The sequence below is a fragment of the Anabrus simplex genome, chromosome 12, assembly GCF_040414725.1.
Source record: "Anabrus simplex isolate iqAnaSimp1 chromosome 12, ASM4041472v1, whole genome shotgun sequence".
NCBI classification, from domain to species: Eukaryota; Metazoa; Arthropoda; class Insecta; order Orthoptera; family Tettigoniidae; genus Anabrus; species Anabrus simplex.
In genome coordinates this window covers 79086393-79158481 of record NC_090276.1, presented here as the reverse complement: position 1 = coordinate 79158481, position 72089 = coordinate 79086393, and the positions used below count along the sequence as shown (strand labels likewise).

Here is a 72089-nt window from a genome sequence, read left to right as displayed (position 1 = left end):
TGCTAGCAGGGAGTTGCTGAAGGGCAGTGGACGAAGAAATTGGGAGAGATGACGACATAACAGGTGATGGGTGACAAGTGGTAACTGTTGTGACAGGAAGAGAACAAAGGATACTAGCGGACGTCGTGGTGGTGGTGGTAATGGTGGTGGTTGTTGGGAAGGAGGGTGTTGATGGCTGAAGCGTCGTCCAGGATGAAGGCTCGTGAACAACTGGGACAAGTGTTGGTGATTCAAAGAGTTGGGCTTGAATGTCCGGAGGGGTTGGCACCACTGCATAGTTCTTACAATGGATCGTCGCGCCGGAAGCGAAGAGGCGGCGGAGGGCGTCCTCTCCGCTGAGATGCACTAGAATCTGCGTAGAGGGTGTAGAGGTGTGGCCAACCGTCAGTCTGTAGGCGTTATGTACCGGGAAGTCAGTGGCGAGTAGGTCATCGATGATATATTCTTCGGAGATGTCTGGATCCACTCCGGGGATGATACAATAGGCCGTGGTCGTGGGGAGATCAACAGCCAACGAGGCGTCAACCTATATGCTGATAAGGGTCGGCTAGGTGGCAGGTAGAGATGAAGGCCGCCCGGCCGAGCAAAAATTGGAAGTTGCGACGGCGGAGAGTATGTCCACTTTTGTGTACGTGGTGTGTGTGCTGTGATGAACAATATATTGATTTCGTTTACTTAACTGCAATAGCACCGTTCTCTCTTGTCAAGCCTTTGTCCTATATTTCTTCTTTTTGGGCTTGCTTTCTACTGGAGAGAAACGTCGCAAGTATACTGTAGTCTCTGAGAATGTTTTAAACCATATCAATATCCACACAGTTTAAAAAGTCCTCTGTTTACATTGATGAGCACAGTGGAGCGAGCTTTTTGCCAAACAGCTCCGTTCGCTGCCGGTGGCGCCGCTGCTACCGCTAGTGTATTATTTACTAACTCTTTGAGTGAAAGCCGTGTTGAAACACCGGATCCCGTGAGATCTCCGAAGTTAAGCAACATTGGGCGTGGTCAAGAGTTGGATGGGTTGCCACGCGCTGTTGGTGGGGGGGTAAGGGAATGGAGGAGCGGAAAGGAACTGGCCACCCTACCGCACGTAAACTCCGGCTCAGGAACACCTCTGCGGAAGTTCGGACCTGCCTTCGGGCAGAATAACCCTTACCTTACCTTGAGTGGAAGCACGGCCGACTTGATGCGTCGCTCCAGCTGGCGCAGCGAGGAATCCAGTGGGCCGTGGTGGAAGTAGGCCTACTACATGAACCCATCGGAACTAAGCAGGGGAAAGTGGGATTTATGATCCCTCCTGTTTGCTGTGGCGCTATCCTGTGTCGTATATTTATAGCCAGCAGAACATCAGCCAAGATGATTGTGATGTATCCATCGCCACTCAGGGCAGTTGTTAGCTAGACTTTTCGTAAATTATATCATAGAACTTGGAAATGTATCCCAGTCCCTCATTCCTCATTCTATAAACGGATATTTGTCCCCTTGAATCCCTACAGTATCTTCATATTACACTCCAAACCAAACCCCATGGCACTACAGCCCTTGGCCTACCAAGCGACCGTTGCTCAGCCCGAAGGCCTGCAGATTACGAGGTGTCGTGTGGTCAGCACGACGAATCCTCTCGGCCGTTATTCTTGGCTTTCTAGACCGGGGCCGCTATCTCACCGTCAGATAGCTCCTCAATTCTAATCACGTAGGCTGAGTGGACCTCGAACCAGCCCTCAGGTCCAGGTAAAAATCCCTGACCTGGCCGGGCATCGAACCCGGGGCCTCCGGGTAAGAGGCAGGCACGCTACCCCTACACCACGGGGCCGGCTCATATTACACTCATGTTCATTAAAACCAGAACACTTTCACAAGACATGTGCATTAGTATGTTCTGAAGATATTATTAGCATTTGAACCATGTCGGCTCTCAGGTTCAAGGTCCACATCGATATCTCGGCGCACCACCACCGACTGGTAAAATGTACCTCGTTGTCGCTATAAACCGAAGGTAATGGATCAATGTGACTTGAGCGTACGTGGAGGATGCCTCGCAGACCTATACGAGAACCGTGCCGTCAAATGAATGAGTTTGAAAGAGCGCATTATTGGCATGAGAGAACGTGATGCATCCATCCGGGAAAGTGCTGCTCGTGCGGGACGAAGTGTGTCGGTAGTGCAACGGGTGTGTACAGAATCGTCCACCGAAGGCCGTAGAACACGACGAGAAGGGTCGGGGCGCACCACCCAGACCACCCCCCGAGAAGATCGACACCAACACGGTCATTTAAATGCAGCCAGGTCACTGCCCCCCATAACAACCCTATGTAAACAAATAGATATTGCTTTCCTGAGAAAATCCCTCGCAGGTAACATTCATATAAAACCTTTCAACCGCTTACAGCTGAACTATCGTTCCGCTCAAGGAGGTCGAGGTGTGTCCCTTTTCCCTCCATTTGCAAGAACAGTATCATATCAAAGTGGCTTCTTTAATCGTTCTGCTCGGCTGTGGAATGAACTCCCACCGCAGATAAAAGAATTACCTCCAGAGAAATTTTGTAAAGAGGTAAAAAGGGTGTATATACACTGACTGACAGAGCAAATGCAACACCTAGAAGGAGTGGTCAGAACTTTATGCCAATTTCAGGGTAGACTGACGTCACTGAGGTATGCTCATGATGTGAAATGCGCCGCTGTGCTGCGCACGTAGCGAACAATAAATGGGACACGGCGTTGGCGAATGGCCCACTTCGTACCGTGATTTCTCAGCCGACAGTCATTGTAGAACGTGTTGTCGTGTGCCACAGGACACGTGTATAGCTAAGAATGCCAGGCCGCCGTCAACGGAGGCATTTCCAGCAGACAGACAGACGACTTTACGAGGGGTATGGTGATCGGGCTGAGAAGGGCAGGTTGGTCGCTTCGTCAAATCGCAGCCGATACCCATAGGGATGTGTCCACGGTGCAGCGCCTGTGGCGAAGATGGTTGGCGCAGGGACATGTGGCACGTGCGAGGGGTCCAGGCGCAGCCCGAGTGACGTCAGCACGCGAGGATCGGCGCATCCGCCGCCAAGCGGTGGCAGCCCCGCACGCCACGTCAACCGCCATTCTTCAGCATGTGCAAGACACCCTGGCTGTTCCAATATCGACCAGAACAATTTCCCGTCGATTGTTTGAAGGAGGCCTGCACTCCCGGCGTCCGCTCAGAAGACTACCATTGACTCCACAGCATAGACGTGCACGCCTGGCATGGTGCCGGGCTAGAGCGACTTGGATGAGGGAATGGCGGAACGTCGTGTTCTCCGATGAGTCACGCTTCTGTTCTGTCAGTGATAATCACCGCAGACGAGTGTGGCGTCGGCGTGGAGAAAGGTCAAATCCGGCAGTAACTGTGGAGCGCCCTACCGATAGACAACGCGGCATCATGGTTTGGGGCGCTATTGCGTATGATTCCACGTCACCTCTAGTGCGTATTCAAGGCATAAATGCCCACCGCTACGTGCAGCATGTGCTGCGGCCGGTGGCACTCCCGTACCTTCAGGGGCTGCCCAATGCTCTGTTTCAGCAGGATAATGCCCGCCCACACACTGCTCGCATCTCCCAACACGCTCTACGAGGTGTACATATGCTTCCGTGGCCAGCGTACTCTCCGGATCTCTCACCAATCGAACACGTGTGGGATCTCATTGGACGCCGTTTGCAAACTCTGCCCCAGCCTCATACGGACGACCAACTGTGGCAAATGGTTGACAGAGAATGGAGAACCATCCCTCAGGACACCATCCGCACTCTTATTGACTCTGTACCTCGACGTGTTTTTGCGTGCATCGCCGCTCGCGGTGGTCCTACATCCTACTGAGTCGATGCCGTGCGCATTGTGTAACCTGCATATCGGTTTGAAATAAACATCAATTATTCGTCCGTGCCGTCTCTGTTGTTTCCCCAACTTTCATCCCTTTCGAACCACTCCTTCTTGGTGTTGCATTTGCTCTGTCAGTCAGTGTATAATGAAACTTTGTGTACATAATATAATTGTTCTACTGTGTGAATTTTCAGTATGAGTGAGAGGACGGATGAAAGTTTATGGGATCCCGAGTGAGTGAGACTGTATGTGGGTATGAGTGGGCCGGCCTAGCTAAAGTATATGTGGGGATTCTAGAGAGAGAGAGACAGACTGTGCGTGTGTGTGTCGAATTACTTGAATGTTGACCATGTCTTGTGAGTAGTATGTAAATATGCCTGTAAATACGGTCTGTATGTTCGGTCATCAGCCCAGAGGCTGGTTGGATCCTCAAATAGCATCACCAAAGGCTATGCAGTTATAGGGAAATCACAAAAACCAATGGCAGTACCAAAATGAGGCGTACTAGGCAAGATGAGGAGTGAGGTAGTTTGCCATTGCTTTCCTCACTGGGCCAGGCAGAGCTATTGTAGCACAACTAACCCCATGAGCAACACCTTTCATGACACTCAGACACACTGGTTGTGCTCTGAATGTCATTAATCAGCACCACCCATACCCCAGCAGCTTCCATATTGTCACAGCCATGGATGAGACTGGGACTTCAGTGGAAGCTACACTTTGCTCTGGCCGGTGCCAAGAGATGGATGCAAAAGTACTGTAACCATCAAGAAATGACAGCAGGCATGTAAATACGGTAACTGTATATAAGCACACTATGTAGAATGTAGCCTAATTGTATATTTGAATATTGTAATTTGAAGTGGTGATGGAGGCACTTTCGTGTATGTGGGGCTATGGCCTTTCTCCATTCACCATCCATAAATGAAACCTACAATTAGTGGAAAATAAATAAATAAATAAATAAATAATAATAATAATAATAATAATAATAATAATAATAATAATAATAATAATAATAATAATAATAATAATAATAATAATAATGGCATTAAAGGACAGATCGGCGTCGTCCTCGGTTTTGGCGCAACAGTGAAACAGTGTAACACATCGTACACTATCAGGAGTGAGAGGCGGTCGTCGTTTATTACGGTCTGGGTTACCGGCGCGTCGTCCACTTCTCCGCCTGCCTTTAACTAACGTGCATAAACTTGCTAGACTGCAATGCTGTATAGAACGACGTCACTAGGGGCAGGAATGTTAATGTTTCCGGACAAATCCAGGTTCTGTTTGTTTGAAAATGATGGCCGCATTTTGGTTCTCGGCAGACAGGGGGAGAGACAACACATTGACTGCATTCGCACAAGACATAAAGCGCCAAATCAAGGCCTTATGGTGTGGGGTGCTATTGAGTACAACCACAAATCGCAGTTGGTGCGTGTCCAGAGTAATGTGACCAGTTAGACCTACGTGAATGACATCCTGCGACCCGTAGTCATACCCTTTCTGCGCGACAACCCAGACGACGTATTTCAGCAGGAGAATGCGCGGTCACATGTTGCCGCACGAACACGTGCCTTCTTGATGTCACAGGGTATCGGGCTGTTGCTCTGGCCCGCCCGATCACCGGACTTGTCACCGATCGAAAATATGTGGGATAGGTGGAACGACGGGTGCGGCGCTGTGACCCAATGTCAACCACCAAAGGTGAAGTGTAGAACCAGGTGAATGCAGCACGGGTGGCTATACACAGGACGCCATTCGCGCATTATACGCGTCGATGCCATCACGCATGGAACAGGTTATCAGTGCCCATGGAAGACCTAGTGCCTACTATGAAACAGAACACGTACTGAACCTAGGTGACTGAAATGCTAATCGTTTCTGCAGAACATACTAATGAACATGTCCTGTGAATATGAACTTCGTAACTCTAATCTTTCAAGGTGTTCTGTTTTATGACCATGGGTATATTATTATTATTATTATTATTATTATTATTATTATTATTATTATTATTATTATTATTATTATTAGCCTATTATTATTATTACTATTATCTTTCATACTTTAAACATTTTACTCAGATGTAGCTTATTCGCCTGCTAATATCAATCCTCCACCTGTGGGTGGGGGTGGTAGAATAACACCACGGCCAGACACCTGCTCCCGGACTGTCAGCCCATGACATTATCTTTATGGCTTACGTACTACAGTGCCCCAAACATAAACCTAAGTACGTGACTTACCGAGACTATAGCCGTATTGACAACGAAGAATTATTGGAAGACGCGTTTTCGATGCCGTGGCATGAGATAACTCATAAAACTAACATTGAAGACATGGTCACCACTTTCAATAACATGACACTACATATTTTTGACAAACACGCCCTTCTACGAATAGCACGCGTCTGTAAAAGACTCTCCCCGTGGCTAAATGATGATATTAGAGCAGCTCATAGGAAATATAAACATTACCCGAAAGAGGAAAACTTTATCTATTACAAACGACTACGTAATAAAACGACTCAGACAGTAAGAAACGCTCGACTACGGTACGCTCATGACCTTATAAAACCTGACGTAAGACCCGCTACTTTATGGAAGTCAATCCGCCATTTTGGACAAGGTAGACAATTTGGAAGTTTCTCTTGATGAATTGAATAATCACTTCGTATCCTCCCATGTACAATTAAACGAAGAAGCAAAAGAAAGTCTTTTGTTTGCAAATTACAGCACACAGGCATATGTCTCACCCCTGCAAGTGAAAGCGGCCATCATGCGAATTAAAACCAAATCCACAGGGGTGGACAATATATGTATTATAATGCTAAAGAAAATTATCGACACTATTATTCCATTATTGACGTTCATATACAACTTCTCCCTTCAAAATAGTGTATTTCCAACTGTCTAGAAAATGGCCTTGGTACATCCTTTACTGAAGACAAAATCTGGGTGACTACAGACCCATAAATATACTGTCAATAGTAGCTAAGGGACTCGAATACATTGTGCATAATCAAATCACCAACTATCTCAACGACCACGACATACGACATTGACGAGACAACAAAAGAACAGACGATTAACAAAATTCTACACAATGGCAATACTAACAATGGAGGAGAACAGTTATATTTTTCCCTCGTAACTCCTGCAGAAGTGAGACAAATTGCACGATCAATAAAGACAACTGCGACAGGATGTGACGAGATTGTTCCACAGTTACTGTTAAAAACTCTAGATGTAATCCTACCAACTCTAACCCACATCATAAATACCTCACTGATAACCGGCATATTCCCTTCCCTTTGGAAATATGCAATTGTTCGCCCACTCCCCAAGACCAACAATCCCGTGGAACCCAAAGACTTTCGATCCATTTGCATTTTACAATTTCTGTCCAAAATTTTGGAGAAAATAGTTCACAGACAAATAACCGCATATTTAAATAACAATATGCTTCTTGACAAATACCAGTCTGGTTTTAGAAGCAATCATAGCAAAACTACTGCACTGCTTAAAGTTACAAACGACATAGGAGTAGCTATGGATAAGGGAGAAGTTACTGTTTTAACTCTTCTAGACCTTAGTAAGGCCTTTGACTGCGTTGACACGGACATACTGATAGCAAAATTACGTGCTCTTAATTTCTCACAAAGCACACTATCCTGGATGTATTCCTATCTCTCTGATCGCCGGCAGTGTGTATCTACAGGTGAAAATTTCTCTTCATGGCAATCTGTAGAGACTGGAATACAACAGGGGTCAGTGCTAGCGCCACTAATATTTTCGATCTTCATTTCAGGACTAACACAAGTAATTAAACATTGTCAATATCATATGTACGCAGACGACATACAGATATATACACATGCACATCCTCGTGACTTACCGACTGCAATAAATAATATGAATGATGACCTAGGAAGAATATGTAGGTGACCGATGACCATGCACTAAAAATCAATGCCCAAAAATCGCAGTGTATTCTTTTATTCAAAGACACAGTTAAAAACTTAGGAATGATAATGGATAAAAACCTTAGTTGGAACGATAATGTAACAGGTATATGTCAGCGAGTGTTTTATTCCTTACATTCCCTTAAAAAACTCAGAGATTTACTCCCCAAAATGTAAGAAAACTGCTTATCCAAAGTATGGTAATGCCAACATTCGACTACTGTGACGTAGTACACAGTAACCTGAATGCCTCACTTTCCATCAAGCTCCAAAAGGCACATAACGCATGCGTTCGATTTATTTCAGATATACCAAGGTTTAGCCATATTTCTCCCGCATTTGCTAGGCTTTCATGGCTACGCTTAAGAGAGCGACGAAATTTACACACTCTTTCCCTGTTACATCGTATACTGAACCTTAACACACCTGAATACCTTGCCACACAATTCCATTACCTAGCCTCACCTTCTAGTATTCCTACCAGATCATCGTCCACCGCACTACTAAGCATTCCCATTCGCGGCTCAACTGGCTACAGTAGATCATTTATAGTCGCCGCCAGCCGAATTTGGAATTCCCTACCTGCTGAAATTAGGAGCGTATCAAACCACCTCCGCTTTAAGAAACTGTGTCAAACCTGGTTAATAAATAATAATGATTTCTTATAACATAGTAGGATTAGATCATAGCTAAGTATTAGATTAATTAAAACATTTAATTGCTACCTTAAGATATTAAACTGTAGATAATTTAGTGTATATTTAACTCTTCATATAGGTGTATGTATGGTCGGACAGAATAGCAGGCTTCATAGCCTGAGTCCCGCCATATAAAACAAGACAATAAATAAATAAATAAATAAATAAATAAATAAATAAATAAATAAATAAATAAATAAATAAATAAATAAATAAATAAATAAATAAATAAATACTAGATCCACACCAGTCAGGTTTCCGACGCAATCACAGTATTCTACATGTACTGCCTTACTAAGCGTGACTGACGATATACGACAGGCTATTGATGAGCAAAAACTGACAATTCTAGTAGACTATTATTGGACTTCAGCAAAGCATTTGACTCTGCAGACCATGAGTTGCTCCTATCCAAACTTTATCACCTACGGTTCTCCCACAGTACTCTGAGATGGTTGGGAGCTTATTTACACGAACGTCAACAACGTGTCGTCAATCAAGTTACATTTTCTTCGTGGCAATATGTGAAAAGAGGTGTCCCACAAGGGTCAACCCCAATTCCTTTGCTATTTTCTGTCTATATCAACGATTTAGCTAAACAGCTGACACATTGTAAACGTCACATCTATGCTGATGACGTACAATTGTACATCCATGCAAAACCAACAGACATTTCGACAGAATCGAGCAAATCAACATGGATCTAGAGGCCATAAGTAAATGGTCTTCCCAGCATGGACTTATTTTGAACCCAAAAAAATCCCAAACCATAGTAATTGCCCACCCAAGATTTATTTCCAGCAATTTCCGCATGTCCATCCCTGGTGTACGACTTCAAAATCAAGCTTTGCCCTTTTGCAAGAGCGTAAAAAATCTCGGAGTAACCACTGACCAGCACCTCTCGTGGAAGGATCAGACAATATCTGTGAACAGACGAGTTTCTGCCATGTTGCACACATTAAACAATTTCAAATTTACTTTTCCGTTCAGTTTAAAGAAGAAACTAGTTGAAACCCTCGTTCTTCCAATATTCGATTATTTTCTTTTCTTTCTATTGGCTTTACGTCGCACCGACACAGCTAGGTCTTTTGGCGACGGTGGGACAGGAACGGGCTAGGACTGGGAAGGAAGCGGTCGTGGTCTTAATTAAGGTTGAGCCCCAGCATTTGCCTGGTGTGAAAATGGGAAACCAGGGAAAACCATCTTCAGGGCTGCCGACAGTGGGGTTCGAACCCACTATCTCCCGAATATTCTATTATTGTGACGTAGTGTACAGAGACGCGAAAACCGAGCTTCGCGATAAACTACAACGTGCACAGAATGTCTGTAATCTGAAATGTTCAGATCATGTTACCCAGTCTTACGTCGACCTCGGATGGCTACGTCTTGAAAACAGACGCAAGCTGCATACCCTGACTTCTTTGCACCTAATCCTTACATTACAATCCACAACTTACCTGTATGAACGATTTCTGAACACCATGATAAAAACACTCGACATTGCTCGCTGTTCCTACAACAATTCCTTCACTGTTGTGGCCAGCCGTGCCGTCCGCAGGAGGTCAGAGGGATATCAAACCACGGAAGATTTAAAAGTAGGTGCTCAAAATATCTGTATGAAACGAGCTCGTAGCTCGACATTCTTCTTCTTCCTCTTATTCGTATTGTTATTTTTTATTATTATTATTATTATTATTATTATTATTATTATTATTATTATTATTGAACCCTTTAGGTCCATCAAAGGTCATGGGTTCATATATTATTATTATTATTATTATTATTATTATTATTATTATTTTTATTATTATTATTATTATTATTATTATTATTATTATTATTATTATTATTATTATTATTATTATTATTATTATTATTCAATAGTGTAAGCGAGCACTCAGCTGTGGTTTACTGCATAGTTATTCTTATCCCAATCCTCATTTTGTAATGTTTTCCACCCACAGTAAACACAAGAAAACTGTAACATGTGATAGACTATATTTCTGGAATTTGGACAAATTAATTCTAAATACTAGTAGGTTTATCTATATTATTATTATTATTATTATTATTATTATTATTATTATTATTATTATTATTATTATTATTATTATTATTATTATTATTATTATTATATAATTCGCTGGGGCCATCAAGGACCACGTTAAGTCTTGTTGCATTTGACACTGAACTTGGCCTTCTTTAGAGCCCAAATTTCCCTCATTCTTTGCGAGTGAGCCTGCTTACGCTCCTCTGTCCAAGGGGCACCGTGTCTTCTCTTCGGTTGCTCGTCTCGGTTCAACCCGTTCGTCAAAATTTTCTTGCGGAAGAGATCTCTGTTAAGGGCGTCTTCAGCTGAGATATGTAGCATTTGCAGGTCTTCTTTGGTATTTCAAAACCAGGGAATTGTGGTTTTGGGGTTTGAATCAAAAAAGTGAAAGATTTCTTTAGTTAACTTTCTTCCGTCCATTCTTTTCAGATGACCGTAAAATCGTGCCCGTCTTTTTCTGATTGTGTCGGTAATTTTCTCTATTTTGCTGTAGACCTCCTTGTTGGATCTCTTTTGATGGATTCCATTTCTGTACTTTGATCCCAAGATTCCTCTCACAATTTTGCGTTCTTTTTTCTCCAGTTCTTCAAGGAGTCCTTTGTTGGCATTTAGAGACAGGGTTTCGGCTGCATATATTGAACAACTGGCTTCAGAACTGTTTCATAGTGACGTATCTTGGTGTTTTGGGAAAGGCATTTTTTGTTGTAGATTGTGCGGGATGTTTGGTAGACTATTTCCAGTTTGCGTACTCGCTCCTGAAGTGCTTCTTTGTCCAGTCCATTTTCCATGATGATCTCACCCAGGTATTTGAATTTCTCTACTCGGGTGATGTCCCCGTATTTTGTATGGAGTTTTGGTGGAGCCTCTTTGATGTTAGTCATTACTTCTGTTTTCTCAAACGATATCTGCAAACCAGTTTGTTCGGCAATTCCTTTAAAATTTCAACTTGAGCTCTAGCGGTTTCTATGTCGTTTGAGAGAAAAGCAATATCATCGGCAAATGCTAAGCAGTCTGTTGCGATCCCCTTGGATTTGGTTCCTATTCTCAATGGACTGTAGTTGGTTTCCTGTAATCTCACCCGCCAGGTTCTGATGATCTTTTCAACAACACAGTTGAAGAGTATCGGGGATAGCCCATCACCTTGTCGGACTCCTGTTTTGATGTCAAAGGAATGCGAGAGACATCCGTGGAACTTCACCTTGGATTTCGTATCGGTCAGGGTGGCTCTAATTAATGCCAGCAGTTTCAAATCAACTCCAAATTCATTTAAGATGTTTAGCAGGACTTCCCGACCAATGGAGTCGTACGCTTTCTTAAAGTCCACAAAGACAGACACATACTGCTTGGACCTTAATGTACAATATCTGATGATCGTTTTGAGATTTTGGATCTGTCCAGCTGTTGAGCGACCTTTTCTGAACCCTCCTTGGTATTCACCTATTTGATGTTCGACTTGTGCTTCCAAACGCTCCAGGATGGCAAGTGATAGATTTTTGTAAGTCACGGGTAGCAAAGATATTCCTCTGTAGTTGTTGATGTTCTTCATGCTGCCTTTTTTGTGTAGTGGATGGATCAAAGCTATTTTCCAATTTTCGGGTAGGGTCTACTTGTTCCAAATTTCTTCTATTTGCTTTTGCAAGATATCAAGTGATTCCTCTGGGGCATATTTCCATAGTTCTGCTACTACTGAGTCTTCACCCGGCGCTTTGTTATTTTTGAGACGGGCAATGTGGCGCTTGATTTCATTTCTGTCGGGTGGTCTGGAATCTGGGTACTTGAGTAAGGGTTCCTTGGTCTCAATGACGCTTTGCGGTTTAGAGCAATTAAGTAAATTCTTGAAGTAATCTGCCAGAATACTGCAATTTTCTTCATTTGGCGTCGCCAGTGTGCCGTCCTTTCGCTCAAAGCATAGAGATGGTGGTTTATAGCCAGTGAGTTTGCGTTTGAAGGCTCTGTAGTACTCTCTGCTTTCATTCTTCCTAAAGTTTTGTTCTATCTTTTCAATGAGCGATTTTTCGTGTTTACGTTTCTCAGTTCTGAACACCCTAGCTGCTTGGGCACGTTGGGTTTTGTAGGTTTCCCAATCATTTTCTGATTTCGTAGAGTAGTACTGTTTCCATGCGTTGAGTCTTTCTTGGAGGACTGATTCGCAGGTACCATTCCACCAGGCATGCTTTTTGCTTCTCTTGATTTCTGCAACGTCTTTGGCAGCCTCAACAAGGAAATTTTGGCGTTGTTAAAGTCACAGTCATTTGGTCTAGCCTTCTCCTGGAACTCCTCGACCCTTTGCCGAAGTTTATCGTTGTCGAAGCGTGTGATCTGTTTGGTTGTCTTCCTTGTGTTTGCGGGAATTGGTTTGAATTTGATAAGAGACGTATAATGATCTGAGGCCACATTGATGCATTTCTTTACCTTCACATTCATAATATCAGGGCTGTTTCTCCTGTAGATTGCAACGTGATCAATTTGGAACTCTCCGAGAGCTTGGACGGGAGAACGCCAAGTCATTTGCTTTCTGGGTAGACGGCGAAAGTGGGTCGACATGACCTGCAGGTTGTGATTTTCGCAAATGGACACCAGTCTTTTGCCGTTGGGATTGGTTCTTTTGTGAGCAGGGTAATTTCCTATAACTTTCTTGTACTTCTGTTCACGACCTAGTTGGGCATTGAAGTCACCCAAAAGAAGCTTGACATGGTGTTTGGGGATTTTGTTTAATTTTTCATCCAGTAGGTCCCAGAAATTATCAACTTCGTCTGGATCAGACTTGTTCTTATCGTTTGTAGGAGCATGTGCGTTAACTAGGGCGTAGGTTTTGTTTGCGCATTTAATTGTGAGTATAGACAATCTGTCATTCACAGGTTCGAAATTTGCAACCGATTTAAGGATCTTGGTTCTAACAGCAAACGCGGTTCCAAGCATCACAGCTCCATTGAGGATTCCTCTTTGCGCTTTGCTCTTGAAAAATCGGTAGCCTTCGGATTCAAAAATCTCTTCATCTGGATACCTTGTTTCCTGTAGGGCCATTATGGATATCTGATTTTCGTGAAGAGCTTTGGTGAGGGTTTTCAGCTTGCCAGTTTGTGTAAGTGAATTTATGTTGAAAGTTGCCAGAAAGGTTTTAGATTTTGGCCTGAGTTTTTGACTCTTCGGATTATTATTATTATTATTATTATTATTATTATTATTATTATTATTATTATTATTATTATTATTATTCATTCAACTTCGCTAATCGGCCAACTAGGGACCACGATAAGCCTCACTTTACATTCTGGCATTTGTTCGTCTTTCGCTTGATCCACATCGTCTTCATTAGCTCACTGTGTTTAGCATGACGTTCTTCTGTCCATTTAGCACCAGTTACCCGTTTTTCGTTCCGGAAAGTCCCAAAAGTCTTGATGGCTGCTCTGAAAAGATTTCGGTCTTGTGCATATTCTGCTTGTAGGCCCAGTTCTTTAAGATCTTTCTTGACATTAACGTACCATGGCATTGCCGTTTTTGGTTTTGCGTCAAATATACTGAAGATACGTTTCGTCCATCGAGAGTCGATCATCCGTCGTATATGACCATAGAAGCGAACTCTGCCTTTACGCATTGTGTCCGTGATCTTCTCTATCTTAGAGTATATTTCTTGCCTGGATTTTCTAATGTAGATGCCATTTTTGTAGTTTGGACCAAGTATGGTTTGTAAGATCTTTCTTTCTTTCCTCTCTAAATCCGCAAGCAAACATTTCTCGGACAGGATAAGGCATTCAGATGCATACAGTGATACTGGTTTGATGACAGTGTTGTAGTGACGAATTTTTGTGTTCAGGGAAAAGCACTTTTTGTTGTAAATGTTACGGGTGGTTTGGAAAGTGACTTCCATTTTCTTGATTCTTGCTGCTATGGCCTCTTTGTCAAGTCCATTTTGCTGAATCCATTCCCCAAGGTATTTAAATTTGCTAACACGGTTTATCATTCCATATTTGGTGTTTAGTTGTGCCGTATCATCTTTGATATTTGACATTATTTCTGTCTTTTGAAAGGAAATTTGTAAACCTGTTTGTTCTGCTACTTCCTTCAACACATTGATCTGTTCTGTTGCACTTTCGAAATTTTCTGCCATAAGGGCTATATCATCAGCGAACGCTAAGCAATCTATTTCCACTCCATTTTTCTTTGTCCCAATCCTTACGGGTTTGTAAAGGTTTCTTTCTTTTAACGTCTTTCGCCACTCCTGTATTACCTTCTCAAGTACGCAGTTGAACAAAAGAGGTGACAGCCCATCTCCCTGTCGAACGCCTGTCTTGATCTCAAAGAGTTCAGAGAGACATCCTTGGAATTTTACTTTGGATATGGTATTAGTTAGTGTTGCCCTTATTATCGCCAGCAGTTTCTCATCGACTCCCATTTCTGCAAGGATATTAAGCAACACATCACGGTCGATGGAGTCGTATGCTTTCCTGATGTCTACAAATGTAGATACATAGGTTCGACCTCTCAGCATATGGTATCTTATTATAGTTTTTAGGTTAAGTATTTGTTCTGCACTTGATCGGCCTTTCCGAAAACCTGCTTGGTATTCCCCGAGTTTGTGCTCAGTTTGCTATTCTAGTCTTTCAAGGATGGATAGTGACAGGATTTTGTAGGCTACTGGCAGAAGAGAAATTCCACGGTAATTGTTCACATCTCTTATATTTCCTTTCTTGTGTAAAGGATGGATCAAGGCTAGCTTCCAGTCCTCTGGTAGTTGTTCTTTCTCCCATATATCTACAATGGTTTGGTGTAGGATGTCAATTGCTTCTTCCGGGGCATGTTTCCACAGTTCTGCAATCATGGAGTCTTCACCAGGAGCCTTGTTATTTTTCAGTCTCTTTATGTGGCGTTTGATTTCATCGCGATTTGGTGGAGAAGATGGCAGGTTTTGGCTCACTGGTTTGTTTGTTTTGATGGGGTTGGCTGGTTTTTCACAGTTTAGAAGGTCGTTAAAATACTTAGCTAAGATTTTGCAGTTTTCTTCATTTGATGTTGCAAGAGTTCTATCTTTCCTTAGAAAGCAAAGGGAAGGTGCCTTGTATCCTTGTACCTTCTTATTAAAATTTCTGAAGTATTCACGGGTCTCACCTCTATGAAAGTCTTGCTCAATCTTGTCCCGTAGTTCCTTTTCATACTTGCGTTTCTCACTGCGTATTATTTTTGCTGTTTGTGCTTGTTGTGTTTTGTACATCTTCCAATCTTCTTCTTTTTTCGAGGTGTAATACTTTTTCCAGGCATTCAGACGATCCCCTAAGGTCTTCTCGCAGTTATCGTTCCACCACGTGTGCTTCTTCCTCTTCTTGATTTCCGCCACTCCTTTTGCAGCTTGTATCATCTGCTTTCTTGTGCTGTTGAAGTCTTTTTCCACTGGTTGGGCAAGTTCTTTGAATTCATTCTCTCTTTCTCTGAGCTTTTTTTTTGTCAAAGCGAATTATGGTAGGTTCGTTCTTATTTTTGTTGAGAGGGATTGGCCGAAACTTGATTACTGATACATAGTGGTCTGAGTCTATATTTATTCCCTTTTTTACGGTAACGTTCATGATTTCCGGACTGTATCTTCGAGATATAGCAACATGGTCTATTTGGAATTCTCCTATTGTTTTGTTTGGGCATCTCCATGTCATCTGTTTTCTTGGTAAGTGACGAAAGTGTGTCGACATCAGTTGGAGGTTGTGGTTATCACATAGTTCAACGAGGCGTTCTCCATTCTTGTTGGTTCTTTTGTGTGATGGGTAGAGCCCAACAACTTTCCTGTGTTTCCGTTCACGTCCTACCTGTGCATTAAAATCACCCAATATGATCTTGACGTGGTGCTTTGGGATTTTCGCTGATCTGGCATCCAGGATGTTCCAGAATCTATCTGTGCCTTCCAGGTCTTTTTTGTTTTGTTCATTAGTTGGAGCATGTGCATTGACTAGCGTATATGTTTTATTTGCACAACGCAGGGATAGTAGGCATAACCTATCATTAACAGCTTCAAAATTTGAGACTGACTTAAGAATTCTGGTGTTGACAGCAAAAGCTGTACCGAAGATAGGGGTGTTTTTCATTACTCTGTTATGGGATCTGCTCTTGAAGAACCGATACCCTTCAGACTCAAACGTATCTTCGTCAGTGAAGCGAGTTTCTTGCAGAGCCATTACTGCGATTTTATTTTCGTGGAGGGCATTGGTCAGCTGTTTCATCTTACCAGTTTGTATTAAACTGTTTATGTTGAACGTTGCCAAAAAAGTCTTAGATATGGGTTTCAGCTTTCGTGACTGTTCAGGATTTCCAAGACGCTCCGACTCGTCTTTAGCATGATGTTGCATCCCCCCCAGAATCCGAACGGGATGCATGCGTCGCTTGTCGGCGACGATGGATTTCTTTGAAAAGTTGCCACCTGGGGTATTAACTTCATGTCTTTGTTTTACCATCATGCTTGAGAAGCTTTAGCTTAGCTTGGAGCAAATTGCTCATTCTACATACAGCCAAGGTTGTTAGCCCTGGAGGGCCTCAAGATGTTCTCCGGCTGCGGGCAGGCATTTCCTCCTTACCCGAATAGTTATGGTTTTCCCGCCAATACTCGGGTGGCTGATTGCAGTGGTTTACCACTGAGCGATGGGTTCGCCACATCCCTACGCCAATATTATTATTATTATTATTATTATTATTATTATTATTATTATTATTATTATTATTATTATTATTATTTGCGAATGAACCCATTAGGACTACGCAAAGTACTTAGAGACAGGCATTTGCCTTTCTTTGTGCCCACACTTCCCTCATTCGTTTGCTGTGTGCTTCTTTTCTCTCTTGAGACCATGTTGTTCCGGTCTTCTTCTTTGGTTCCTCCTCTTGGTCAACTTGCCACTTATGAACTTTGGCTCTGAAGATAACCCGGCTTTGGATGTCTTCAGGTGTAATTCCTGCCAGTTTGATATCTGTTTTAATTTCGCCAATCCATTTTATTGTGTCCGTTTTGTCTTTACTTCGGTTTTCATAAAATTCAACTATTTGCTTGGTAAGTCTATCTGGGTTCATCCTTTTTATATATCCAAATAATCTTAATCTGCGTTTTCTGATGTCGCTGTGAATGTTAGAAAATTGTTTGATTTCCTGTTTCTCTCTAAGGCCGTACTGTTCATCTACGAGTTTTGGGCCTAAATTTTTTCTAATGATCTTGCGTTCCTTTTTCTGAATATTTTCTAGATCAGTTTTCCTGTGCAAAATTAGTGTCTCTGATCCATAGAGGCATTCTGGTTTTATTACTGTATTATAGTGTCTTAGTTTTGCATGCTGGGAGAGACACTTTTTGTTATAGATATTTTGGGTGAGTCCATATGCAGTTTCCATTTTTTGGCATCTAACTTCGTTGGCTTTTGTTTCTATTCCATTCTTCTGAATTATTTCACCGAGATATTTGAATTGCTGGACCCGATTTATTTTTCCATATTTTGTCTCCATGAATTTAGGGGCTTCTTTGCTGCAGGTCATGTATTCAGTTTTTTCAAACGATATTTGGAGGCCGACTTTTTCCGCTGTTTCTTTCAGGAGTTCGATCTGGTTTATGGCTGTTGAAACGACACGAGTTAAGATTGCCAGATCGTCCGCAAATGCCAGGCAGTGTACTGCTAATTTGCCCCTACCAAGAGTGATTGGTTGGTCAATATTGAGGACAGACTTCTGTTTGCGCCATTCCTGTATTACCTTTTCAAGGACGCAGTTGAAGAGTAGTGGAGAGTGCCTATCTCCCTGTCTTACTCCTGTTTTGATCGGAAAAGGGCCTGAGATTTCCCCCATGAATTTAACCTTAGATTTTGTGTCTGTCAATGTCTCTTTTACAATTGCGAGTGTTTTACGGTCTAGACCCTGTTCTTTTAATATCTGAAACAGTGATTGACGATCAACTGAATCATAGGCCTTTTTGAAATCAACAAAAGTACAAACAACATTTTTGCTACAAATTCTCTGATGCCTTAGGATTAACTTTAGGTTCAAAATTTGCTCTGGACATGAACGGCCTGGTCTGAAACCTGCTTGATATTCTCCAATTTTTGGTTCTAGTTGCCGTTGGGCTCTATCGAGAAGGCACTGAGATAAAATTTTGTAGGCAACAGATACCAATGAGATTCCTCTGTAGTTATTTACATTTGTTCTGTCTCCTTTCTTATGTAAAGGATGAATTAGTGCACTTTTCCAATCTTCTGGAATTTGTTCTGTTTCCCAAATCTCTTGGATGATACCGGTGAATTCTTTTATAGTATTTGGGCCTGCTGATTTGAGAGTTTCTGCTATGATCCCATCCTCACCTGCAGCTTTATTAATTTTAATTCGTTTTATCTGTCTGGTAATTTCTTCTTCATCTGGTGGTACTGAATTTGGGTTTGTGAAGTCAGGTTCCTGCGGTGGAAATCTTTGTGTTGGCTCTGGGCAGTTAAGCAGTTCTTCAAAATACCTTGCTAGTTCGGTGCAATTTTCTTGATTGTTCAGTGCAAATTGCCCATTTACTTTCTTAAAGCAAAGGTTTTGTGGCTGATACCCTGGTAGCTTTGTTTTGAAGTTCTTGTAGAAATTTCGTGTGTGGTTTTTTTCGAAGTCCTTTTCAATTTCTAGTAGTTGATCTTTTTCGAATTTCCTTTTGGTCTGTCGTATTAATTTCGCTGCCTCTTTCCTGACTGCCAAAAACATTTTGTGATTCTTATCGGTCTTTTTGCTGTTCCACTTATTGTATGCATTCTGCCAGGATTGGATGGCTTGTTCACAGTCTGCGTCCCACCAAGGGTGTTTTTTTCTTTTCTGCAGTGGAATCAGTGTTTGTGCTATTTCAATTAGTTTGGTCTTGAGTTGCTGCCAATTATTGGACTGCTTTTTCTCTAATTCTTCGGTGAGAGATGGCTGGATCCGACTAGTATCAAATTTCGGAATTATTTGCTTCCTTCTTCTGAACCTTCGGGGTATCAACTGTAGTTTGACTCTTGTCAGATAGTGGTCTGAGTCTATGTTTGCACCCTTCCTTACTTGGACATTCATAATTTCTCTGTGGTTTGGGTATTATTATTATTATTATTATTATTATTATTATTATTATTATTGTAATTCGCTGTATGTTGTACGGTATGTTAATTTCTTCGTAGGAAGCAATATGTTAATTTATATTGTATATTATAACAGATAATTGTATGTACAGTAGGATAGTATAATACCATAGTATTTTTTCAGTCGCTTTTTTCATTTATTCAGTATTTTATATCTTTTTATGTTATTTATGTATTCCACTGGTTAAGTGTAAGACAGGGACACGTGTCCCTAACTTTGCCAGTTAAAATAAACATATCTATCTCTCTATCTATCTATCTATCTATCTATCTATCTATCTATCTATCTATCTATCCTCCCTCCGTTGGTCAACTCTTGTTCTTTTCCGACGCCGACGCTATAAGAGCATTCGAGGCCTAGTTTTTCAAAATGTTCCCGCCCTTTGTGGCCCTTGGTGTTCTTTTAGGCCGGTACCCTTATTTTTCGAAGTGTCGGACCCCTGCCATTTTTTCCGTCTGATTATGTTAATAAAGGATGGTTGGCCAGTTGTACTTTCTGTTGAAAGTATTAAACCCACTAAAACTGGGAAGCTCACCCCAGTTCCAACATGTCTGACGTCATTTTGTATAAAGAAACGTAAGTTACGGCATCGAAGGTGTATGTGTTGCAAAAATGGCGTTATTTGGCATCGCACTCAGCAAGCTATGCCACCTCTACCGCCTCAAGGACAGTGTCTTGGAGCGTGAGACTTTCGGTCGCGGATACAACTGGGAAGTAGGACCAGTACCTCGCCCAGGCAGCCTCACCTCCTGTGGGGGAATGGGAAGAACGCGGTCGTGGCCTTAAATTAGGTACCATCCCGGCATTTGCTTGGAGAAGTGGGGAACCACGGAAAACCACTTCGACGACGGTTGAGGTCGGAATCGAACCAGGGCCTGGCAGCTAATTGCATTAACCATTACACCCTGAGCCGGACTTATTACTAACTTGCCATTTAATTTTTCCTTGTAACGTTAACGCGAATGCAAATATTGATGTACGGTACAGAAAGTTGTTGAAAAGCTTTTTTTTCTCACCTCCTGAGAAGTGGAAATTTTGTTGATAACGCCCTTTTTCTACAAATCATCATCGAAATTGCTACTTATAAGGAAACAACTCATTATCTAGGTACCGCAGCGGTGGGAGAATGGGCACGCACTTTATCCGAAGCCTGTACGCAGACGAAGATGACAAAACGCCCACGAACTCTGATCAAAACGCAGGGCATTGACAGGAACAACGTAATTGCAAAATACTAGTGTATAGAAAGGAATTAATTACTCAGAACTGTTTTATAGCCGATAACTATTAGTTCATTGACGTTTAAGAGTGTATTTTTGGACCAGCACTGACCGGTAGAAACACCGGCATACTCCCTCGTAGTTGCAGCCTACTGTTGATAACGTGGGGGTCGTCCAACATCTCTGGCGCGAACATTTCCAACGATGATCAATCGGAAGTTTTTGTTAACATGTATAATTAGGCTAGAGTTATTGTAACTACTCTTTTGATGCTAAAATAATGCATTTTTCTCCTTCTTTGAAATAAGTTACGTGTTCGGTTTTTTTTACGTCGCATCGACATAGATAGGTCTTATGGCGACGATGGGACAGGAAAGGCCTAGGAGTGGGGAGGAAGCGGCCGTGGCCTTAATTAAGGTGTAGCCGCAGCATTTGCTTGGTGTGAACATGGGAAACCATGGAAAACGATCTTCAGGTCTGCCGGCAGTGGGGTTCGAACCCACTATCTCCCGAATACAAGCTGACAGACTTGTCCGTTGTTATCTTTTCTTGAGAACTACTGGCAGCCGTGGCAAGAATTGCTGCGACGTCATTAGTTAATTTCAAAAATCCTCGGCTTGTCCTCCAACAAATTTCCCCTCCAGTGATTCACTTATTTCAGGAGGAATGAACTGTCAGTCCGCCTCTGTCGTGCAGTGGTTAGCGTGATTAGCTGCCACCCACGGAGGCCCTGGTTCGATTCCCAGCTCTGCCATGAAATTTGAAAAGTGGTAGGCTACGAGCGCTGGAACTGGTTCCACTCAGCATCAGGAGGTCAACTGAGTAGAGATGGGTTGATGATGATGCTTGTTGTTTAAAGGGGCCTAACATCGAGGTCATCGGCCCCAGAGATGGGTTCGATCCCCACCTCAGCCATCCTTCGAAGTGGTTCTCCGTGGTTTGCCACTTCTCCACGTAAATGCAGAGATGGTACCTAACTTAAAGCCACGGCCATTTCCTTCCCTCTTCCTTGCTATCCCTTCCAGTCTTCCCATCCCCCACAAGGCCCCGGTTCAGCATTGCAGGTGATGCCACCTGCGCGAGGTACAGGTCCTTTTTTCCAGTTGTACCCCCCGATCCAAAAGTCTCACGCTTGAGGACTCTATCCTTGAGGCGGTAGAAGTGGGATCCCTCGTTGAATCCGAGGTAAAAACAGATTAAGAAAGAAAGAAAGATGAACTGTCACTGTTGCCAATTCAACAGAAAGTCGTTTTTGTTTTGCAATTTGCTGTACGTCGCACCGACACATATAGGTCTTATGGCGACGATGGGACAGGAAAGGCGAAGGATGAAAAGTTTAATGTAATTACTTCCCAATTTATGGATTGCCATTACGACAAAGCATAGGCCTACCATCAGCACTGCCTCCATCCAGTGGCGTATACTGAGGGCTACCAAGGCTATCAGTGAAGCCCAAACCTCAAATGAGAATGATTGAAGTCTAAAACACATTATAATGTAAGCATCTGGCACATTGTTCCATTTACAAAACATGAAAACAGTGAGAAAAAACGTCGCACGTGTTTCTGAGAGCAAGGCATCGGACACAGATTGCAAGCCAGACTCTCGTCCCCCTCCTCCCGACTCACCCGTGCGGCTAGCGGGGACCGGGGTAATAGGCGTGCTATAGGCTTCGATCCGTCAGATCGTCACTGCTAACTCTTATCAACCATGCGTTACTCAACGTAATATAGCCTATTTTCTCACCTCATACTTCTGACTTAGGGTAACAGAGCAGGCTGGTATTTCACTCCCGTTTACTTCTACATCCTCCAGGGCTGCTGTTATAGGAACAATGTAGTTTTATTTTTATTGGTAGATCTGCTAAAATGAAGTGCAATCTTTCAGGTTTAGTATATTCTCTTTTGTTGGTTGGAATCGAACCCGTGATCATGGGTCGGACACCACCACTGATCTCCCGAGGAAGCTAGGAATTAACCAGTGAACGGTTGGTACGACCGCTGTAAAATTCAACATTTGTATTTAATAATAATAATAATAATAATAATAATAATAATAATAATAATAATAATAATAATAATAATAATGGTGCATGGCATCTGTATAGGCTTGGTGGTGAGCTAATGAGGATAAAATGAACGCCGAAGACATCATAAATACCCAGTCCCCAAGCCAGAGAAACTAACGGTATGATGGTGTTGATTCTGAAAATTGAACCGGGGCCATCGGACCAAAGGAAAGCATTCTATCCATTTAGCCACGAAGCCAGACTTTAATTTGCTAAACCTTAAGCTACCAGCTCCATTGATCAAGTGTTGAGTATTGACAGTGGCAGAGGCCAGGGCAGTAGCTTATGAAGCAGCCTTGGCAACACAACAGGCTTCTCCGTTTGCTATTGGCTGCAGCTCAAAACACTGAAAGGCTTGACGTTCACTAAACCAACCAAGTCTAGTGGTAGCCCACGTCTTGATCCCAGCATACGCCACTGCTCCATCTATCAAAGAGATTATTAATTTCTCGCAAACTCGTCAACAGTTCATGGCCAGGCGTCGTTCAGTGGGCGTCTCCCAAGTTGTTTGCCGCATGCGCAGAAGAAGAGAGGCGTGGCCTACGTCTGAGCAATTCAGATAGTGTAGAGGGGCTGCATTCTCCTCCGAGCTCAGCGATCAGTTCACTGTCAACTGCAACTCCCTCTATAACAAGGTATGTTCTGGTTGTTTAATGTAATAACCTTACTACTGTGACACTATGTAACTTCTGAACGATCAATCTCATCCAAAAAGACAAATTATACCACAACTTATTTCAGAAGGAGCCAGGTTTCGGATTTTTAACTTGCGGGTGGTAATACACAACTTAGATGTACGCTATTGAAGTCTTCTCCAGAAGAAACTATTACTGATTAAGCGTTATGAATGTTGAGCTGACAAAGAAATTCCGTTCGTCTCTCGGGTTAGCCATAGAGTTAGTGGGGTTAGCTTGTCTGTCTCTGGCTGTTTGACGACCCTGACTGTGCAGTCTGTAGTTGGACTCATTGTAGTCTCTCCGTGGGATATTAAGGGGACATACCACAAACCGTACATTCTAGAATACATCTAGATAAAGAATGCCAACGCACTTTCGAAAACAAAAACAAAATATGTATTACGAAAAAGAATAGGAAGTATTTAATTAAGGAGTACAATATTTCTCAACGCATGGGCTAATATCACATGCACATAACTTCCGTCTACTCCACTCAGATTTAGGACCGTAACATACATACATTATCATTATAGACTGTTATGCCTTTCAGCGTTCAGTCTGCAAGCCTCTGAGAATTTACTAAACGTCGCCACAATCCTCGATTTGCAACTAGTGTTGTGGACTCATTTAGTTCTATACCTCTTATCTTTAAATCGTTAGAAACAGAGTCTAACCATCGTCGTCTTGGTCTCCCTCTACTTCTCTTACCCTCCATAACAGAGTCCATTATTCTCCTAGGTAACCTATCCTCCTCCATTCGTCTCGCATGTCCCCACCACCGAAGCCGGTTTATGCGTACAGATTCATCCATCGAGTTCATTCCTAAATTAGCCTTTATCTCCTCATTCCGAGTTCCCTCCTGCCATTGTTCCCACCTGCTTGTACCAGCAATCATTCTTGCTACTTTCATGTCTGTTACTTCTAACTTATGAATAAGATATCCTGAGTCCACCCAGCTTTCGCTCCCATAAAGCAAAGTTGGTCTGAAAACAGACCGATGTAAAGATAGTTTTGTCTGGGAGCTGACTTCCTTCTTACAGAATACTGCTGATCGCAACTGTGAGCTCCCTGCATTAGCTTTACTACACCTTGATTCAATCTCACTTACTATATTACCATCCTGGGAAAACACACAACCTAAATACTTGAAATTATCGACCTGTTCTAGCTTTGTATCACCAATCTGACATTCAATTCTGTTGGATTTCTTACCTACTGACATCAATTTAGTCTTCGAGAGGCTAATTTTTATACCATACTCATTGCACCTATTTCCAAGTTCTAAGATGTTAGACTGCAGGCTTTCGGCACAGTCTGCCATTAAGACCAAGTCGTCAGCATAGGCCAGGCTGCTTACTACATTTCCACCTAACTGAATCCCTCCCTGCCATTTTATACCTTTCAGCATATGATCCATGTAAACTACAAACAGCAAAGGTGAAAGATTACAGCCTTGTCTAACTCCTGTAAGTACCCTCAACAAAGAACTCATTCTACCATCAATTCTCACTGAAGCCCAATTGTCAACATAAATGCCTTTGATTGATTTTAATAATCTACCTTTAATTCCATAGTCCCCCAGTACAGCGAACATCTTTTCCCTCGGTACCCTGTCATATGCTTTCTCTAGATCTACGAAACATAAACACAACTGCCTATTCCTCTCGTAGCATTTTTCAATTACCTGGCGCATACTGAAAATCTGATCCTGACAGCCTCTCTGTGGTCTGAAACCACACTGGTTTTCATCCAACTTCCTCTCAACGACTGATCGCACCCTCCCTTCCAAGATGCCTGTGAATACTTTGCCTGGTATACTAATCAATGAGATACCTCGATAGTTGTTGCAATCCTTCCTGTTCCCTTGCTTATAGATAGGTGCAATTACTGCTTTTGTCCAATCTGAAGGTACCTTACCAACACTCCACGCTAATTTTACTACTCTATGGAGCCATTTCATCCCTGCCTTCCCACTATACTTCACCATTTCAGGTCTAATTTCATCTAGTCCTGCTGCCTTATGACAATGGAGTTTATTTACTATCCTTTCCACTTCCTCAAGCATAATTTCACCAACATCATTTTCCTCCTCCCCATGAGCTTGACTGTTTGCAACACCACCATGATGATTTCCTTTTACATTGAGAAGATGTTCAAAATATTCCCTCCACCTCTCCAGTGATTCCCTGGGATCTGTTATGAGTTCACCTGAATTACTCAAAACACTGTTCATTTCCTTTTTCCCTCCCTTCCTAAGATTCTTTATTACTGTCCAGAAAGGTTTCCCTGCTGCTTGACCTAGCCTTTCCAGGTTATTACCAAAATCTTCCCATGACTTCTTTTTGGATTCAACTATTTGTTTCGCTCTGTTTCTTTCATCTACGTACAAATCCCTGTCTGCCTCGGCCCTTGTTTGGAGCCATTTCTGATAAGCCTTCTTTTTATGTTTACAGGCTGCTCTCACTTCATCATTCCACCAAGATGTTCGCCTTTTCCCATCTTTACACACAGTTGTTCCTAGGCATTCCCTTGCTGTTTCTACTACAGCATCCCTGTATGCCACCCATTCACTTTCTATATCTTGAACCTGCTTACTGTCTACTGTTCGAAACTTCTCACTAATCATATCCATGTACTTCTAATTTCCTCATCCTGGAGATTTTCTACCCTTATTCGTTTGCAGACAGATTTCACTTTCTCTACCCTAGGCCTAGAGATACTTAGTTCACTACAGATCAGATAATGGTCTGTATCATCAAAAAATCCCCGAAAAACTCGTACATTCCTAAAAGATTTCCTGAATTCAAAGTCTGTTAAGATATAGTCTATTATGGATCTGGTACCCCTAGCCTCCCATGTGTAGCGGTGAATAGCCTTATGCTTGAAGAATGTATTTGTAACAGCTAAACCCATACTAGCACAGAAGTCCAGCAAACGCTTCCCATTCACATTAGCTTTCATATCTTCCCCACATTTACCAATCACCCTTTCATATCCTTCAGTTCTATTCCCAACTCTCGCATTGAAATCACCCATTAGTACTATTTTATCCTTGCTGTTGACCCTGACCACGATGTCACTCAATGCTTCATAAAACTTGTCAACTTCATCCTCATCTGCACCCTCACATGGTGAATACACGGACACAATTCTTGTCCTAATTCCTCCCACTGACAAATCTATCCACATCATTCGCTCACTTACGTGCCTAACAGAAACTATGTTGCGTGCAATGGTATTCCTGATAAAGAGCCCTACCCCAGACTCTGCCCTTCCCATTCTAACACCCGTCAAGTACACTTTATAATCTCCTATCTCTTCCTCCTTATCTCCCCTTACCCGAATATCACTTACTCCTAGCACATCCAGATGCATCCTCTTTGCTGACTCAGCAAGTTCTACCTTCTTTCTTCCATAAGCCCCATTAATATTGATAGCTCCCCATCGAATTCCATTTCGTTCGCCAAGTTGTTTCCAAGGAGTCCCTCGCCTGTCAAATGGGAGTGGGACTCCATTACTCCCATAGGTCCGAGGCTTGCTTAAAGTGTTCTGAGCTCGGTAAATTCATGAAGCAGGATGCTGCCCTACTTGCACATAGTCCAAGTGAGGATCTCTCCTCTAACGGGTTATGGACCACCGGTGAATTGTGTAGTCCTGGCCGCCTGAGCACAAGGAGGGCCACGACTCAGAATATGTCCGAGATGCCCACTCCCATTCCATAGCAACTGGTATCCCGACTCTCAGGACCACTTACTAGGCCACTCAGCCGTTGCCCATGGTTCACGAACTAGGACGTGACTACAGTAACCCACAAACATGAACCACTAAACAATGGAAAATTTAATTCGTTTTGGGAACTGTTGCTATATAATTAAACCTTTCACCAGAACTTATATACAACACCACTTGTTTTATTAAATTCTAAGTTGCATCACAAAATGAAGTGCGACCCGTTAGACGGCGGTAACGGACGTCCTTAAGGCTGGAATGGTCTTGGCATTGCAATCAACTGTTCTTTTTTAATAGACACGGTGTTGACGTGTATTCTTTAAATGAAGCATTCTCAAGTTTGTGCTTAAATCAAAAATATAGTCTAATAACTGAGCTAGTCTGTTACATGGTCGGTCTTGTTGGACAGATGTTCAAACCAGGGGCGGCCGTACCGTATGTGCTGAAGTGCTGCAGCACAATGTCTATTTGAAAAATAAATTACTTTAATAATATTATCTACAATAAAATACAGTATAATGAAAAAGGCGCCAGCCAAAGAATAACAAATCATTCAACTCTCCTCACAACCACGTAACTATAGTCGTGCGCTCCACGCCGGGTGCTGGCTGTGCAGATCACAGCTCAGCGTGGCTCAGCGAGAATTTCTAAGCCTTTTACCAGAAAGCAGGAACTCCGCCTTTTGCGCATGCGTGTCTAACTTCTTCGATCGTCTGTGGAAAGAACAGCCAAGACACCACTTCACAGCGAGTCTTCGTTCGACCATACAGAGGCAGCACTGATCACACCAGCAGAACGTGGCAGGTGACTCAGCGGTAGTATTTAAGAGTGGGTCGCTCAAAGCAAACGGAAAGCTAAATACTGTAGAGAAAGCTGCAGGTCTTTTAATACTCCCAACTTGCCTATTCCATAGCCACATTTATAAATCGATGAGCTATAAAAATGTACTTTTTATGTGGTCAAAATAAGGACATGATAGTGTGATGTCCTTTAATTACAAAAAGTCTAGTTCATAAATTTCACTAAGTAAACTCGTGTCCTCGTCCTGAGGTGGTGCAGCTCTTTTCAGGCACACCCGCAATGGAGGTGAGCTGCATGCACCATTTCAACCACATACCAGCCCTCCTGCCATTCTTAAATTTCTGGAGTACCGGGAATCGAACCCGGGCCCCCGAGGACGGCAGCAGCTAATAACACTAACCGTTACACTACGGAGGCGGACATAAATTTCACTATAACAACATAACATGTAATTTTGCATTACTTTGTTGCTGATTTTATTTCAATGATTTTTATAACGTTGCGAAGTTCTGTTTCTGCGCGCTCACACTAAGTGTTTCTGAGTTCGTGAATGTTTTGTGTTTGAGGGTGTTAATGTGTGTTGAATTAGTTTTGTATAAGGAATGTGTATATGTGTTGGGGTTGTTTGCGTGTTTGTTCAGTACGAAAAACTCAGTGGAGGGCCTCTTGAAAACCGCATATGTTTCTAAATATTTTTATTTTTGGACGGGGGATGGGTTACAGCACATAACTGATTTTCTACACCAGGCGCCACTGGTTCAAACCACCTTTTAGAAATGCTATGTTAGATCTGGAATTCGGCCGAGACACATGTAAATTGAGCAGGAAGAGGAACCAAGAATTATCAAGTTGTGAACTTTACTGCACCTTTGTCTTCTGGACAGCTTTCTCCTTGTACGAAATGGTGCTCTTTCATGTTTAAATATTTAAAGAACTTCTCTTCACCTTTTCAAGTTGATAGAGGTAATCCGTAGGTACTGTCGGTGCAAGAATCCCGTGAACCTGTGTTCGAAAGTGAGAACCAACCGGCTTATTTTTTCTGAATAACTTCAAAAATTAGCTAATTTTATTTAATATAATTAAAATGGAAATATATATTTTTATAGACTGCTTAGGGGTCGAGCAGGAAGCGTTTTAAAATCCTCTACCAGCAAACCTGAAGTTGGGAACTCTGTTGTAAAGAAGAGCTAGAGCTGTAGTTAATTTTCTTAAGCCCGGTGCGGCTAATGGTTAGTCCACACCAAAGTTAATAAACAATGTTAACGAAAACATTTCTCAAGATGTTAATAAACTTTTGTTAACAAACTTCAACATTGTGTCCACACCAAATAAACTTTTGTTAACAAACTTCTTTAACATTGTGTCCACACCAAAATATCTGTTTGTGAGGTTACAATGGATAGGGTCAGGAAGAAGAAAATACAGCTGCAGCTTTCATTATTTTAATGAGTGCAACTAGAGAAAAATGCAGACGCAAAGTGTGGCAAAGAAAAATATTGGAAAAGCATTTAGAATTAAGTTTGGAGAGCACACTTAGGCCTATGTCAGAACTTTCAATTCATGATGCAGCAGGCTTTCAAAACTTTCTCAGAATGTCCCCACAAGACTTTCAGTTCTTGTTGACAGTAATTGAGTCTGAAATTGCAAGAAATGATACAAATTTATCGGAATGTCGTCTGCATTGATGTTAGACAAGTATAACTTGAAGATTCCTAGCGACTGGTGACTCCTACCAAGGATCATGTAAGCGTGTAAGAGAAATACTCCTACACTTCACTCATGTATTTGTATGGTGTATATGAGTTGCTTGCAATTCGACAGTCGATTTCGAAAAATAAATAAAAGTATTGTATTCCACGCTACGAATTTGCGTGTTCTAATTGCATCTCTGCGCATGTGCGAACCGAAATGTTAACGAAAACACGAAATGTTAATGAAAAGTCTCATTCACAAAAGTTAAAGAAATTTTGTTTATCAACATGCTCGAAAAGTTAATGAACACGCTATTTTGTTTATTAACAGACAGAAATGTTCATGAACATTGTTCATTAACACACGCAACATGCCTTTGAACCCGCAAAACCAGCTTTATAATAGCCTTTATTTTTACTTGTAGGTTATTCTTTTTAAGGTAATCACTAGGTTCAGTTTCAAGTAGCTTTGTTAGCCTACACGCTGTATTTCTGGAAGTTCTCAGAGAAAAGGTTTTAAATGTTTTTGACGTAGACTTACGTTCCTCGTCAACAAGACGCTCTTAGTGTTTCAGTAGAACGCGTACATCGCAGAGTAAGTTAGGCCGGAACTGACGTGAGGTCACTCAGCGTCGTCTAGCTTCCTAATTTCCAGTCTTCTGCGAACAACGCTGAAGTGACAGCCCACCTCCTTGGAGGCCTCCAGTAGTGCCAAGGAGTGTGCTCCAAGGGCATGACTTGACTTTTAGTTGTGAAGTACAGGTGTTCGCATTGCACTCGCATGTGTACCGTAAAAACAAACTAATGGACCAGTTTTCTAAACACAAGGACTTTTGTTTTACAAAAAATCTCGGGAAAGGAGTTTGATTTATAAGGTAAAAGGAAGTGTTGCACAGTTTTTTGTTGCGTGTGATAATTATTATAAGCAACTTTGAACATTCGCCGTTGTGTGAACACTACGTTGGGATGTGCACATTTCCAAGTCTCTTGCTTTGTAACATAGAAACTGCAACCTTACTTTTGGTGGTTTAATATTGCTATTAACTGCTTTTTTAATATATATTTTAATTCAGTAGTGTGTGACTTATTAGAATATAGTTTAAACATCAAAATGACTACTTTGGCATTTTCTAGCCCATATTTCCAGTAGTGGACCGTGGGACTTCGTCAGTAACTACGCACAAAATGTTAACGTCCGTCGTTAGGGGTTAACATTACGTTTTTATTGACAGAGGAGCGCTTCAAACTAAGACAACATTTGCGACGTCACACGCATACGCTGCGCTGAATGCATCGTGGTCAGCTACTAATCTGCGGCCGTTACCATACAGTCTGGTCTTCAGACCACAACTTGGCACCTCAGTCCGGTGGTATTTGAAGCTGTCGGTAGATTTACCGACAAATCTCCGAAAAGCGTACTAGTTAGTGGGACGTAAAGCCAACATTGTTGCTGTTAACGTGTACCTGAGCGCAGACGTTGATACTGGCTGTTAACTTAATCCCAAATTAACACGATTGCGTTAACGCGGAGTTAGCAACTAGTAACTAGCCTAAATATCACATCAGGTCTTGCATTTTGAGCCGATAGGTTCCTTCTGAGAATTCGAGGATACGACTAAGCGTGATCATGCATTCAAAATTCGCTACGTACGTTAGAGTGGAATTTTTGCTTTATTTCCTTCTCTAATCGGGTAATTATATGGGCCTTCTCTCTTTTTTTTCTGGATCCATCATTGTGTGGTAGGGTACTTGACTTAGGCCTATTACTATTCAGTGGGAGGAGATTTAAAATCATTCCCAATGTTGCGCCACATTCTTCTTAGGGCAAACCTTCTCCAGCACCAGACGGAGATTTAAAACCACTTCACTTCGCTTCCACGATGTACTTCACGAAATGCTAAGTTATCGTGGAACATGCGAAATGTTGTGGACCTACAAATCGCTCGTCGTGCTGACTAGTATTATCACCAATGAACAAAATGTGTTCACACCTCAGGCTCCATATAACATGTTCTGATTGACGGATTCATCATTGCTGAGCCAAAACTACTGCACATCATGAACATTTGTATTTGGAATCTTTAAAAAAAAAAAAAACACGTAATTTTTGTTTATGGAAGATTCACTTCACGTGATGGGATTGCAGAAAAGTGAAGGTTGTGTTGAATTCCTTTTACATGAATACTTATATAATACTGAAGTTACAGACATGAAAATTGGTATTTGGTTTCTCCTTTAAAATAAAAACAGATTTGGTTTGTGAGGTTAAATGTGCATAAGGAGGTGTAAAAGTTGAATCCTTTTTGAGGACACAAATCAGAAGTGGATTTAAAAGTATACACTCCTAAGAGACTTTGACGGGGGGGGGGGGGGGGGGGAGGAATGATGACAAATATGCACTTATATGAAACAGTTTGAATTACGAAGTTAAAATTCCAAATGATATCCCAGGCGTTTAAGAACAGAAGGTTTGAACAAATTTAACCCCTCAGAATAAAATGGGGGTTAATATCCGAAAACAAATATATTCGTTAAATCCTAGGTGTGAAATGGGAGATATTTCAAACGTTCCATTCCTAAAGTTTTGAATGGGTTTAGCTCCGTAAATGAAATTATTCATCCCTCCAAAAGAGTTTGAGGTAAAAAGTTGTAATTTTACGAGAAGGGTCTTTCATGGCCTAGGTGAAAAATACTTCAAATATTTCTCCCTTAAGGCCTCCAGATGATGGCTGACTCTCAAACACACAATATCCATTCTCCCGAAACAGTTTCAGGCACTCATTTTTTTATGAACTGTGGTCTTCTGTATCTTCGATATTAACAACATTCAGCCCTTAAGGTATTCATTACTCCATCACTACTGGACATACGCAGGTTGGTGGATGTTAAATAAGCTAGGGCTAAACATTCATATCCTTCCGTAAGAAGGGTTAGATCATTCCCCCCAAACCGTTTGACGTACTGCAGGCTCAGCTGACAGTCGACTCTCCAAACTGTAGAACTTGGAATAGGTTTTTTTTTTAAATCCGTAGTGAAACACGGGTTTAGTTTCGTTTATTGCCTTTCTTGTATGGCGAGGCTCAGGCTATGAAGCCTGCTATTATGCCAAACCATATTACACAACACCTTTATACAATTTATAGAATAATGTACATAAAAACATTCTTTACATATACTGTATTTCCAAAAATCACTAAAATTAATTTACTCTACCTCTATAATTTTGTATCCTTATTGATAATTAAGAACTAAATATTACGTTATGAGATCTACTTTTAACAGTTTGAGTGTGTATAGTCTGCGCACCTTTTAGCGGTATTTCTTTGTACGAGGGTGAGGAGTAAGGTGGGAGCTCTCCTGGTTCCGGTTATACTGCCGTCTGAATTGAAATGAAACCTGAATTGAATCGATAATATGATCGATGAATATGAATTTTCTAAACATTTATTATCTTACGCCAACAACTGCCACACATACGTTATTTAACATTATATAACATTTCTCCATGCGAATCTTGTTCCGAGCATGAATTCTATAGTTTGGCTTTGCTGTGTAAACGACAACAGTACTAGTACGTTAAGTCGCACGTAGATGTCACACAGCGATGCATAAGCGATTCATGGTTTGTTTCAAAGGTTGCCAATACGAATCTCGAATATAACAGAGGTCGACCGATTCTGCACTAGGATGCGCGTCCGGTATAGAGTTCGGGCACAAGCTTTATTTTGTAATTGGCCAGGAAAGATCATTTCCAGTTATATTTCGTTTTTCTTCCACAAAACGAACACTTAAGTTTTCTCTAGTACATTTAAAACTGTCCCCTCTATCCGTCATTAGCCCTTCTGATTAAAATGTTATTTCAATCTGCCTTTAGTCTCGCAAAAATCCCATGAGTATAGGCTACTGTGCGTATGTGCAGGATTTACCCGCGCAGTAACTAGGCCTAATCTTATCCTAATTTACTCTACTACGTAGACTTTTATACAAATTGACGTGTTGAATGGTCAGTATAGCATTTCGTCTAATAAACTAATAGAAAGAATCATGAATCTACTGAACACTACGAAGTATCTGCACAGCAGACCCGCCCCGTCCTGCTATCTCAGATTACTCACATAAATGGACCCTTAAGATGGAAGCTTGGATTTGAGGAGTTGGCGGTTTCTTACGGTTTAATATTTTCTGTCCTGGCAACCACAAGGCGCTTTCGCGCTTCGGGGAGGCCCTTAATCCACCAAATACAGGTGACGAGACGTCCGTTTTAGATCATTGTCCGGGGTCGGGGCGAGGTTTTTTTTTTTTTTGCAGTTGGTGGCTTAGCAACCGTGTTGTTCTAGGAAACCACTGCCCTGTTAGTCATTGGCTCCTGACAGTTCGTGTGCGTATTGTTGTTTTTGTTTTTTTTTTTTTTTGCTAGGGGCTTTACGTCGCACCGACACAGATAGGTCTTATGGCGACGATGGGATAGGAATGGCCTAGGAGTTGGAAGGAAGCGGCCGTGGCCTTAATTAAGGTACAGCCCCAGCATTTGCCTGGTGTGAAAATGGGAAACCACGGAAAACCATCTTCAAGGCTGCCGATAGTGGAATTCGAACCTACTATCTCCCGGATGCAAGCTCAGGGCGAGTTACTTTAAAAAACCCTAAATGTCCCCGTAAGTCTGCTTATTTGGGGCAGGCCCTGTCTATCTTATTACTTCATTACACGATGGCATCATAGAAATGTCATTATGGTCATACAGTACATGTAGACGCTATTTACCACACTAGAGAGTGCACGCTATGTTAATGTGGCAAGCGACAGGATATAACTGGGATTTGAAGCGAGCCTCTTTTAAATGGATGGGGCTGAGAAGTGATAATCATTATTCTGATGTTGAAAAAATGTATTCCGTATTTGCGATCTAAGTCTAAATCAGTTGAAATCTTTTGATCAGTTGTGCAGTTTCAAACAATTCCGGAATTAGCGTAGTAATGGCCCTGAACTAGGCTAAGTATTTCAATTCACATAAGTCACATTAGTTACTAAAACTTTTGTTTCTATGCCAGGGCACAATACAAATGTAGAAAGACTTAAGCTCAGCACAGATAAACAGAGAACATTTCAACATCTGATGGTTCGGTATGTAAAGGAGTGTAGCTGTCCCGCCTTCGAACGAGAGATTTTGAATTGATGGTGATTGATGCACACAGTCTACTAAAAGCTTAACGTCCCCATTCGACGCCGTATCAGAAGTATCATCAAGGCGTGTGAATTAGTCAATGTTTTAATTTTTAAGAATTTACTGTAACTTATAGGCTAATACGCATATGGATACGTTTTGTTTATGTAAGTTAAGTGAAAATTAGAATAGATAACTTATGTCTAAATTCAGACTCAGTGGAGGAACTTTTTGTCTTTTTTTTCGACATTGTCCCTTTTAAATAGTTTTCTCTTTTTTTAAAAATCTAATTGCAGCTGGTCACCCTATGTAGGTGCACATTCTAATCGATGTTCGCCGTTAGTGACACTATCTCGACCAGCGCAGCACCACTAGCTCCTAAAATGTCTGCATGAATTTTAAAACTGGATCAATCTGCCCTTTCACCCAATAGGGCCACGGAGGGCGACTGAGGTCACATCCCGCCGCCACAAGTTTGTGGATCGAGCATTCATGCGCTAACGCTTTACTGGTTATATTGACGAGTCATGCGACAAATCTACTAGTTAGGAAGAAAATGTACATTTTCTTTGTAGAAATCTGTTTTCTAAATGCAGTTAATGGGGTTCATAGAACTAACAACGTATTAAACACTTGCTTCCCGGATAAGAATGACTAACTACAGCAATCTAGGGACCGATGACCTAGATGTTTAATAATGAACTACAACAGTTGGTTGATTTTTCACTGGCTAAGTCTCCCTATAACTTATGGCGCAAGTCGCTTCCCCTCAGTAGACTTGTATTTCTCCATGTTGCTCACCAGGGCTGTGCAGGCATAAGGGTTGTCACACTAATATGCTAGTGTTCGATTGTGTGTTATTTTGTATCGACACGGTTGTAGAGATGCTACTTTCACCCGAACCTATTTTATTTTATCTTAAGTTTATAAAAACGTGACGATTTCTTACAGAAGCGATAAAGTAGCGCCATTGTATTCAGCACTGTTCTGCTTTTTGCTTCATATGAGAGCTGAGCATCTTACGCCCCTAAAAATTTAAATACTTGTATTTTGTACTGCATTGCTTTTGGCAACTTTTAAAGATTCTTTTCTTTGTACACTGTTAGTTGATTAAAAAGCTTGATATTTTTTAAATTTGATGCAAAAGCAGTGTTGTACACAAGACTATATTACGTTACATGTCTTGTACGAAGTACACCTCCAGGCATGCGGTCACCTCGGGACACTGACATGGCTGGTCTGCAAAAACCTCGCGGCTTAAGACAGTGTAAGACTCCTGTCTGCTGAGGGTAAATGTCTCGAACCGACGAAGATTTGGCCTGGTGATTAGGAATTTTAAAACGAACGATACAGCTCGAATCTGGTAACCATGTTGTGGTGTACGGATCTCGCTTATTTTGCTCATCTCCAGTTGATTGTTTTCTAGAACGCGAGTTCGCAAAGTTCGCGGACTTGCCGCTCGTACAACAAGAAAGTTTATCGTCGATAATAACATTTACCGAGAGACAGACAAGCAAAGGATGGACCAACCTCGGAGTGAGCAGCTCTTTTGTTATTCAGTCAAGGTCTATCTGCGGGCTCGCCTTCGAACGAGAGATTTTGAATTGATGGTGATTGATGCACGCAGTCTGCTAAAAGCTTAACGTCCCCATCTGACGCCGTCACTCCAGATAAACTCTGCGGAGAAGTTTCTAAATGAACAGAGGCTTTTGGTTCTAAGCTACACCTTGTCGGCCAACAGGCCACTAGGAGGGGTGCGACTTGTAGGCGATATTGTTTTCTCCCGTTATTTGTAGCTACCAGTCACGTCGCCCCTTTCTCTCCCTTTCTCTCCCGATCCCTGTAAATTATGTAATGTGAAGTGTGTAGACGTGGATAAAATTACGTGCTTAATCTCAGGTTGATTTTTACTGCGGACTACATCTAAGTCTTTATGCTAGACGCTTCCAAGTTGCTTTTCTTTGTATTTTTTCCAGTTCTTGAATCAAGTAATCCTTGTGAGGGTCCCATACACTGGAACCATACTCTAGTTCAGGTCTTACCAGAGACTTACATGCCCTCTCCTTTACATCATTACAACTACCCCTAAACACCCTCATAACCAATTGCAGAGATCTGTACCCTTTATTTTCAATCCAATTTATGGGATTACCCTAATGATCTTTCCTTATATTAACACCTAGATACTTAAAATGATCCGCAAAAGGAACTTTTACTTCATCAGCGCAGTAATTAAAACAGAGGGCTTATTCTGTCGATCTCCAAAAGACTGCAGATGATCGACGCCCCAGTAACTTAGAAACGCTCTATCAGGTCGCACCAACTCGCTATTGAGTTGTGTAAAGCAGTAAACTTGAAAAAGGCGGTAGGAATAAAATGGTCCCCTCTTGGCTCAAGCAGTGAGCAGGCGCAGAGGCGATCAGCTTTAGGCTTGGTGTGGAAAACAACGGAAAAGTATCTCGCTCTCGTCTTTCTATGTTGACCTTAATAAAGAATGACTACCCGTTCGCTACTCCACACTGTTGATATATTGTCAGTTTTCTTCAACGGAAGAATGTTTCATACTTGGTTCTCATTTTCAGGATGATCGAGCTGAGTATGAAGGTCCCACCCAGCTTCTTCGCTCTGGTGTTGAAAGCGCTTCTGCTCATCGGTGGAGTGGAGTCCAATCCCGGGCCTGTTGATAAGGTAACCATATTCCTTGCTATATGGCCGTAGCTATTAAACATTTTCTGAGAGCTCTTCGCTGCGCACTAGCATAAACGGGGCTCCCTACAGATATGGAACACACCACGGAGGACCTACACTACTCGAGCTTTGGTCGGAGATATTTGTGATAGGCTTTGCGAAAGTGAATACAATATATTACTAGAGATAAGAATCAGAGGCACTAAAAACAGTTAAAATAGCCATGTAATTACGTACTAACGTATAAAATAAGCAACAAAGTAGGTATGAAAAAATACTTAAAATGAAATAACACACGCAATTACTATAAGGTCGCACCAACTTTTGAACGTTTTCTGGTAGGTAACAATCTTGTCATGCAGAATGGGTTTGTACTCAGAGATCATCTCTCAACATCACATGAAGTGATCGGACAGAACTTCAATGAAGCCACTTCACTTGGTCGTAGTTCAGTTGTTTCATCTACCTCATCTCGTAGGACCCTGGCTACTTTTACCATCGGTTTCCATCCTGGATTCCACTGCAGGACCCTACCGAACTTCTCGCTTATGCTATGATATCTAAAATAGAGTTTTGCCTGTACATTGCTCAGAATTTAAAAAAACGATGGTATTTCTGTATCATTCGTGCCCACAGTAACAAGGAAATGCACTTCATCCTTTTCTGTCTGTCCACGCATCACTAGAAAACGGCGGAAGAGAATTTAATAAAAATCGGTATACAAAGTCGGGGAATACGTCGCTATAATCTAGGCCACAAATAATGTTATTCACGCGGAATGAAATGGCAGTTAAGGAGTAGGCCTAAAATTTAATTCCCAATTGTTATTAGTGGTCGTATCGATAAATACTACATAACTAAAACGTTATATAGTGTTATTTCCGATCATTTATGTCTTATACATTGTTACCATACCGGCTATGATCAGAGATATTCATGAATCTGGATTTTTGTTATTAAGTCCTTATCAGCGCCGAGTCGAGAGAAAATGGGTAAACAGGATTTAATGAAAATCGATATGTAAAGTCGGAGAATAAGGAACTACAGTCTACGCTATAAATAATTTTATAAGACTCCGTGATATCAGAGTAGAAAGAAAGCTAAATGTGCAGGCCTCCAATACAGATAACATTACACTGACTATTGTTTGTGACTTCTGTTGCCACTCATACGTCGCACCGACACAGTTCGGTCTTATGACAACGATGGGATAGGAAAGGGCTATGAGTGTGAAGGAAGAGGCCTTGGCTTTAGTTGAGGCACAAACCCAGCATTTGCCTGGTGTGAAAATGAGAATCCACAGAATAACATCTTCAGGGCTGCCGACAGTGGGGTTCGAATCCACTATCCCTGGATGCAAGCTCACAGCTGCACGCCTCTAACCACACGGCCAACTCTCCCGGTCGTACAGAGTGTGCCTGAATATTGGCGGGGAGTAGCTGGGGAGTTACATAACTTTCTTCTTTAGCATGCCATTCCTGTGGTTCATAAATTTTCTGATACTGCTGGTACGTAACGCACTGGTTCATCATAGCATTCTTGCTATTCAATCCCTACTCTGAGGCACTGATTGGATTGAGTAGTGTGCATATTTAACGGAATAATGGCAGATGAGTGTTCACGGCTGTCTGCGGCCTGGTCATTCCAACTCTGGAACTTTGGACTGTTAGATCGGCACCGTAGTACTGTTCGTTAAAAGTGAGAAATGTGCTAGTTTCTCATTTGATCCAGTATGTTATATGATAACATTGCTTTTAATCGCTACATTCCACTGATGTTTTTGTAATGACCTATGTTGACTTCAGTTTGGAAAACCACAAAGTCAGTCTTTCTGAGAATCCCGTAGCGAAGCACGGGTACATCAGCTAGTATGAGATATTGTAGGCGTGGCATTTCATTTTCATGCCCTTCGTGGGGAAGTCTTTCTTTGGTAAACACCTTCATTTTTCGAAGGATCAGATCCCTTTCATAGTTTCCAACATTTCAGAAGAGATTAATCCAAAAAATAGCACAGTACAAGGTTTAAAAAAAATTGATGCTCAACATGTTAAAAATATAAGCAGTCATGGTCATTTTAAGTGACGAAAAGCAAAAAATACAATCAAATTTGAGTGGTAGCAGTACCTTACTGAAGGTTTGCCATAGCATTGCTTACGTTCGAAGCGCTGCAGAGGCAGTCAAGGGAACTAGATATTGTAGGCCTGGCAGTTTCTTTGGGTTCCTTGATAAAATGAAATAGGATAAAATACTGCACACAAATAGAATTAAATTTTCTCTTTCCTTTGTTTGAAATGTCTGAACAAACAGAAAAAGTTCATTCTTCTGGTAATTAACAGGGCCATTCACTACAAAAGGCCCCACTATTAACTCTGCCCTCATGCGAAGACGTGCTAGTTTGGTTGCTACTTGAGTCCTCGAACAGGAAACGTAAGCTTTGTTACCACAGTCCATATGGCCGGTTGTGTTTCACGCTCTGCCAAGAGGTGGTGGTGATTATTGTTTTAAGAGGAAGTACAACTAGGGACTAATCAGAGGGGTCTCCTTTAGTCCCCTCTTACGACAGTCGGAGGATAACGCGGGTGTTATTCTACCGCCCGCACCCACAGGGAGAGGCCAGCTACGTACAGGCAAAGTGTTAACGCTGACTGTGCGTGACGGCTCACTGACTCCCATCACACTTTATCCTGGCTTTGGACTGGCTACACACAATATCTTTTGAATATAGGCGTGTTTAAAATCAGCTATTGACTTCGTCAGTTACTTTGTGCTAAAATTAATCTCCGTCAGTTTTAAGCATGGAAATTCAGTGTATTTACATTTCTCCCTGATTCTATTTACACTAATTACATATTTACTCTCGCCAATCAACAGTGGACCTTCTGGATTTCATAACAACTCTTCAAAGTTTCTGGAGATAGGAAATTGTTTTCAAACAAGCGACAATATCAACACTTTCTTCATATTTTTTAACTGTTCTTTCCAGTCTGTCATCTAGAACGATGTAAGCGATCTTTCTTCGTTCACCTTCCATATTGAGCTGGGCCCTTTTGAGCGCACACGCAGAGCTCTCTGCTTCTTTCTTTAAACATTTGATGAGGTCTTTGATTCGAGGATTTGTCTTCAAAGTTCGGCGGCGTTAATTTTGTTGTGCCATCCCACGACGGAATTGCTGGTTCGATGACTCCTGCCGTAACAACTCCAAATTTCGACTGGAACTTCTTCATTCCCCATCCACCTTTCTACGAAATAGTCCAAAAATGCAGAAAGTTTTTCATTGTCAGGTACTCTGGAACATATTTCCAACCAACCATCGGAAACATCCTCAGGTCGAAGAGACTCTAAAGAAGCACACATTCTCACTTCTTCGTTCTTCATATACTCACAAGCAAGTCCCAAATCTTGAACTTTTCTCCAGATACACTTTTTCATGTGACCCCCTGTGGGTGGGGGACGCAGACGAAGAATACACCAACGGTATCCCCTGCCTGTCGTAAGAGGCGACTAAAAGAGGCGACCAAGGGATGATTGGATTAGAACCATGAAACTACTCGTGATCAATACCACCACGCGAGGAACACCATGTATCGTTATTACTTGCGCATAGTACCACTATGTTAGGTACCAAATAGGTTTGTGATTAGTAGCACTATATGAGCGATACCAGGGTTCTGGCTTGCCTATGATTAGTACCCACTATATAAGGAACACCACGGGATAGTAAGAGTCCCTGTGGTTAGTACACGGATGTCATGAACACCATAGGTTTGCGTTGCCTGTAAATTGCGCCCCAATGTGCGAATTTCATAACATGTCAGTAGTACCATAATGTGTGGAATACCGCGAGTCTACGATACTTTTGATTAGTACCGCACCATGACAAATACCATGTTTCTACTTTCCAAGCGATGAGTACCATTGTGAGAGGCCGATGACCTATATTTTGGACCCCTTTAGCTTGCAAGCATCATCGATTCAGTATTGAGCTATAGAAGCAGTTCCTTGGTCAGTATTACTATTGTTTACCGTCAGTTTCTGAGACTGAGGCATTGCAGGTCTGCTCCACTGATTGTTTTAAATTCATATCCATCCGTTCATTTTTCGTCCTCACTCTTTGAATTCTGGTCAGTGGAGGATTTTGGATTTTATTTCGTCATTGCATTTCGTACCATCGGGGGCCGATGACCTAGATGTTAGGCAAACAAGAATCATCTTTTTCATGTGGAAGTAGCATCCTTTTACCTCTACTGCTGGAAATACAAATGTAATCGTCGAAATTGCTACCGATTCAAAGTCGACCGTCACTCTCGCTGCATTCCGCTCTGGTATGGCCTCAATAAGAAGGTGAAACAGCCGAATATATGTTTCTTTTCTTTTGTTTGGAAAGAGAGCAAATACAACTGAATATATATTTGTTTCTTTTTTGAGCTTCCAGTGTCTACATGAATGGTATAAATGTGCGAAAATTGTTTACTGCAACTCTTAACAGTTCCATCAATAAAAATTCTTGCTTACTTCTCAAAGCTTCTTTTCCTAAACTTCCACTAAAAATAATAAGTCGCTTGCCAGTGTTGTCTTTCAAAAGAAAACCACTCCCGTCTGTCATGGCAAGCAATTCCATTTCCAGGACGACTTCTTCAGACGATTCCGGTTCTCGTTGATTACCGGTACCGTGCTATTTGGCTCTGTGACGGTATAATCCCTGCTTCGTAACATGCTGTGCTGGTATTTCGGTAGTCCTTGTTGTGGAGATTACCTATTTGTTCACAGTATATTTTAGAAACTGGCGCGTCCTCCTCGCGTGCTCTCTTCTTCGCCTGATTAGAGCTTTTAATACTTCTAAGCGAGCTTCATCAAGAGGTCCACATTGATGTTCGCTTGAACACAGCACTTCACCACGTTGGCTCTTGATGGATCTTCGGCAAAGTGCCGATCTCTTTGTACAGCACCTTGCCCTTTTAACATTGTACGAGTAACCTCGGTAGTGGGCACGGCTTCCTGTGACTGTTCGTTGAAACTTCCATATCAAGCACAACTAGAATGCACTTAATAAGTTATGACCAGAACAGTGACACTCGGAGCGAGGCAAGTGCAATTTCTAGAGTGAAAGGGAATTTCCCGGGAGGCAGCCGGACACGCTCAGTTGTAAACAGCTGATGGACTGGGAGCGAATGACATATTCTAGTCTTGGCAGATCGGCAACCTATGTTCGCCGAAGTCTTAGCGGAAGCGTAACAGATTTCACTAGAGCCTACGCATAAGTCTGGTGAAAGTTACTCACGATTTTTTAAAACGTGAGTTTTAAAAATTGCATTTCAGTTGTAAATCTCTATTTTCACTGGAAAAGAATTGTTTAAAATTACCGATTTTTAATTTTCATCCACTGTGACATAACCAGCAGCGTTCTAACTGCTCCGTCACTAATTAAATGGTTATTTACATTTTAGCAACATAAATTATTGAAAGTTCACGACTAATACAGCATTGCAACAAAACTTGGCACAATACATAAATAATAGGCCTATAAATGCTACAATGAAATGCGATCGTACTTCTCAATCACAAAAAAGATGAAAGGAACAAACGAACTTACGTTCTTACAGCTATCTTGGCAAAAGACTATCCATCCATCCCCAGTGATCCACTGCTGCAGTCAGTAGGACTTCGACGACTTTCATTTGGGTGTTGCTGCGGATGCACTTGTCCTGCAAAATAAAATAAATCACAACACGTTGTGAAGATAAAGCGTATGCGTACAACAGTTCGCATCGAGAGGGAGGTAGGGGATAGGGGTTGAGCAACGTAGCTCGATGTTGATTGGTTCTCGCATATGTCTAGGAGGTTGGAAGGATTGAAGGCTTAGAGGTCAAAGGGTTCCTTGTTTCTCCTGACGGAAATTTTCCAAGCGCTATTTCTAGGGACTTCAGAGAATTCCCGTTTTTGTTCGTGGTCAAGCACACCATCTACCGGCTGATTTAAAATAATCAAAGGCATCAAATAGGAAATTAGTCAAAATAGGCACAAACCCTTGAAATAGGCATGTATAGGCACATTAACGAAATCTCGCTAAGAGGCTAAAACGGATTTATATCTCAAAAGCCTTAAGTTTCTGAACACAGGAATCAAATGGGAAATTCTCACCTAATTATTACAGTGAAACCTCTTCTCGGGCTGACTGGCTCAGACGCTTGAAGAGTTTTTCTTACCCTAACTTGGTAGGTTCGGTACTCGCTCAGTCCAGTGGTATTTGAAGGTGTTCAAAGGTCACTACGTTTACTGGACTAAATTCCGGAACCTTGGCGTCTCCAAAAACCGTATAAGAAGTTATTGGGACGTCAGACAAATTATTTTTATTAAAACGTCTTTTGAAGAGAGTCGCAGGGGACTCTCCGTTGCCCAACTCGTCCTCGGCGGTGTTACGTCGTGGTCCTTGTTCTTTCGCTGATACGCGTGCGTTCCTCGTGACTTGAGCTGCTTTCTTTGTGGACAAAGCTCTCGCACTCGTCAAAACATCTTACAACAGTGGTGTTGATTATTGTTTTAAGATGTACAACTACGCAACTATCTTCTGTATAACACTAATCAAGAAAAAAAATGAAAGGGATGGGCCAAAGGAAGACAAGGCCACGAAGGTCATGAAAATAGAACTCCCTAGTCCTCGAGTGCTCAAATAAAGTTGGGGTCAGAAAAGAACAAGAACTGACCAATGGAGTTCGGATAGCATGGATAAAAGGTAGGAGCCTCGCGAAAGTGGAAGAAATGCGAAATTTCAGCTGAGGGTCCCGTGGTTGCCCACTCTCGCTCCAAAGTTAAGAGGACCTGGGGTCCCTTTTAGTCGCCTATTTAGACAGGCAGTGGAACCGTGGGTGTTATTCTACAGCCCCCACACACAAGCGTAGGCAGAAAAGAAAGTTAACATGTTCGTATTGACGATCTAACGCACTCAGAGCAACAGTGCATCGTGTCCCTTAACTTCAGCGCAGTTTTCATGAACAGCCCGTGTCAATTAGCACCACTGACCACGGCAGCGATTGTGCACCTGGTGAAGCAGCGAACCCAACGTAAGAGGAGTGCTTAGACTTAGGGTTATGGGAAATATTAGACCTGGGAACCTCAGCAGGTTTCCCAAAACAATTTCGGCGCACGTAGGAGGTAGCTCTATTAACTGTTTTGGAGACCAGAATGGCATACGCCCTTAAGCAACCTGCGCGTCGTGATGAGGATGAAATGAAAAAAACATCCAGCACCCTTGCCAGTGGAATTCACCAATGATGGTTGAAATTCCTGGCCCTGTCGGGAATCGAAGCCCGGACGCCTGTGACCAAAGGCCAGCACCCTGACCACTGCGCATGCTCGCTGACGAATGGCGGTGCTAATGAAACTCGCGAACATTTCAGGCTGATAATTAGTTCGTCGGAAGTGTGTAACTAATGCCTGGTCGAGAGGGAACGTTAATGGTAGGAATATGGCTCACGAGAACATCAGCGCTTTCGAAGTCTTTGTTGCAAGAACCGAAAGCTTCAGAAAGGTTTTATTCTCCTACAGAACAGGACTGGAATGGCGTCCGGGAGTAGTCGTGTGTCGGTATCGCTCCGTGTCTTTGTCTGTTAGTAGTGTTCAAATGTAGTCTCCGGGATGAGAATGTGCTAGACTTCGACGTGAAATATGAAAACCGTTGGGAAAACGCTTTTGTGAATGGTTCGGAGCTTCGTACTTCAGCCCACGTGCTGGCTTTAAATGGAACTATGTATCTGGTGACGTCACAACAACAGACTAACTCTAGCCCAAAGATATCTGGTTCAGCGATTTGTGTGCTTCTATTGGCTTTGTCCGGCGACATACATCTGAACCCAGGACCCCAGCATGACAGCGGTATGAATTTCTTCTGCCAAAATGTAGGGAGCATGTGTAATTCTTTGACGGACTTTAACCTCTCTTTCAGTGATTGTATAGTTGAAAGTTGGTTAAATGATTCTGTTGGTGATAATGAACTGTTGTCTACTGATTACTGTGTGTTTCGTCAAGACAGACAGCAGGTCCATAGTAGCAAAGTTAAAGGGGGAGGGATTATGATTGCTGTGAAATCTGCTCTAAGGCCAGTTTCCCGGCCAGAGCTGGCGGGAGACTGGGAGTGTCTCGTGGTCAAGGCCAACCCAACATCAGGGAGCTTTGTGTTTGTAGTGTGCTGCTACCTGCCACCGGACGAAGTGACTGTTAGGATGAGTAATCTTCGAGCAACACTGGCTAACGTCACAGCTGTTTTAAACCCGCAGGATATCCTTGTAGTTTGCGGAGACTTTATCAGGCATTTGGCTTGGAATCCTGGTCCCGTTATAAAACAAATATGTGCGGATGTCTTCTTACTTCTTAGTGAATTCGGACTCAAGCAAATGTGTCACTTTCCAACAAGAAACGAGAACTTCCTGGACCTTGTTCTAATATCGGATCAATACTGTGAACACTTGGACTGCTTTGAGACGGAAAAGGTAATTACATCCGAACATCGAGCTGTAAAATTCACTCTTTACCGCGAGTTATGCGCCCCGTACCGCAGAGGAAGTTGATGTTCGCATGGACTATGTCCGATTTTCCTCTAATGAGAGATCTCCATTCGTTGTGTCCCTGGAATTTAATCGAGGACTCCCCCTCCGTCGACGAGGCGTTAACCCTTTCCTACGACTTCCTTCCTGCTGTAATAAGACACTGTACCGTCCCGGATAGTTAGCACGCGGAAGTACCCATGCTGGTACGACTCTGAGGTAATAGATAAATTAAAAGAAAAGGAGAGGGCAAGAAGGAAGTTTAAAAAAAACGAGCCATAATAGTGATTATGTGCAATTTTTGACCATACGCGGTGAATTTAAGCGTCTTCAGCTCAGGAAAAATATAGAAACTATATCTTTGATGGAATCAAAATTAGCTGCCAACCCGAAGTGTTTCTGGAATTTTGTAAACAACGGAGGTCATCTTGCTTGCCATCTACTATGCTTCAGGACGGGAAAGAACTACAGGACAAGAGGAGCATCTTGGACAATTTTGCAGATACCTTTCAAAAGTACCACCCACCTGCCGCACAGTGTAATCTATCCACTTCGTCCGTATGTGATATAGTGACCTCTCCAACAGAGGTATCTTCAATTCTTGCTTCTTTGGATACCTCCAAATCATGTGGTCCACATGACGTACCCGCTATGGTTTTGAAGAATGTGCATCTGAGCTATGTAGGCCACTTAGCATCATAATAAATGTGTCATTCTCGTCAGGGTATTTTCCTTGTGAGTGGAAGAAAGGTTATGTCATGCCAGTGTTCAAGAAAGGAGACAAAATGGTGTTTGGTAACTACAGGCCAGTTGTGTTATTGTCCCTAATTTCAAAGGTGGCGCAGAAGATCGTGTATAAGAGATTGTACAGTTCAGTTTCACAGTATATTAATATAGCGCAGCACGGTTTTGTACAGAAACGCTCTAGCGTGTCCAATATGGCGGTGTATATCAATTTCATATCAGAATCTCTGGATAGGAGACAACTAGTGGATGTTGTTTATACGGACTTCTCCAAAGCCTTTGATTCAGTTCAACATGATGCTCTACTCACCAAATTGTCAGCATATGGGATAGGAGGAAGTGCTTTGGAGTAGATTAGAAGCTATCTCACTAATAGAGTTTGCGTAGTAAAAGCTGATGGTATTATGTCAAAGCCGTACCACAGATTTCAGGTGTCCCCCAAGGCTCTTCACTGGGCCCTCTTTTCTTTATCATATTCATAAATGATATAACATCAGTTATACAACACAGTAACTGCCTTCTCTCTGCTGACGATCTAAAGATCTTTAAGGTGGTCAATAGTGAGTTGGACTGTAAGTTGTTACAGTCTGACTTTAACCTACTAAGTAACTGGTGTAAAAAATGGCTGCTTGGTTTGAATACTTAAAAATGCACCGCAATTACATTTTCACGCAAGTTGGAACCAGTAAATTGCCCTTACCATTTACTCAATAACCAAATAGCTCGTGTGAATGAAATAAATGATCTTGGTGTGACACTTTCAAACTGCTACGGTCTTTCCTTCGAGAAACATTTAAACAAGATTTCTAGGAAAGGGTTTAAATTACTTGGTTTTCTGAAAAGAAATTGTGCCCAATTTGTTTCTCCTAAAACTCTAATAACTTTGTTTTGCACTCTAATCAGGCCATCGTTAGAATACTGTTGCCTTCACAGCAGTATTTAATACAAAACTTGGAAAGAATCCAAATAATGTTCATGAAATGGATCAGCTACAAGGGTTTGTGTATTTCTCTCTCTTCGTCCGATTACGAGACTATGAGCATGAGGACATTGCACTCACGCCGCAGATGTGCCAATGCCATCTTTCTTTATAAGTGTCTGACGAACAGAGTGGATTGCTCAACAATACTGGATCTGATTCCATTACATGTTCCTCGTCGCAATACTAGGCAAAGGTATACGGTATTTTTCATCTGCCTAAAGTGAGAACTGTGGCGCGGGCTAACTCATGGCTTGTGAGGGCACTAACATCACTGAATGAGGTGGGTGAATCAGTGGACCTTTTTCACTCACCCCCATCTAAAATTAGGCATGCCCTAATTAACTCAGGAGTGTAAGGCCCTATCTGTAAAATATGTAAATGTTACTAGATGTAATTTAATAATGTCAATTATCTGAGATTTAGATTTATTTATTTATTTATTTATTTATTTTTTATTTATTTATTGTATTTAAAGTTTTGTAAATATGCATATAAAAAGGTCTCTAGATTTAGTTTTAACTTGGTTATTATTGTAGGAAATTAGTGTTATTCACTTAAGGTGTATTTGTTGTATGTTATGTTTTATTGAATCATCTTTAATTGGGAAAATAACCTGTTGATGATAAATAAATCTAATCTAATCTAAGAAATAAAACTCTCAAAATGACAAACACAACAGTTCTGCCCCCGTGGAGAAAACATGTTCTACCCCCACCCCCAACCTAAAATATTTGTGGAGCATGAATATTTTTCAAATCATTTGCGAAGCAGTTTTGGTGGCGCAAGTTTTCTTGTCGGCGACATCATGCCCAATATACGAATGAAAGTTGTTTCAGCAACGATATTTTGCTAGATCGGTATTCAGAACACCCCCCCCCCCACTTATTTTGTCCCTGTTATTTTTAGCATTAACACGGATGATGTATTCAGTGCGGTCTATAATCTTGGAGGCTGTGCTCGAGCCGTCTGGCGGCAACATCATTGTGAGAGATGTTGGACCGCTTTAGCAGCCGCTAGTTGCGGGTCGGATCCTCGGATTGTTTTACGTTCACTTTATGAATTCGTCTGTGGATGGATTTCGGAATTATTTTAACCGTCACTATTGTGAATTAGACCCCTGACTATTTTAAATTCACATTCATTCTTCATTACAATGTTTTGAATTTTGTCCAGTGGATACACGAGAAGTCGCGTGGTGCGAGGGGTAGGCATGCGCCTATCTCAAGTATCAGGGCTGACAGGAACATGCGTGAATCATGCGAATTGAGGTAACCTCGTGAAGTTTCAAGGCGGTAGAGCAATTGTTATGAACGTTTAATTAGAACATGTAGTTGACATTGTCTGTCAGGACTAATGTTTGTAGCTGAGAGTGTAGTATCGTGCCCTACCTGCAACCTGCCAAGACTTCTCGTCAGGACTAATGTTTGTAGCTGAGTGTAGTATCGTGCCCTACCTGCAAGCTGCAAGACATCTCGTCAGGACTAATGTTTGTAGCTGAGAGTGTAATATCGTGCCCTACCTGCAAGCTGCAAAACTTCTCGTCACGACTAATGTTTGTAGCTAACAGTGTATTATCGTGCCTTACCTGGAAGCTGCAAGACATCTCGTCAGGACTAATGTTTGTAGCTGAGAGTGTAATATCGTGCCCTACCTGCAAGCTGCAAAACTTCTCGTCACGACTAATGTTTGTAGCTAACAGTGTATTATCGTGCCTTACCTGGAAGCTGCACGACATCTCGTCACGACTGTTTGTAGCTAACAGTGTATTATCGTGCCCTACCTACAAGCTGCCACGAGTCCTCATCAGACGCAAATAGTAAATCTTGGCATTTTAAGTGACATTGCATTTCTTCTCACCTCGTAGCATTAAAGGCCGATGACCTACATATTAGGCTCCTTTCAACAAGCATCATAATCATCAAAGCACTCGGAAATAAAAGTTGACGTGAGACAAACCGGAGATAGCGTAAGATTAACAAAAAATCATATTTTAGAAGTTGGTCTATAGCGAGAAAATAGCACTGCGTGTATAATGAAAAAAATCTTTTCATTAAAATAGTTCGACCTTAATATCATGTGATTACGATATTGTTGATAATTTGACATAATCCTACCTTTCTATTAGTGGATAACCTGTGTGTTTTGGGATTAGGGTATGCTCAGCTGTGCACTGGGAAGTTAAACTGGCACCAATTAAATTTCAATCATTGGTCAGAGCAAACTGACCATTGTCTTGTGCCTTGCACTCATAATCTCCTCTTATCTTTCAGGCCAACTGCGAGTTGTGTGGTAGCCTCTTGGAGGAAGCCCTCAAGAACCTTAAGAACGACGAGGTAGCACCTTCTGTGAAGGACAAATTACTGCAGGAATATAAGGACAAAGTCTATAAATTTGAAAATGAAATAGGATTGAAAGACAAACTGCTTCAGAAGAAGATGGAACTTGTTACCCAAAGGGAGGCCATGCTCATCGAGAAGGAGAAACTCTTGCAAGAGAGGGAAAAACTGTACATTCAGACGGAGAGGGCCTTCATGAAATGTGGAGCATCATCGGCCTGTGCTGGTTCCTACAGGAAGGTGCAGATGGCAACCAAACTCGATGCCACTCCAGAAAACTTTCACAAAGCCGTGTGTGAGGGAAACTGGTCTAGTGTAAGGCACATACTGCAGACCGGTAAATTATCCGTGGAATACAGATTTGCTGATCGCAAGACTCCTCTCCTTTTGGCCTCCGAGACTGGTCACTTGTCTCTGGTTCAATATCTCATAGAAGAAGCTCGAGCTTGTGTGAAAGCCACAGACAACTTGAAAGGGCGAACAGCTCTTCACTGGGCAGCCTGCGGTGGACACTGCGATGTCCTCATGTACCTAGTTAAGGAGGCAAACATGAATCCTTCAGAAAAGACAGCATTATCGGAAACCGCTCTGCACATAGCAGCAGAAGGTGGCTTCTTGGACGTGATTCGCTTTCTAGTGGGCACTGCCGGCGTCGGCATTCATGGCAAAGGCTCTAAAGGAATGTGTGCCGTACATTTCGCAGCTAAACGCGGACATTTGCACGTAGTTAAATATCTCTGGGAGAAATGTGACAAGACTACATTTGGCACCACGAAGGACGGCTGGACGCCTCTGCATTTCGCTTGCGAAGCCGGCCACCTCGACGTAGTGATGTACCTAGTGAAATCTGGTGCCGTGAACAAGAGCACCTTAAATCGTGCCGGATATAAAGCAGTTGCCTATGCTCCTAAAAGTAACCCTGCTATAAAAGAATTTTTGTCTTAAGAGGACTGGTGGCGAAGTGATTTGGCAGGTCCAAAAAACGGAAAAAAAATTTTAATGTAGAAATGTTTAGAAAATGTTTTAATTTATTGCAAGAAATTTTATTTAATTAACGTAATGTTACTATTCTTAATATTCATAGAACTCAATGTTAAAATTCTGGAAGCAAGACATAACACAAGAAACTTGCTTTCAAACCTTGAAAGTTGATCTTTTGATTTTGAACTATTTAAATAGTGCTTACACTGACTCGTGCAGTAACAAGCAAGAGCTTTGTAAACTGAAGAAATCTATTGGAGAATTTATTGTGCTTCATGACATACGTAAAGGCAGTGTAATATGTTTGTTAAAATAAATTTCTTCACTCTTTGCTATATAAAAGAATGCTTTGAATGTTAAATGATAAACCCTAATCCATGTGTGTTTCTTTCCTAATCCCCCTAGCAAATATTCCTAAAATATGCAATAGTAAGGGACCAGGTGTTTGAATATACCACTAACAAGGATACGTTCTATGACATGCTGGCGAGAAATCTGTTTCATGGTCCAGACATGCCTTCAAATGTGGTCATATCGTATATTTTATATCTCGCCTATGAATTCTTACGTCCCAGGACCTAAACCTCATCCCTTGAAATGTACGTAGCTGATCGTGGTGGAGATTATCGTGAGGGTAAATATAACTGGCAACTATCCTCTAACACTAAGCAGAAGAGAGTAGTCCTAGGGAGGTCAGGATAAACTGGTCCCTATTAAGACAGGCCACCGGTTCACTTACAGCTGGAGACGCCCGACAGAAGTGAACTGTTCACGGTGCAGCAGACAACGTGCGCGAGAACGCAGGATGTTAACTGGAATCGTACAATTTCAGGTTTGTATTATAAATAACAGGACTCTCGACACTGACGTCACAGATCTTGAGACTCTCGCGAGAATCTCGAGACCGATCCTGCTGTAGTGCAACCTGTGCGACGTACCAGTAAGTAAGAGTGTAAACTTGATAGTATATCATGGGCAGTTATTGCGTGAAATAACGTTCTCATATGAAAACGTGTGAGCCAATACATTTTGTCAAAAGCCTAGGAAAGCACTGCATGTTGAACTATGAGCTCCTTAATACCATTAACGAAAGTGAATACAGAATGCCAGTATCTTAAACTGTTCACGAGTTATGTCAGGTGGACTTCTTAGCTGAATAACCTGTAATTTTTTACTTGTTACTAGGATGTAAACCTACCTGGATGCCTTACAATCGTTGTCGGCAGGGTAGCTTATTGTGATTCAGATCGGGCCGGAGGTGTTCTGTAACGATTCCTCTTCACTGATATGCGTTTAACTGACGGATCATCCCAGAAGTATTTCCGCCGATGTAATTTACTTCTTTTGAATAAGCAAACGTTGCGTTTCGGACTTAGTCTTAAAGTTGTCGCGTACAACTATAGGCAATTTCACATGACACCGTCATATGTCGAAGTACCTAATTATGACGCGAATACTCTATAACATTGTAAGGAATTATTTCCTTCGTTACCAAAATATCGGTAAACACAAGCAGTGGTCATATGTTATTGAATTCGGGGTCTGATAACGATGTACACCTGTCGAAAGAACTGGAGCAAACTGAAGCATTTTAGATTACACATTTCACTCATGCGTAATGGTGGTTGCATATGCAGCAAGGCGCATCTTGCCTCGTCTCGAGTTCGAATAATGCACGCCTCTAGCATGCAGGTACGTGTACCTACAGCTGCCGTCAGGTTCTGTACTTTAACCACTCATTCGTGTACCTACCAGTGCATACAATGTCAGAATGCGTATCCTTTATAATTACGTTATACTGCGTCAAAATAGACCTCGGTAGAAGTGAACGCCCTAGTCGCTTGTTGACACGTATTTACGAAGTTGAGAAAGCCCGTGGTTGGCTATTCGCATACTCGGCACAAACAGCATTCAGCTCCAACTACCTCTAGGCCTACGACACGCTGCTCGCCGCACAATGCGGGGACAGCGCTCTCGAGATCTCTCGAAATTTCTCGCGAGAAATAGTGCCTGTGCTAGTCTCGAGAAATCCCGAGAAATCTCGAGACCTCGTCCCAGACTGCCCATCACTACGTGTGAGCCAATACATTTTGTCAAAAGCCAGGAAAAGTACTGCATGTTCCACTATGAACCCCTTAATACCATTAACGAACGTGAAAACAGAATGCCAGTATCTTAAAATGTTCCGGGGTGGACATCTTATCTGAATAACCCTGCATAATTTGTGAATAACTGTAGATAGGATGTACACCTACTTGAATACTAGCGGCGTGCATTATTCAAACTTGAGACGGGGAAGATGTGCTTTGCTACATATGCAACCCCCATTACGCATGAGTGAAACGTGTAATCTAAAATGCCCGACTTTGCTCCAATTCTTTCAGCAGGGGTGATAGCCAACGCTCTCGAGACCGATTCTCGAGTGCTGCGACCTGTGCGACGTCCCAGTAACTAAGAGTGTAAGCTTGATAGTTATCAGTTCTCGTATGGAAACGTGTGTGACGATAAATTTTGTCAAAAGCTTAGGAAAGCACTGCATGTTGAACTATGAGCTCCTTAGTACCATTAACGAAAGTGAAGACAGAATGCCAATATCTTAAACTGTTCACGAGTTATGTCAGGTGGAGTTCTTAGCTGCAAAAACCCGTATAATTTGTTAATACCTGTTATTAGGATGTAAACCTACCTGGATGCCTCACAATCGTTGTCGGCAGGGTAGCTTCTTGTGATTCTGACCGGGCCGGAGGTGTTCTGAGACGATTCCCTTTCATTGATCTTATGCGTTTTTAAGCGCCGGATCATCCCAGAAGTATTTCTGCCGATGTATTTTACTTATTTTGAATTAGAAACACAGTGGGCTGTGCTACATGACATCTCTTAAAAATAACCGACATCCACGACTTACGTTGCCTTTCGGACATCGTCCTCGAGTTGTCGCGTACAACTAGACACAATTTCACTTTGCACCGTCATATATCGAAGTACCTAATTATGACGCGAATACTCTATAACATTGTGTCAGACTCGTTGGCTGAACGATCAGCGTACTGGCCTTCGGTTCAGAGGGTCCCGGGTTCGATTCCCTGCGGGGTCGGGGATTTTAACCTTAATTGGTTAATTCTAATGGCACGGGGGCTGGGTGTATGTGTTGTCTCCATCATTTCATTCTCATCATGACGCGCAGGTCGTCTACGGGTGTCACATAGAACCTGGCGAGCCGAACCCGTTCTGGGATGTCCCGGCACTAAAAGCCATACGACATTTCATTTCTATAACATTGTAATGAATTATTTCCTTCGTCACCAAAATATCGGTAAACACAAGCAGTGGTCATGTTATTGAATTCGGGGTCTGATGTACACCTACCTGTCGAAAGAAATGAAGCAAACAGAAGTATTTTAGATTACACATTCCATTGACGCATAATGGTGGTTGCATATGCAGCAAGGCGCATCTTACTCCGTCTCGAGTTCGAATAACGCACGCCTCTAGTATCCAGGTACGTGTACTTACAGTAGCCCGTCAGGTTCTGTACTTAAATCACTCATTCGTGTACCTACCAGTGCATACAATGCCAGAATACTGCGTCAAAATAGACCTGGATAGAAATGAACGCCCTAGTCGCTTGTTGACACGTATTTACGAAATGGAGAAGGTCCGTGGCTGGCTATTCGCATACTCGACACAAACAACATTTAACTTCCACTACCTGTAAGCCTACGACACACTGCTCGCCGCACAATGCTCTCGAGATCTCTCGAAATTTCTCGCGAGAAATAGTGCCTGCGCTAGTCTCGAGAAATCTCGAGACCTCGTCTCACACTGCCCATCACTAGATCAGGCTGTGTAATACACATTGAAAATGTAACGAATCTTGAAATTACATCCGTGTTGATGTAACTTCGGATGGTACGGGTGAGAGGTATTGAGCAGATGATGTGTCGATGTTGGTCTGTCGTGAAAGTGTCCGTGTGTTAACAGCGTTCAAAATAGCCTCTGCATTTGGAACACACGTTATATCGGCAGTCTTCTGTTAGGAAACGCGCGTAATGTAGGCGTTGCGACTCGAATTAGTTCGGCCTTGCTTCTTCGTAAAGTAGAAAATTATCAACGTAATCTTCTCTGGAATATATCGTGAGAATGAACGAGTGATTTACTAGGAAGCGGCTTGGTCGGGGTGGATAGACGATAGGGCACGATCTGTCGTTCAAGCCAAGAAGCGAAATGCATAAGTTCGATTCGACCAAAACGCTGCCGACACTCAGATGTAGCGATGGGCTAGAGACTCTCGAGACTGACGCCGCAGATATTTACTCTCGCGAGAATCTCTATTTCCCTGTGCTGCGAGCTCTCCCAGTGACTACGAGTGTATATCACCAGTTCTCGTACGGAAACGTGAGCCAATAAATCCTAGGAAAGCGCTGAAAGAGCTCCTCAATGCCTTTAAGGAAAGTGTAAACAGAATGTTCGCGGGTTATTTCAAGTGGACTTCTCTTAATAACTGTAGATAGGATGTGAACCTACCGGGATAACTCGCAATTGTTGATAGGGTAGCTTTTTGTGATGCAGTCCGGACCGCAGGTGTTCTGTGCCGGATCATCCCAGAAGTATTTCTGCCGAGTTTGAACGAACAGTGTAAGAGAGTTAGTAATTATTGCAGTATGGAAAATTGAATACACATTACAAGAACGCACTGATATTAAACTATGATTCTGCACACGTTTATTGCACTTAAATTACAGATTCCTTAACATGAGACACAATTACACACACATGCCGCCATTTCATTTTTTTCACAGAGATTATATACATCCTCCCACCTTGCAATTTTAAAAGACACAAAATTGCAACCTTTTCCAGTTTCCTCACAAGTTCAGTCTGTCAGGTATTTTCACACAACGCCCCGATCTTGTAGTTGTACATATCTTCCCTCCAACCTCAGACACCTCGGAATCTTTTGGCTGGACGTTCAATGAAGAATCAGGTTCCACAAGCAGTGGCTTCATTGTTGCACACACCTCCAAAGGATAAAGCCGCTGAAGTGGCCTAATCCTTTCACCATGAGCAGTCCTTACTCTTGCCACTCTTACGTTGCCATCTGCTCCTGGGTAGGTTTCTAACACCAGACCGAGGGGCCAGTTGAATTTCTTCACCCCATCTGACTCGATCAGCACAATCTCTCCCACCTGTAGAGTTCCCGGCTTCTGCACCCTCTGATGGACCAGCATGGCCAAATATTCATTGCGGAAACGCTGACGGAAGTCATCTCGGATCTTCTGAAGATATCTCAGCCTTCTGTTCAGGCTGCGGGAATCCATTTCATCCAAGTCTACGACATCATTTCTTGGTAGACCTTGCACAAACATAGCTGGAGTCAATGGGTTCAGTGTCTCTGCCGTGTCTTCTATGAAGGTCAATGGTCTAGAGTTTAATGTGGCTTCACAGTCACACAGTATGGTTTCCAACTCTTCAAAACTTACAACCTTTCTGCCTAGGATTCTTCGCAGGAGTTCTTTTACCATGCGGATTAATCTATCCCACCATCCCCCCCACCATGGTGCGGCCGGAGGGTTGAAGATCCACTTGATTTTCTGTATGCAGGACATAGCAATTATATCCTGCCAATTCAGTTGTTTCAGGCTGCTGCTCGCACCTACAAAGTTGGTGCCGTTGTCAGTGCATATGACCTGTACTCTTCCTCGTCTGGCAATAAATCTTCTCAAGGCCATCATGAAGCATTCTGTGGATAGGAACCTGGCAAGCTCAAGGTGCACTGCTCGGTAGACAGCGCACGTGAATAGTACAATCAATACCTTATCTCCCGAGCTCAGGTATAAGGGACCTGCCATATCAATGCCAGTCACTTCAAATGCCGCTGCACATTTAACGCGGTCTTTCGGTAATGGTGCAGAAGGGGGTTCCACTGGTTTTCTTTGATATCGTCTACAAATTACACATTTCCTCACTATGTTCCGTACTAATCTCTTGATACCAATAATCCCAATAATCCAGAACCTTTCCCTGATGTTGGCGATCATTATCTGGCATCCAGCATGCTGCATTTGACAGTGTTTCTCAAATACCATTCGATGGATTATGATGTCTTACTGTGGTAGAAGTATTGGGTGCTTGGATTCATCTGGTTCATCGCTGAGCAATAACCTTGTTCTGACTCTAATCAGCCCATGTTGGTCTTTGAATGTCTGGAGTGCCTTCGGGATTTTGGATTCATCATTTCTGAAGTGCTCTAACTGGATGCATTGTAACAACGTTATTTCCGCTTTCTCTACTTCTTCATAGTGAAGTTCTCCTGTCCTCTTGCTCGAACTGGCACAATTATGTCGAAATCTCAGTATCCAAGCAATCATTCTTAGAATCTTCACATAACTGAATAAATAATGAAGATCACCACTGAATCTTGAGTTGCCGCTGGAAACAGTGCACAAAGCCGTCTTCTTTCTTTCTTTCTTTATTCACATCTTGTTCTGGAGCAAGTATCTCTAATTGTGGCCACTGTCCTTTCTCTTCCTGAAGCCATGCAGGACCTTCCCACCATCGGTTGAGGAACAGAACCTTTGCATCGCACCCTCTGGAAGGCAAGTCGGCCGGGTTGAGAGCACCAGGAATGTAGTACCATTCATCTGGAGAAGTGTTTTGTCTGATCTCTCTGCATCTATTACTGACAAAGACATTCCAATCATCTTCTCTCCTTATCCATGCAAGAACGACCGACGAATCACTCCAGCAATATGTCTTGCATCGTTCTATTCCTAAGCTCTTCTTCACTTCACGGCACAACCTCGACGCAATAAGGGCTGCTATCAGTTCAAGTCGAGGGATAGACCAGTCCTTTAAAGGTGCCACTCTTGTTTTGGCCTGTGCGAGACGCACGGTTGTCTTCCCATCATGCTCTGTACGCAAGAAAGCACAAGCAGCGTATGCTTTCTTACTGGCATCGCTGAAAACATGTAGGCTAACTGTTTCTGGCTTGATCGTGTCCTCTGCTAATCTTCGTTTTACCCGACATTTCCCAAGCCAATGCATATTTCTCAGCCATGCCAGAAATTTGCCCAATATCTCTGTCGGCAATTCTTCATCCCAAGTGGTATTTAATCTCCATGTTTCCTGTAGGAGTAATTTCGGCACTAACATCGTTGGACTAGCAAAACCGAGAGGATCAAAGACTTTCTGAGCGATGGACAGCAGCATACGCTTTGTAATTCGGTTACTGGTGAGCCCTGTAGTATCGACATCACAGAAGATCTCATCCGCATTAGTTTCCCATAGTAGTCCCAGCAATGATACTGTACTGCTTCCAGTCTTTTCCGCATCCTTATGAAGTTGTGTGCTAGTCCATCCTAGGAGCTCAAATTTGGCAGTGGACATCCGTTCCTTTGCTTCTTTGATGAATTTTCTCAACTCCTGCGCAGAATCAACACTTGTAACGCAATTATCAACGTAGAACGATTTCTTCAGTTTTTCAGCAGTTTCCTTCACTTCCTCTGGTGCCTGTTCCAAGTGATGGCGCAGAGTAGCACTTAGCAAGAAAGGACTTGGCGCAACCCCGAATACCACCCTACAATGTCTTAATGTTATCACTTCCCGCGAGTCACAGCTTTTCCACCAGAGAAATTTCAAAAACTGTCGAACCTCACGTGCCACGCTGATCTGTAGAAATGCTTTGGCTATGTCTGCAGTAACTCCAATTGCATTCTTTCTAAACTGAAGTAGCAGACTCGGAATCAATTCTATTAAATTTGGTCCTGTTTCCAAGCACGAATTCAGCGAGTTGCCTCGAGTATCTCGAGAAGAGGCATCAAATACTGGGCGTATCTTTGTTGTCTCACTAGATTCCTTGATCACTGCATGATGTGGGAGAAAGTATCCTGATCTGCTGTCTTCTGCGTCTGGAACTATCTCAATGATGCCATCCTTCAACCAATTTTCAAAAACTTCATGATATTCATTAAGCTTATCAATTCTGGAAAGATGTCTTGTCACCGACAGTAGTCTTTTCTCAGCTGTGGTCCGATTATCTGTTAACTCAGGATGTCCTTTCTTCCATGGCAAGCAGACTTCATATCTGTTGTCTTCAGCTGTAGATAGCTGCAACAATTCTGAAATCTCTTCTTCTTTTCGCATCTTAGATTTCAGCTCTGCCTGGTCTTGAATTCCTATGACATCTAGTTCCCATAGATCCCGTAAACTGAAATTCACATTGGTGAGCCCAACCACTTATCCACCTTTTATATTCTTCCTGGATCCCATGATGGTCCATCCTAACCGTGTCTCAATTGCCATAATATCATCATCAATTTTCATGGTATTGCCAGTCCAAAGTTTACCGAGGACATCTGCTCCTAATAGGATTTCAACGTCGGGTGCATTGTGACCTTGATCTGTGAGTGTGATGTTTGCCTCTTTCAACTGTGGAAATATTTTCTGATTTTTCAGTCGAGGAACAAAATTACATATTTTACTTTGATCTAATACCGTCACTGAACACTCAAATTTCTGGTCCAAACTTCGTAATTTGATATCGTAGACCTTATGTTCCCGCTCCCTTAATTCGCCTCCACCAAAGAGGTTATGACTTAATGTCTCTTCCCCTAAACACTTCAGACTGAGTTCTCTGGGTATGTGATCCACAATGTATGATCTCTGTGAGCCGGAATCTAGAAGAACCCTTGCCAAGCGTGTCGTCCTACCAGTGACTATAGTTACGATAAGTGTCTGTAGCAATGTCTGTCCTCCCTGCTGAGATAGCAAGCTGTCTGTTCCGTTGGTTTGTGAATCCCTGGGTGTATTGTTGGACACTTGTCTTACTTCCGTACACAACTGTGGACACATTATTGTAACATGGCGCTTATCACAGATCAAACATTTCACAAAACATTTACATTTCTTAGCATTGTGCCCTGCTCTAGGACACAAGTAACATCTTGCCTTTTGCTTTAGCAAATTCTTCCTGGCCTCTAACGTTACCTTCTTGGCAGTAAAACACTCTACAGAAGTATGAGATGATTTATCACACCATAGACATGCATCCTTAGTAGAACACTTACTATCACTCGCTAAAATACATGCAGCAGTGGGTACTTTATCTATCTTTGACGCAGAACTCTTAGCATCAAAACTTAAGCTGAAACCAGATCTAGCGAGCGCAAAGCGTTCTTCACTTTGAACTTCTAACCTCAAAAATGCCAGTAGGCTAGCTAGAATATCCTGATCATCTGCTTCACTCCTGTTGTTTCGTGCTCTTTCCCAGGCTAACATTACATCTTCTGGCAATGAAGATTCCACTAAAGGGTATAACATGGCAGCATATTTCTCCCGGGTAACTCCTAAGGTTTCCAAAGCTCGCAGCTGAGTTTCCAGTTTATCATGTAAAGTGCTCAGTGCCATACTTTCCCCCCTAGTAGCTTGATTTAAAACAAGGGACAAAAGCTCACGTACATAAATTTCAATAAGGAGTTCATCCTTTGCAAAGCGAGATTTTAACTGTTCAATAGCATGACGATAATTGGCGCCTGATGGAGGGAAACTTTCCACCAGCTCCCTAGCTTTCGAACCTGGTACCATCGATTGCAAAAGATACTGAAATTTATCATCGTCGTCTAAAGATTTGTCGGCATAAATTTTATTAAACTGACCCCAAAATCCAAGCCAGTTCTTTACATTTCCGTCGAATTTCGTCAGCTCCAATTTCGGCAGACGGAAATTTGTTAGGTGACTGTACTATGGCACTATTTATCTCGTAGACCTGGTCTGCAGCTACAGAATGAACTTGAATAACATTTTCATACCTTGTTTTGATGATAATATACTCATCTCTGTAGGCTTCTGCGTCATCGTAGTCTTTCTGGTAGGCTTCCTCTTCTGCTTTGTCCTCACATAACCAAGCTTCACAGATTTCTTCATCCAGTTTGAAGAGACGATTTACCTTATCTTCCAATATGTTGAACGACGACTCCAATTCCACTTTATCTACGATATTTTCCTGTAGATTTTGTTTCACTTGGCCGATAGCCCGCGTAAACATCCGTCTCACGTGCGATCTTTCTTTCTTCAATTTTTCCCGTCCTGTCACGGTTGCCATTATGTAAGAGAGTTAGTAATTATTGCAGTATGGAAAAGTGAATACACATTACAAGAACGCACTGATATTAAACTATGATTCTGCACACGTTTATTGCACTTAAATTACAGATTCCTTAACATGAGACACAATTACACACACATGCCGCCATTTTATTTTTTTCACAGAGATTATATACAAACAGCATAGCGGGCTGTGCTATGTGACATCTCTTCAAAATAAGACATCCACGACTTACGTTGTGTTTCGGACGTCGTCTTCAAGTTGTCGCGTACAACTAGACAGTTACACATTGCAGCGTCATACACCGAAGTACCTAATTATGACGGGAATTATTTCCTTCGTCTCTAAAATATTGGTAAACACAAGCAGTGATCATGTGATATTGAATGTGGAGTCTAATAAGGATGTATACCAACCTGTTGAAAGTATTGCAGCAAACTTTAGATTACACATTCCACTCGTGCGTAATGGTGGTTGCATGTGCAGCAAGACGTACCTCAGTTTCTGTACTTAGCCTACTCATTCGTGTGCTATACCGCGTCAAAATAGACCTCGGTAGAAATGGACGCCCAAGTCGCTTGTTGACACGTATTTATGGAATGGAGAAGGCCTGTGGTTTCCTATTCGCATACTCGGAACAAACCACATTCAGCTCCGTCTATCTGTAGGCCTGCGGCACACAATGCGGGTACAATACTCTCGAGATAGCGCCTGCGCTAGTCTTGACAAACCACCAACATACTACGCTGGCGTAGCAGGGGAGAGGTGATACTCCCTCGTGGCGCGGTCCAGGTGGCGGATAGGGGTTCCTAACCGGCTTGCCGGCGGACTCGAGCGAAATAAAAAATAGCTCTCGCGGACCAAACCCACAACTCCCTGTGGGTGGGGGATGCAGACGAAGAATACACGTACGGTATCCCCTGCCTGTCGTAAGAGGCGACTAAAAGGGCCGACCATGGGATGATCAAATTAGAATCATGTCATGAGACTGCTTGTAATTAGTAGTCTATCATCACGCAGGGAACACCATTGGTCTCTTTTACTTGCACGTAGTACCACCATCTTAGGTACACGATAGGTTTGTAATTAGTAGCGACAGTGTGAGAATCTATATGTGCGCATTACATTACCTGTGAGTAGTACCATAATGTATGGAATGCCACGAGTCTACGCTATTTTGATAAGTATCGCAACATGACCAATACCATGGTTCTACTTTACTAGTGATAAGTAGCATTATGAGGGGCCGTTGAGCTGGATTTTGAACCCCTTTAGACTACAAACATCATTGATTCAGTATTCAGCTTTAGAAGCAGTCCCTTGGTCAGTAATAAGTTGCTATTCTTTAACGCTAGTTTCCGGGAATGTGGGGCATTGCGAGTTGGATTCACTGATTGTTTTAAATTCATATCCATCCATTCATTCTTCGTCATCATGTTTTAATTCTGGTCATTGGATGATTTTGGACTTTTAAATTGTCATTACATTTCGTCTCATTTCGTACCATTAGGGGCCGATGACCTAGATGTTAGGCCACTTTAAACAACAAGCATCATCATCATCATCAGTCTCGAGAAGTCCAACTCGTTGGCTGAATGTTCAGCGTACTGGCCTTCGGTTCAGAGGGTCCCGGATTCGATTCCCGGCCGGGTCGGGGATTTTAACCTTCGTTGGTTAATTCCACTGGCCGGGGGGCTGGGTGTTTGTTCTGTCCCCAACATCCCTGCAACTCGCACACCACACATAACACTATCCTCCACCACAATAACACGCAGTTACCTACACATGGCAGATGCCGCCCACCCTCATCGGAGGGTCTGCCTTTCAAGGGCTGCACTCGGCTAGAAATAGCCACACGAAATTATTTATTAGTCTCGAGAAATCTCGAGACCTCTTCTCAGATTGGCCATGACAATTCAGACGCCACAGGTGATCTGCATCTTCCATGACACTCGCTAGAATGCAGTATACTAACCTACAGTAAGTCCGAAGTGAATATCTGTGCCAGAGTTTTCAATCATAGTTCACGGCGTTCATACCGGTACAGATCACATGGCATGCTGTTTCAGGGACCAATAAATCCTATTTATCTCCAGACGCTGAAGTATTTACACTAATTATGAACTGGTCAAAGAATTCGTAATCCCGCTGAACTCTGAGTTGTCCCTCTTCCTTCAGCACATGATCGACAACCGCCTGACCCTTCTCAGTTGCTGTGTTCGTTAATTCTACCTGCTAACACACGAGTAAATTCTGACGTAACGAATCCGCTTTTCACAACATTTTTGAGTTGAAAGACATCATTCGAATCCAGTTGGCTTCAATTACTTTTTTACTATAAGAACATTATTTCAATGTATTATTGACATAGGCCTGAGCACCAGTCCAACAAATTTAATACGTAAGTGTGATAATTGTTGATGCATACAGTTGTGAAAGAGACTGTAGGAAATCCTAAACAATTCTTCCTTGTTAGCACTAACTCCAAGATGTATTATTGTAGGCTACATACAGTATTATGTGGTTTTGTCTTCAGACGTAAAACAGGCTGTAAGAGAGATATCAGCATGATGTGAGTTCGACAAGATCGGCTGTACCGAAGAAGAACAATGAACCATAACACCTACACCTTGATTACAGCTTCTCTTTTCCGAAGCCTTAATAAGGCGTGTATGTCCCATCCAGCGCTTTAGCTGACTGGTCAGAGCTTGCCTTCATTCTTCCAAGTGCTGAACTTCTTCCATTAGTTCTAATAGAGGCTGGTTGGCCAGTTTTACTTCTTCTTAAAACAACAATCGCCACCACGGAATTTTCAGCGTACTAGGCTTCGGTTTAGAGATTCCCAGGTGCGATTCTCGGCTGAACAGGAGATTTTAATACTCTGTTAATCCATATAGCCCGGGGCTTCGGGTTTGTATTCATCTTCATACACATCACGCAATAATGAATAGTCTATTTCCCTCCACATAGGGCCGGTGTCACCAAGGGCATCCGGCCGTGAAACTACTCGTATGCTAAGTGCACACAAAGTGTTTCTCCAGGTAACTGGGAAAAGACCAGAAAGAAGAGCGAGTAGTTAACAATTCCTCTCAGAGGATGGGTGGATCATCGAAGGAATTTTTAAGACTTAGCCAAAGGCACGTCTAGTATAACGCTTGTTTGGAGGTTTATGAAGGAGGAAGCGGTATCTATATTTTAAAATTTCATTCCTAATTATTATGATTGTTCAATTATTTCCAGTGGCGTATAGGCTACTGAGAGCTACCAAAGCGATCGGTGAAGCCCGAACGTCAAATGAGAATGAAGGAAATCTAAAGCATGTGACTCATTGTTCCCTTTACAAAACTTGAAAGAAGTGAGGACAAATACGTATTTCTGAGTGCAAGGCATCGGAGACATCTTGTAACCCAGGCTCTGCGGTCCCCCGCCCCCCTCGTACCTTCGCGCGTGGCTTGCTGCTGCGTGTTGTTCTTCTTCTCCTTAGACATTTCTTGAGCTCTGCTGAATGGCCGTTACACAGCCACTACAATTATGATCGCTTGTCTTCAAGGAAACGGACTTAATTTTCACTGGCAACTTCTTGAATTGTTAGTCAACTTTAAAACACTAGGTTTGCTTGGTTAGAACGTTACGAAGTCTTATTTGGCAGGGTATGTAGAGGAGGATGCGATTTGATTTAGTTCAAGGTTGCTCTACCGTACTGCAAGAACTCTTCGAGTCATTTAAAGTGTGTTAGTAACAATAATCACCAGGAACTTGCGTCAAAAACTGTGCTGGCCAAAACTATGAAACCTTCCCTTAAGAACGTATGGAAGTACAATACAGACGAAGTTTCCAGATTTTCTTATCCGTCGAAGCCTCCTTTTCGAGAAGTGCTGAAGATATAAATCTCTAGAGCACTACACTATAAATAAAACGATTTCCTTTTTCTACTTTATTTTCAGAGTTTCAACTGGTTATGTATGTGCTTATCTACCTGTACTCACGCGATAACTGGGGCTGTTGGTTCAGCCATTTAGCAGAGGATTCTTCGCAAGTCGTGTTACACATTTGAGTATGGAATGACCAGCGAGTATAAGCAGCCATCGGGGGCGTATCGAGCAGCAAATACAGTAGAGACAATACACGACACTGAGCAAGATATCGAGGGACAGCTATTGGAGCTCACTCTAGCGGATAGACCTGAACAGTACCGATTCTCTCATAAGAGCACGTGTATTTTTGTGTGAAGTTTTTGGTGTTATTTATGCGTTTTCAGTGAGTTGACATAATTAAATAGTAGCGTGTGTCATTCCTTGATATCTCCTCTCAACATGAGGGGAAAGGTATGTGCTGTGTTTGGCTGCAGTAATTACGAAATAGAGAAAAATGCGCGGTCGTTCTTCAGGTTCCCTCGTGACAAGAACATGTAAGTAATATTGTGTTTGCATATATATTCTTCCAGTGACATAGAATTTTATAGTACTTCATAATCTTCTGACCTGCTCGACCCATATTTTAACTGGCATAAAATGTAATACGCATATTTTATTGTATAGTGCAACAGTTAACCTTCAATACCGATGTGTTGTTGTAGGTGTGATTTGTGGGTTTTGAAATGTCACAGAAGTGATTTGGATAAGGTGTACAAGAAAGAAGGGACGTTACGCTTATATAAGAATTATAAGATCTGTTCAGATCATTCCCAGGCCAGCGACTTTAAAAATCCTCGACTATACAGCCAAGGGTATGTTACATTTTTACTCTAATTGTACGTAAATATTCCTCAAAGCATCACTATCGACAACATTTTTATACTTTTATTTCTTTAATCCCTCTTCTCAGATTAAAGCCGGAATTTTATAGATTTTCTTTCTGTTAGTAGGCTTCATGTTAAGAGGAAAATTGTCCAGCTTTTAAATGTTAATTCATTGCATCATGTGTGTAAGGAATGTGCCGATATTTTTATTGATAAGTGTCTTAATGTGATCATACAATGTTTTTTAAATGAGAAAAAAGACAAATCCAACCGTTAAAGTTCAGGCAGGAATGCTAAAGCTAAAAAAGTAATGCATAAATGAAAGATCAAGCCATTTCACAGCAGCCCATTTCATATCTTGTTTATGTGTCTAATTTCAGTCTTTGAATAATAACATTTTAAATAATTCTTCATTCATTTATCCAGAATTGCTTTAGCAACTTCGAAGTTAGTATCTCAATACCACTTTCTTTCCATACGTAATTTACTTATCCATTTCCGTATATACATTTCCATTGATATTTGAATTTAGCGCGATTTGTTCAGGTCAAGTCACTATGAGCGCCACCGTCGAATTCTCCCATTTTAGCAAGGCGAAATCCGTAAGTGTCGCGTATTGTCTCTACTGTATTTGCGAGCAGGGAGTGCCTCAACTAAACAAATGCTGTTTGTCTTTGGCTCACCATGAGTTAGTGCCAACTGGACATGCCATCAGAAAAATATCCCGCACGTCTAGAAAAACTACCCGATCTTAATGAAAATTCCAGGGAAGCACAATAACAATATGGTGACTCGATTAGAGTGATTGCCTGAAAAAGGGCATATAGGCTTATAAGCCCATCAATTTTAGAAAGTTAACCTCAACTTTGTGTCATTTATTTGCCCTTAACTTACTGGGATCTCTGTTCATCATTCATACATTTTAAGTGCTGACAGGAAGTTAACTGACTTTCAAAGCTCAAGGAAATGTTGCTATTTCATTTTGGATGGATGGATGGATGGATGGATGGATGGATGGATGGATGGATGGATGGATGGATGGATGGATGGATGGATGGATGGATGGATGGATGGATGGATGGATGGATGGATGGATGGATGGATGGATGGATGGATGGATGGATGGATGGATGGATGGATGGATGGATGGATGGATGGATGGATGGATGGATGGATGGATGGATGGATGGATGGATGGATGGATGGATGGATGGATGGATGGATGGATGGATGGATGGATGGATGGATGGATGGATGGATGGATGGATGGATGGATGGATGGATGGATGGATGGATGGATGGATGGATGGATGGATGGATGGATGGATGGATGGATGGATGGATGGATGGATGGATGGATGGATGGATGGATGGATGGATGGATGGATGGATGGATGGATGGATGGATGGATGGATGGATGGATGGATGGATGGATGGATGGATGGATGGATGGATGGATGGATGGATGGATGGATGGATGGATGGATGGATGGATGGATGGATGGATGGATGGATGGATGGATGGATGGATGGATGGATGGATGGATGGATGGATGGATGGATGGATGGATGGATGGATGGATGGATGGATGGATGGATGGATGGATGGATGGATGGATGGATGGATGGATGGATGGATGGATGGATGGATGGATGGATGGATGGATGGATGGATGGATGGATGGATGGATGGATGGATGGATGGATGGATGGATGGATGGATGGATGGATGGATGGATGGATGGATGGATGGATGGATGGATGGATGGATGGATGGATGGATGGATGGATGGATGGATGGATGGATGGATGGATGGATGGATGGATGGATGGATGGATGGATGGATGGATGGATGGATGGATGGATGGATGGATGGATGGATGGATGGATGGATGGATGGATGGATGGATGGATGGATGGATGGATGGATGGATGGATGGATGGATGGATGGATGGATGGATGGATGGATGGATGGATGGATGGATGGATGGATGGATGGATGGATGGATGGATGGATGGATGGATGGATGGATGGATGGATGGATGGATGGATGGATGGATGGATGGATGGATGGATGGATGGATGGATGGATGGATGGATGGATGGATGGATGGATGGATGGATGGATGGATGGATGGATGGATGGATGGATGGATGGATGGATGGATGGATGGATGGATGGATGGATGGATGGATGGATGGATGGATGGATGGATGGATGGATGGATGGATGGATGGATGGATGGATGGATGGATGGATGGATGGATGGATGGATGGATGGATGGATGGATGGATGGATGGATGGATGGATGGATGGATGGATGGATGGATGGATGGATGGATGGATGGATGGATGGATGGATGGATGGATGGATGGATGGATGGATGGATGGATGGATGGATGGATGGATGGATGGATGGATGGATGGATGGATGGATGGATGGATGGATGGATGGATGGATGGATGGATGGATGGATGGATGGATGGATGGATGGATGGATGGATGGATGGATGGATGGATGGATGGATGGATGGATGGATGGATGGATGGATGGATGGATGGATGGATGGATGGATGGATGGATGGATGGATGGATGGATGGATGGATGGATGGATGGATGGATGGATGGATGGATGGATGGATGGATGGATGGATGGATGGATGGATGGATGGATGGATGGATGGATGGATGGATGGATGGATGGATGGATGGATGGATGGATGGATGGATGGATGGATGGATGGATGGATGGATGGATGGATGGATGGATGGATGGATGGATGGATGGATGGATGGATGGATGGATGGATGGATGGATGGATGGATGGATGGATGGATGGATGGATGGATGGATGGATGGATGGATGGATGGATGGATGGATGGATGGATGGATGGATGGATGGATGGATGGATGGATGGATGGATGGATGGATGGATGGATGGATGGATGGATGGATGGATGGATGGATGGATGGATGGATGGATGGATGGATGGATGGATGGATGGATGGATGGATGGATGGATGGATGGATGGATGGATGGATGGATGGATGGATTTATTTATTTATTTATTTATTTTTCAAACAAGGACAATTGACTCAGATGAAGAGGATTTGGCCTTTGTTATTTCCACTGTTGCTTCTTGTTGTGATTTAGAAATGCAGTTTTATTAGACACATTTCCTCTCTGAAGTATAACCTTCGTCCGCTCCCGCCCCCCGACTTCTGACACTTCCTTTTTTTTTTTTTCAATACTCGACTGTACTGGGAGCGGAGGGACGCTAGGTTTTTTTCGATGCACTCGCGGGAATAATTATAGATAATTTAAAATTCCTGGAAACTGTCGGCTTTCTTCGCTTTATCTCTGTGTTCCTTTGATGAGACATCCCACAAACAAGGCCTTTCTATTATGTCATTAATAAGTCCAAAGTAATCTTGCTCCACTCCATTTCTGACTATAAATTTTAGTATAGTGCTGAGAGAACGACACGCGTGCGCGTACCGGTATTGTTTTTGTAGCTTTATAACAAACAGAATGGGTGTTGCGGAGTGTTGTAACTATAATCCTACTTCACGAGAAGCACGTCGTTTGCGTCGTTTGGCTATCTGTTGACATGGAAACGGCAAAGAAGTTGCCGAAACTGTGCCAGCATCTCACGAACAACCACCGCCGTCTCGATCCTCCTATACTGCCTGCTCTATGCGAGGTGGTGGTGGTGATTATTGTTTTAAGAGGAAGTACAACTAGGCAACTATCCTCTATGTAACACTAATCAGAGGGAAAATATGGAAGGGGTCCGACACTTCGAAAAATGGAGATATCGGCCAAAGGAAGACAAGGGCCACGAAGGGCGTGAATATGAAAGACTCCCTAGCCCTCGCAAACCTAATAGCTTCGGGGTCAGAAATGTACAAGAGTTGACCAAGGGAGGTGGAATAGGATAGATGAAAGTGAGGAGCCTGGCACAAGTAAGTGGAAGCAATGCCAGGACTCAGCTAAGGGCCCCGTGGTCGCCAACCCACGCTCCAAAGTTCAGAGCCCCTGTGGCCCCTTTTTGTCGCCTCTTACGACAGGCAGGGGATACCGTGGGTGTTATTCTACTGCCCCCACCCACAGAGGTTTTTTGCGACTAGACTCCGACAAAATTTTTCCGCTAGAGGGCAGGCATAGATGCACAATGTCCCAAACTTATTCTAATGACAACAAGCTACAAAACACAATGCAGTATGGTCATGTGTTCACTGAAGCTCGTAAGCTAGTATCCGCACACTAGGATTTGATTTCCTGTTTCTAGTTTGATTGGGATATTATCGTCTGGATATTTGAGGTTGTCTAAAATATCTAAACATGAAGACGTTTGTTTTGTGAATGTCCGTCACAATTCTTATCACAAGTAATCCACTATTCTCCACGGCTTTAATCACCTTCTAAAAAAAAAAATCCGCAGCCTGTTTCCAGTCATTCGACCGGGTTAGGAATGGAATGAATGAAGCTCCCATCTAGCGGCGAGGATACGAATTGTGCCGGCTGCCGAAGCCTGTCGCACTCCTTTGGGGCAATGATTAATGAATGACAGATGAAATGAAATGAAATGATATTCAAGTGTTTCTGGAATCAAATATGACAGGGAGAACCGGAGTACCCGGAGAAAAACTTGTCCCGCCTCCACTTTGTCCAGCACAAATCTCACATGGAGTGACCGGGGTTTGAACCACGGAACCCAGCGGTGAGAGACCGGTGCGCTGCCGCCTGAGCCACGGAGGCTCCACCACCTTCTGAAATAAGGTGTAAAGGCACAGATACGAGAGTAATCTGAGGATATCCAATTACTTCCTTTATTAGGTCCTTGCCTAGATAAAGCCGACAGCCGCTTTCCTCTTAATTCCCTTCTAGACGGTATTTAATGGAGTCTTATCTTTTCTGGCTGCGAACCATCTTGTCGAGATTGGAAAAGTGGTACACAACAGTTGAATATTTCGGGGAAAGAATCTGAAGTTCCAGTTCTACAACAAAATACACTTTGCACAAACGGAAAGGAACAAGTACACCTTAAAATCACTTGAAATATCCATAAGCATAACATGATTAATTCATTTCACAGTTCTATACAAAATATTTCTTGTACGAACGGAAGTGACCAGACACGTTTACTCACGCCAACATGTTAAAAGTGTTAACCTCAACATTCTGAGTTAACATGCAAAGTCAATTGGAAGACACAATCACAACATACATGTCAATTGTAACATGTTAAATTTAATATGTTGGTGTTAAATGTTAACTGGTGACACCATCAACATGTTAAATGTTGAATACTGTTTCATTTCACATTGTGTCCACCCTTAATAAACATGTTAAACTTGACTTTCTCTTTCTATATATACATAGTTCATTATATCAATTTGTGGTAATACATTTAGGTGGTGTCTAGTATTTTCAAACAAGGTCATTGGACTCAGATGAAGAGGATTACCAGGCGAGTTGGCCTTGCTGTTAGCGGTTAGCGACACGCGGCTGTGAGCTTGCATCCGGGAGATAGTGGGTTCGAATCCCACTGTCGGCAGCCCTGAAGATGGTTTTCCATGGTTCCCCATTTTCACACCAGGAAAATGCTGGGGCTGTACCTTAATTAAGGCCACGGTCACTTCCTTCCAAATCATAGGCCTTTCCTATCCCATCGTCGCCATAAAACCTATCTGTGTCGGTGCGACGTAAATCCACTAGCAAAAAAGAAAAAGATGAAGAGGATTTGGCGTTTGTTATTGCCACTGTTGTTTCTTGTTATGATTTAGAAATGCAGTTTTATTAGGCACATTTCCTCCCCTCATTCTGCTCATTGCTTCAAAAGTATAAACTTCGTCCGCTTCCGCCCTCGACTTCGGACTTTTCTGAACGTTTTACAATATTCTCGACTGTACTGGGAGCGGAGAGACGCTAGTTTTCTTCGACGCACTCCCGGGAAGAATT

General features: G+C 42.4%; 1 protein-coding gene across 1 annotated transcript; it reads left to right on the top strand.

Moving 5' to 3' along the window:
- Nucleotides 1-23522: 23522 nt before the first annotated feature.
- On the top strand, nt 23523-51615 carry LOC136884180 (espin). The gene is made up of 3 exons (XM_067156215.2): nt 23523-23578; nt 37585-37690; nt 50224-51615. The coding sequence occupies exons 2-3, from the start codon at nt 37586-37588 to the stop codon at nt 51232-51234; spliced, it is 1116 nt and encodes a 371-aa protein (XP_067012316.2). The 5' UTR covers nt 23523-23578; nt 37585; the 3' UTR covers nt 51235-51615.
- Nucleotides 51616-72089: the final 20474 nt, after the last annotated feature.

Excerpts from the sequence above, each read along its gene's own strand:
- LOC136884180 (XM_067156215.2), top strand. The coding sequence starts at position 37,586 with ATGATCGAGCTGAGTATGAAGGTCCCACCCAGCTTCTTCGCTCTGGTG. Across the intron at positions 37,691-50,223 it reads ATCCCGGGCCTGTTGATAAG|GCCAACTGCGAGTTGTGTGG; the intron begins GTAACCATATTC and ends CTTATCTTTCAG.